The following is a 62,085-nucleotide window of genomic DNA, read 5'->3' on the forward strand; positions in this document are numbered from 1 at the left end:
TTTTCATAATATTCAAAAAATCAGACAATTTAACAAACTCCTCATTTCCTGCCAATGTTATATTGCCATTTTTATATCCAACAATATAATAAGCTTCTCATATCTTGCCAACATTATATTGTGTTTTTCACAACAAGAGTATCAAAATCCCATTTTTCTTAAATCAATAAATAGCCAGATAAATCACATCTCATATAAAATTCATCATTATCAATTCCAATATTAATCAGCAACCAGTAAAACATATCTTAGTATAAAACCAGCATTCTCAATTTCAATATAAATCAACAATTCGTTAAAACGCATTTTGGTATAAAATTATCATTCTCAGTTTTAGTATAAATCATATATCATAAACGGCATTATCGTCACCATATTGTAACTGGTATAATCATTGTATTTATTCAATCCCTAAAAACATCATCTTCATACAACAAATTTTTTGTTTGATAAATTATAATAATATATCCACCCAAAAAAAATATAGATTTTGCTAAAATATCATTTCCCACATGCTTAAATAATCAGAAAAGCATTTATATAATATTCAAAAAATCCCTGACATAACCTATTCCCCTTACCCATTTACTGAGCGCGTGCTTGCAATTATTTTTAACCGACGCTCGTAGCTTTCCCACAAATCCCTGCATTCACATGCTTAAGTTCAATCAGCTCAACCCCGAAATCATAGTTATTTAGCATTCTTAGACCCACACACTCCATTAACTAGTTAAATCTCATAACAATAACTTAATTAACTCCTTTACCTTAGCTTTGGAGTGGTTCTCAGGATCCTCAAAACAGTATTCTACCCCAATTAAACTAACGGGGATCGTCCCTAGGATCTCATAGTAGCGTCTGATCATCGATCTGGGTGAGATTCAAGGGAGTTTGTCACGCCACGTAAATTCTTCTATTTATTTATATCTATTTTTTCACATATTAAATAAAACTCTGTTACCATCAAAGCATAAGTAAAATCAACCCGGACCCAAAGGGAAACCGGGGATATACTTGTCTATACATACATGTCAACTATGCAGTGGGAACCATGATTTACCCTACCTTATATACAATACCAGAGTTCTACTGTATTCCTAAAAACATATATGCATCTCCAAAAAGAACCATAGTATCCTAGGGATTACACAAAATCCACCTTGATCTCAACTTAACTACTTACCCTTCGGCCCGAGTAGCACTAACAGCCTCCTCTATCTTGAAGCTTGCTTCATTCTCAGTAAGTGGGATAGGTTAACATCAGTGTGTGGTACATGAGTTATATTGGGTTATAAACATATACTATACATAATTAACTATAACATATTTAACTGTATCTGATAAGTCAGGAAAATCTGTACTCATACTTATATATCTGGTAACTCAAATATAATTATTCAACTTAAGCATACAGTATCATAATAAATTCTTGTATACATGTAAACTGTCTATTATATCTGTATAATACTGAAGTTATCCCCTGGATGGATAGTTAGCTAATATCATGTATTACCCCCACATAATTAGGTTGTGCGGCTTGTAGGTAGGACCTAGCAATGGTTGGCCTACCATGCTACGCCAACACTGAATAGTATGTTAGTAAGATTGGCCGACCTAGCCTAGTCCGAACTGCCAAGGGGGCACACTACTACACTAGCTCAATCAACTATCTACTCCCACACACTATCTGAGACGTGTGGTGGCACTATCTGAACTGATAGCTATGGTACCGTGCTTTGAAACTAAACTAAGTCATCGGGGTTCTGCTATCATATAGTACATTTCATAAATAACTGTAATATAACTATTTCATGATTCTGTATAAAAATATGTCATAATAATATCTCTGAATAAACTATTATATGTATTTCATATCATGGCATCTTGGCTAGCTCAAATATCACGGCATCTAGGCCGAATGAATTATCACGACATCTGGGCTGGCTAAAAAATCACAATATATTGAAAATATAATAATTTATGTACTATTTATAATTTTCCTAAAAATCGTTATAAAATCATGCAGGCTCTGCGTATTCATAAAATATTCTGACATGCTAATATTTGTAGTAAAATATTTATACTCATGCCACACAAATGAGTGCTACATTCTATTATACTATCGGTCTGGGGAAAGCATATTTTGGTAAAAAAATAATATTAAATCTATTTCTAGGGTCTATTCAGTTCAAACATTAGATTTCCCAAAAACTACATTAATTCATATAAAAATTTCTGAGTCAAATACTGTATATTAAACAGTTAACTTTCTGTAAATACTCGATTTAATCTATTCCCTTACCTGATTCCTGAATAAAAGCCCGCAGGGATCCTAATCCACTCATGTGGCGTACACGCAAAATTTCTGTATTCATAAACCCTAATCCAATCAACTTAACCCTAGAATAACTACCATTCAACATACCTATGCTCTCATATTTCCAAAAGTTTACTAAACTTCAAAAATAACTTCCTTACCCTAGTTTTGGAGTGGTGTCTGAAATGCCCAATTCACAAAATTACTCCGGTTAAAATGTAGAGAATCACCATCAGGATCACAAAATTACGTTTAGCAGCTGATTCAGGCTAATTTTGGATGATAAATTGAAGAGAGAAGAGGAGTTGGTTGTAGCCCTAAGAGAAAAGAGAGAGAATGTTTGATTTTTTAAACATAAAATGAACTTAAACCCTTTATATAGGGTTGCTGGCGTAGGGGAAGCCGTTGACGGTTTGGCCTTTTAGCTGTACTATTTTCTACTGTTTTACCTTTACTAGGCCTTAGTAAATTAAAACCATCAAAATTTTTTTTGAACTTACTGAAACTGTTGACGGTTTTGCCTCAAAAAACCCTACGCACTTAAAACCATCGATGATTTTGCAGAGACTCTTCCAAACCGTCGACGATTTGGTCCTATGCCAAACCAACTTTTCCCTTTTCTTTTTTATTTTTATTATTATTATTTTCTAAATCTCTACATTCTCCTCTCCTTATAAAAATTTCATCCTCGAAATTTGCTATCTAACACTACACCAACCTTAAAGAAAAACACTGAAATTTTATTAATTACCCTCACTTATGGCGGAGGAATATTTTGGTTATATATACGGTTTTGGGAGATTACAATAACTAAATCAAAATTCTCCCAAAACCAACCAAAACAGAAACCTATTACATTCAACTAATTAACCTGCACAAAAATCTACTTAGATACATGATTTCTTACTTGAACCATTACCTTCTTTTCTGGCTAATGCTAGACCCCACGTGTGGGTACTTCTGTCACATTTCCTCCTCTAACTCCCATAAGACTTCCTCAACTGCATGGTTTCTCTAAAGTACTTTTACTAGTGGGATTTTCTTGGTGCGTAATTCCCGCTCTTTATGATCTAAGATTTGGACTGGAACTTCTTCATAAGATAAGGTATTACCAATCTCTAGTGCCTCGTAACTTATTATGTGTGACGGATTTGGGATGTATTTCTTCAACATCGACACATGAAATACATCGTGGATTCTGGATAGCAATGGGGGTAACGCTAACCTGTCGGCAATTGAGTCAACTCTTTCCAATATCTCAAACGACCCAATATACCTAGGGTTATACTTACCCTTCTTCCCAAATCTCATTACTCCTTTCATCAGTGTAATTTTTAAGAACACATTATCACCCACATCAAATTCCAGCACTCGTCGACGAATATCTGCATAGCTTTTCTGTCGACTCTAAGCTATTTTAATCCTTTCCTAAATAAGCTTGATTTTATCATAAGCCCGATGTACCATCTCTGGCCCCAATTATGCTTTTCTCCAATTTCATCCCAATATAACAGAGATTGACACCTCCGACCATACAATGCCTCATATGGGGTCATCCCAATACTAGCCTGGTAGTTGTTGTTGTAAGCAAACTCCACTAATGGCAGGTACTGAATTCAGCTGCCTCCAAAATCCAACACAAAGGCATGCAACATATCCTCCAATATTTGAATAGACCTCTCAATCTATCCATCGGTCTAAGGATGAAAGGTCGTGCTAAAAGCCATCTGGGGTCCCAAAGCTCGTTGTAAGCTTTTTTAGAACTCAGACGTGAAACGTGGATCCCAATCAGAAATGATGGATACAGGCACTCCATGCAGTTTGGCTAGTATATACAGCTCTTCCAATCTACCCATGGAGTAGTTAACTCTGATGTGAATAAAATGGGTAATCTTCGTCAATCTATCAACAGTTACCTAGATGGCGTCCTGTCTATACAGTGCCAGCGGTAACCCCAATACAAAGTCTGTAAAAATATGCTCCCACTTTCATTTGGGAATATGAAGTGGTTGCAATGGCCATGCTGGTCTCTGATGCTCAACCTTCACTTGCTGACATGTCAAACACTACTCTGCGTATTCAGCAATTTCTCTCTTCATATTGCTCCACTAGAAGGATAACCACAAATCACTGTACATTTTCGTGCTTCCTAGATGTATTGTATACAAAGAACGGTGCGCCTATTCCAAAATGGTCTTTCTAATTTAGGCATCATCGGGTACACACCACCTATCATGAAACCTCAGAGTCTCGTCATCAAAAATATTAAAATCAACTCCCTGTCCGCTCTGCACTTTATCTCTAATCTTTACTAATTCTATATCTTGCATCTGCGCAATCTTAATTCATTCTAGTGGAATTGGCTGAAGTACCAGATGTGCAATTAATGTCTGATGATTACCCTCTACAAGCTTCACCCCAAGTTTTTCTAAATCCATTATGATATGATGTGTAGTTACTATTGCTGATACAAATGTGCACCCTAATTTACGACTCAATGCATCAACTACCACAGTAGTCTTCCTTATGAGGTAACTGATGGTACAATCATAATCTTTAATCAACTCGAGCCACCTCTTCTGTCTCATATTCAACTCTTTTTGTGTAAAGAAATACTTTAAACTCTTATGACCTGAAAATATTCACACTTCCCCATACGGATAATTCCTCTCGATCTTCAATGTGTACACTACTGCAACCAACTCTAAATCATGCGTAGGGTAGTTCTTCTCGTACTCTTTAAGTTAACAATAAGCATAAGATAAAACTTTTCCTTGCTACATTAGTACACATTCTGGCCCCTTCTAAGATGTATCACTATAGATAACAAATTCACCATCTCCTAATGGAATAGTCAAAACTAGTGTAATGACGAGCCACTGCTTCAATTCCTAGAAGCTCTCCTCATAATCGTTATTCCATTCAAACTTAGCATTCTTCTTGGTTAGTTGTGTTAGAGGCCTTGATAGCTTGGAAAAACCCTCTACGAACCAGCGATAATATCCCGCTAGTCCTAAGAAACTTCTGACCTCATAAACATTCCTCAGTCTCACCTAGTTCACTACCACATCTATCTTGCTGGGATCTACAGAGATTCCATCCCCAGATATCACATGCCCAAGGAATGCAACTTTCTCTAACCAAAATTCACACTTCTTGAATTTGGCATACAATTTCGTTTCTTTGAGTATCTGAAGTACTAGCCTTAAATGTGTCTCATGCTCCTCGAAACTCCTCGAATAGACCAGTGTAGCATCAATGAAAACCACTACAAATTGATCTAAGTACTAATGAAAAAATCTGTTCATCAGGTCCATGAATGCAATAGGAGCATTCGTCAGTCCAAAACACTGTCTTGGAGACATCCTCTACTTTAACCCTCACTTGATGGTACCTAAAGCGTAAATCAATCTTAGAAAAGGCTGGTGTCCCCTGGAGCTGATCGAACAAGTCATCAATACGAGGAAGAGGATACTTGTTCTCAACTATTACTTTATTTATCTCTCTGTAGTCAATGCACATCTTCATTATCCTGTCTTTCTTTTTTACAAATAGAACTAGCACTCCCCAAGGTGATACACTCGGTCTGATAAAACCTTTATATAACAAGTCCTGTAACTTATCTTTTAACTCTTTTAACTCTATTGGAACCATTCTATAAAAAAACTTTAGAAATCGGTGCCATCCTTGGAAGTAAATCAATAGTAAAGTCAATCTCACGACCGGGAAGCAATCCAGGTAGCTCCTCTAGAAAAACATCTGAAAATTCCTTCACCACTGGAATATCGGTAAGTTTCAATTCGTTCTCTGGCATTCCCTTACACAGGCTCTATACCCCTGACATCCGTCCATGAGTAGCCTCCTCACTTGAATGGCTGACACTAGCTATGGTGAGGAACGCACGCGCGACCTTATAAATCTGAACTCCTGCTCTTTAAGGGGTCTAAATATCACATCTTTCTTATGACAATTGATGCTTGCATAATTAGCAGCTAACTAGTCCATTCCCAAAATCATATCAAACTCATGCATGTCTAACAGTACTAAGTCAGCTGGTAATACTCTCCCTTGAATATCTACTATACACCTTTTAAGCACCCTTCCACACCTCACTACTAAACCTGTTAGTGTGGCTACTATTAACTCGGTGTCTAATAACTGAGTTTCTACTCCATATAATTTGATGTACCCCATAGACACGAAAGAGTGTGTAACCCCTGAATAAAAAAAAAAAAAACTTTAATTGAAAGCATATTAATAGTACCAGTTACCATATCACCAGCTACCTCAGCATCTCCTGGTGTCAGTGCGTATTTCTCTACTGGCCGCCTCAGGGCACCTGGATGTTTCCCCGAAATTGTCTAGGAGCAGGCACGTTGCTTGGCCGCATACGACAGTCTTATGCCAAATGACTCGGTCTAGCACACTGGTTGCAGACATTTCTCCTCGCTCGGCACTCTCCTATGTGTCTCGTACCACACCTAGGACAAACAAAAAAAGTCTACTCGCCCTAAAACTCATGGCTCCCCGTCTCCTGCCTCAGTCCCCCACTATCTCCACCTCTCCTCTATAGGCGCCCCGACTAAAACCCGCCTGAAATCCAAGAGGTGTGGGTCTCTTCCTTTGGCCCTGCACCTTAGCACTCCTCTACCTACTCACCTCCGCCATGGCGGCTCTATCCACCAGTTCTGTGAAATCCTGCACTTTCAAAATTACCACTTGCTCATAAATTTCTTGCCTCAAGCCTCTCTCAAATTTTCTTGCCTTCTTTGCCTCATCCAAGACAATGTACGGGGCAAAACAGGACAATTCAATAAATTTTTCCGTGTGGTACTGGACTATTAGATGCCCCTGGGTCAGGTTCAAGAACTCCTCCACTTTGGATTCTCTAGTGGTGGCAAGGAAATATTAGTTGAAAAACTGGCTCTAGGTCGTGGCTACAGGTACCGGTCGCTATTCCTCCAAGAATCTCATAACATACCACCAATGCTCAGCCTCCCTTGTCAGTCTGAAGGTGGCATACAATACTCTCTGCTCATCAGCGCAACGTAATACATTCAGGATATTTTTAATCTTCTGCATCCAGTTCTCTGCCATAATCGAGTCTACACTCCCTAAAAAGCTTATAGGTCATCCTAGTGAACTGATCTATAGTGCAACCCTAGTCCCCTGACGAGCATCCCAGCTCCCTAGAAGTCCATGCTATCTCAGCCATAACCTACTGAGCAACACTACGCAGGACTACGTCTGAATCACTACCGCCCATACTAGAGGGCCTTGCACCATCATCACCACTAGCATAAGCATTGCTATTCCCAAGGTTCATCCTAAAAAGAGAATAAACATGGTCTGAGGACCCTATCTTCATAATATAACTAATACATTTATCAAACTAAGAACCTCATATCACCATTAACCTAACATCCTTATTCTCAATTTAAGATTCAGTCCTGCAATTTCGAAACAAAACCCGATGATAGTTTACCATGGTTTTCCGGAAATCGTCATTCCGGTAAAAAAAATAGAAACAACCATGAAGTTCTTGCCTTCGGACTGCGAGACAAAACCCTATATTCTCATCTTAACTTCCAACATTGACTCACTAAAATCTTGGTCTACCCATTTCCTGTCCTCTCCAAGATCTATTCCTATACTCTGGTATTGTTTCCTGATGTGCACTAAAGTCCACAGAACCTAGCAACCTAGGCTTTGATACCATATATGTCACACCCCGTAAATTAAGCTATTTATTTATATCTATTTTTTTCACATAATAAATAAAACTCTAATACCATCAAAGCATAAGTAAAATCAACCTTGACCCAAAGGGAAACTTGGGATATACTTATCCATACACATACATGTCAACGATGCAACGAGAACCATGATTTACCCAACCTTATATACAATACCAGAGTTCTATTGTATTCCTAAAAACATATATGCATCTCCAAAAAGAACTATAGTATCCTAGGGATTACACAAAATCCACCCTGATCTCAACTCAACTACTTACCCTTTAGCCAGGGTAGCACTAATAGCCTCCTCTATCTCGGAGCTCGCTCCGCTCATTTGTCTGGGTTTCCTGAAATGTTTGAATTTGTGGGGTGAGACACCTCTCAGTAAGTGGGATAGGTTAACATCAGTGTGAGATACATAAGTTCTATTGTGTTATAAATAGTACATAATTAACTATAGCATATTTAACTGTATATGATAAGTCAAGAAAATCTTTACTCATACTTATAAATCTAGTAACTCATATTTAATTTTTCAACATAAGCATATAATATCATAATAAATTCATATATACACGTAAAATGTATGTTATAACTATATAATACTGAAATTATCTCCTGGATGGATAGTTAGCTGATATCATGTATTACCCCCACATGACTGGATTGTGCGGCCCGTAGGCGGGACCTAGCAATGGTTGGCCTACCACACTAAGCATAAACTGAATAGTTTGTTAGTACGATTGGCCTACCTAGCCTAGTTCGGACTGCTAGGGGGCACACTGCTACACTGACTCAATCAACTATCTACTCCCATACACTATTTGAGACGTGAGGTGGCACTATTTGAACTGATAGCTACGCTACCGTGCTCTGAAACTAAACTAAGTCATCGAGGTTTTGCTATCTCATAGTACATTTCATAAACAACTGTAATATAACTGTTTCATGATTCTATTTAAAACATGTCATAACAATATCTCTAAATAAACTATTATATGTATTTCATATCACGACATCTGGGCCGGCTAAAATATCACAATATCTGGGTCGGCTAAAATATCACGGCATTTGGGCCAACTGAATTATCACAGGATCTGGGCGAGCTAAAAACAATCACAATACACTGAAAATATAATTATTTCTATACTATTTATAGTTTTCCTAAAAATCATTATAAAATCATGCAAGTTCTACGTATTCAAAAAATATTCTAACATGCTAATTTCTACAGTAAAATATTTATACTCATGCCACATAAGTGAGTGCTACACTGTATTATACTATTTGTCTGGGGAAAGCATATTTTGCTGAAAAATAATATTAAATCTGTTTCTAGTGTCTATTTGGTTCAAACATCAGATTTCTCAAAAACTACATTAATTCATATAAATAATTTCTGAATCAAATACTGTATATTAAACAGTTACCTTTCTGAAAACACTTGACTTAATATATCCCCTTACCTGATTCTTAAAGAAAAGCCCGTAGGGATCCTAATCCACTCATGCGGCGTGCGCACAAAACCCCTATATTCATAAACCCTAATCTAGTCAACTTAACCCTGAATAACTGCCATTCAACATACCTAGGCCCACATTTTTTTCAAAAGTTTACTAAACTTCAAAAATAACTTCCTTACCCTAGTTTTGGAACAATGCTTGAAATACCCAATTCACGAAATTAGTCTGGTTAAATTGTGGAGAATCATCGTCGAGATCTTGAAATTATGTTTATCAGCTGATTTGGGCTGATTTCGGATGAGAAATTGAAGAGAGAAGAGGAGCTGGCCGCTGCCCTAAGAGAAGAGAGAGAGAGAGAGAGAGAGAGAGAGAGAGAGAGAGAGAGAGTATTTGATTTTTTAAACATAAAATGAACTTAAACCCTTTATATAGGGTTGTTGGCATAGGGGAAACCGTCAAAGATTTGGCCCTTTAACTATACCGTTTTCTACTGTTTTACCTTTACTAGGCCTTGGTAAATTAAAATCGTCGAAAATTTTTCTGAACTTGCTAAAACTGTCGACGGTTTGGCCTCACAGAACCTTACACACTTAAAGCCGTCGACGTTTTCCAGAGACTTTTCAAACCGTCGATGGTTTGGTCCTGTGCCAAACCAACTTTTTCCTTTTCATTATTATTTTTATTATTATTATTATTTTCTGGGTCTCTATAGAAAATGAAGAGAGAGAGAGAGAGAGAGACGGCGAGCTCGAGCGCGCGCTGCGCGAGTGCGAGAGAGTCGGGTTTACCGCTTAAAAGAGCGGAAGAGTAGAGATTTACTTTTTTGTTCATGGAAATTCGCTTGTAGGACCTATTTATCAACAATCCAGATGTGAAACAATCAATGCGTTGGGTTTGTAACATTCTATTTTTCACATTTTACCATTAGGGCTTTGCGGTTACACAACACTGTCGAGGATTTCTAGCCCTCCACAAAACCGTTTGACAGCTTTGGTCAATTACCAACCAAAATTCCTATTTTCCCTATTTTTCTTATTGTTTATATTGCCAAGTCTCTAATCTCCCTTCTTACAAAATTCATCTCAAAATTTTTTCCTATTTCACTTGCACAATATTTAAAGAAAAAACGGTCAAATTTTACTTATTTACTTATCCCTCACATTATGGCGGAGGGAATTCCGTGGTTATAATAGGGTCTTGGGAGATACAATTCATCATATAAAAAGAAAAAACTCTTCCAAAACCATTTATAACCTAAACTAAAAACACTAACTATCTATATGGTGACAAGTCCAATAAAATCACAACCAAACTAAATTAATTTGGATCCTGCCTACAAGGGTGGGATCTCTCTGGCACATCTTATCCGCCAATTCCCATAAAGCCTCTTCTATTGCGTGGTTACGCCAGAGTACTTTTACTAATGGGATTCTTTTTGTGCATAATTCCTATTCTGGCCCACATCTGCACTGGAACTTTCTTCGTATGTAAGGAGTACTTACACTCTAGGGCCTCTAATAATCACATGGGAGGGATCATGGCGACCCATACTCCTCCAAAATAGATAGATGAAATACATCATGGATTCTAGATAATACTGGTGGTAATGCTAACTGGTAGGCAACTCGACCCACTCTTTCCAATATCTCAAATGGTCCAACAAACCTAGGGCTCAAAGCTTCCCTTTTTTCGAAATCTCATAATTCCTTTCATTAGTGCAACTTTCAAGAACATGTGATCAACTACATCAAACTGCAGCTCTCATCGGCGGGTGTCAGCATAACTTTTCTACCAACTCTGAGCCATCTCGATTCTATCTCAGATGAGTCTGATCTTCTCTAAACTCTACTGAACCATCTCCGACCCCAAAACCTGCCTTTCACCAGTTTCATCCCAAGTTATGTACTGGGAGCTTGATACTCGCGAACCATACCAAAAGCTTTCCCTCTAGGTTTGCGATCCCAATGCTGGCTTGGTTAGCTGTTCTATAGCAAATTACAACTGCACCCGTCTGACATACATAGGTAACAAGACGGTGCCTCGGACAGATCCAGCACACAAGATCTCCAGTATCTGTATAGTCATCTGTTGTACCAGATCCGTTGCCAGAGGCTGACCTTTTGAGCTGTCTATGTGCTACCGCTAAGAAAACCCACGTGGTTCATTTTGCCAAATCTTCCCATTAGTCGCTGCTGATGTGACCCCGGGTCTCGTCCATACATGGACATTGGACATCTGGTGCTATATAATCATACTCCGGGTATGTTATAACTTAGCCAATGTACTCATGGAGTAGTTAACTCTGTTTGGTAGAAAATGAGCAATCTTCATCAATCTATCAACAACTACACAAAAGGCATCCGTCCACACTTGCAAGCCTACTGGAATTAAAAAATAAACCAACATTTCGGGCTGTGACAAAGTCCATCCGCAATGTGCTCCCACTACCATTCAAGGTTGTGACGTGGCGGGCACATGATCGCGCCTACTCCCCCCTATTATTTCATGGATCTCGATGGCTTAGCTTCAACCTACTGGCATGTAACACGATTACGTATCCAACAATCTCCCTCTTCATATTGCTCCACCAAAAAGGCTCCCGAAGATCCTTGTACATCTTAGTACTTCTCGGGTGCACTGTATAAAGGGATCGGTGTACCTCCTCCAAGATAGTTCTTTTAATCTTAACATATGTAGGCATACAAATTCTGGTACGGAACACCCCAAAAGTTCATATTTGATATGAATCTACCACTGATTCACTTAACTTATCCATAATCTTCATTAATCTTTCATCTTATATGACAAGCGGTAATTCTTTCCTACTAAGTAGGCTGAAGTACCAAATTAGCAATGAGTGCCTGGTGATTTCTTTCAACTAGTTCCACCCCAAGCCTTTCTAAATCCATCTGGATCGGATGCTAAGTCACTATTGCTAATGTTGAGGCATTCCCTGATTTCTGACTCAAAGCATTAGCTACCACATTAGCCTTCCCTAGGTGCTAACTGATGGTGCAGTCATAATCTTTAATTAACTCCAACCTCCTCCTCTGCCTCATATTTAATTCCTTATATGTGAAAAAGTACTTTAGGCTTTTTTGATTTATAAAGATCTCACACCTACCCCCATATAAATAATGTCTTCAAATTTTTAATGCATAAATCACCGCTGCTAACTCCAAATCATGGGTAGGGTATCAATACACAACTGAGCCCTTTGTGTGATGTGTAGTAACCCAAAAAAAATAAAATGAAATAATAAATAAATATAATAATAAATATCTTGGAGGAGATATTTTGAGATTTTTAAAAATATTTATATATATATATAAATATCTTGGAAGAGATAATTTTATATATTTATATATAAATATAATTTTATATATTTATATATAAATATCTTAGAGGAGATATTTTAAGATACTTAATGGCGAAGTTATGTTTTATTGAAGCTGTGCTATTTCCTCGCCTCTGTCTCTCGCTCGCGCGCGCTCTCTCTCTCTCTGGCTCGTCACACACACACACACACACACACACAGCACACACACACACACACACACCTCTCACTCTCTCTTTAAGTACCCCGGATCACTCACAAGTGCTCCTCAATTTTTTCTCTCTTCTCCCAGCTCGTGGGATCTCTTTTTCAAGCCCCGCTGCAAAAGTTAGGGTTTTGTTTTTCAGGAGTTCTTAGGAGATATTTTAAGTTACTTAAGGGCGAAGTTATGTTTTTATTATATAACTCTCATTTCCTCTCTCTCTCTCTCTCTGTCTCTTCTTCTCTCTCTCACACCACACCCACCCACCACCCTCTCCCTTCTCTTAAGTCCTCGGATCACTCCCAAGTGGTCCATTAATTTTTCTCTATCCTCTCGCTCATGGGATCTTCTTTTTCATGCCCCGCTTCAACGTTTAGGGTTGTTTCTTTTTTTTTTTCCGGAGTTCTGGGTCGTTTTCGCGAGTCAAGTACAGGGATTACTTTGTTAGTTACTTTTGCACAGTTTTACCCCTGCATACTGGATTTGGGTCTATGTCGATATGTTATGATTTTCAGGGTTTCCGAGCCTAGCGTTCAGTTTACTCGATTTATTTCAAAACGAATAGCTTAAATTTGACTGATTTCTTTTTGGATTAAAAGTCCTAGGTTTCTAACCTTGTTCCTGATGGACTTGGTGAGTTAAATCGTTTTAGGCATTGTTTTAATATGCCCCCCAAAGGCGGTATGGTAGGGTTGATATCTCTATTTTTCCTATACTTAACTACGTATCTATATTTTAGTAAAATCACAACTTGGAGTACTCATAACCTATTTCAGCATAGTGGTATATTTTCTCAGCAGTCATTTCATTTATGATTTACCAGGTGAAAAATTGTGTGACATGAGTACAATTTTAACTGGCATGAATGAACATGTTGTTTTGTAATACTGAATTATAACGGCTATAAGCCGAGATTAGAAATGATAGTCGGGGCCGAGTTATGATTGACGGCTGAGGGCCAATGTTAGTAAACAATATATGACAGATATTCCACATAATTACGAACAATTTATGTTTTATACAATTTTAGGAAAATGAATTATGATTTTAGTTTTATGATGTAAATTGGCATATATGATTTTAGAGCCCTCGTAGCTATATGTTGGGAGATAGTGCAACCACACGTCTTAGAAAGAGTGTTGGTATTGGATAGTCGATTGGAGTCCTAGGGAGTATTGAATTCTGGGGCCCCATCCAATGTAGAATTTCGGGTGACCCTCTCGATGTAGAATTCCAAGTATAAGGTAGGCTCAATCGTACTTACTACTTAGTTTGACTTAGCTATAGTAAGCCGGCTATTGCTAGGTTAGCTAGGGTATGCCACAACCCGTTTCAGTGGAGGGGAAGCATGCTGTAGTAGAGTGTATGTGGAACGCATGACGACGCTCAGACAGTCAATAGGGTGTCTTCTCGGATATAGGGATATTTACATAGCAGGGGTTTATTAAAAGCCAGCAAACAAATATATTACTCAGAAAATATGTATTCTTAGATATACCGTTCAGTATAATTGTAAAAATCCGTTCAATGTATTTAATGTTATCAGTCCGCTGTTCCACGAAATCTCCGATCCCCCCACACTGATCATACTCTGATCTATCTTATGCGAGGTGTCTCATCCTATATTTACAATCATGTTTCGGTCCTTCAAGGGATCGCGTCCGCGTACTATTGGGCTTAGTGTTCGGCACTCGAACATATGTCCTAAGCTGGTGGGACCCGCTGGCCATAGACATTAGGTTTTGTTTTGGGCTTGTAATCCTAGGCTCGGCCTCGTTCTGTATGTCTGTGGCCCCTCGTCGCCACTCTGGTCATTGTGGGCTGTCTTAGTTTATGTAATTTCCCTGTGTGTGTATCTGATGATCGAATATTGGCACCCGTTCCCCCCTTATTTTGGGCGGGGGTACTATTGTGGCGGTTTCAGCCCGACTGTCTGTCTGTTTTCGTAGACTCCGGGCCTGCGTCGCGGGACAAGGGCGTCCAGTTGGTATCATTAGCTAACCGGTTGATTGAGGTCTTGTCGACTTGGGTTTCGGCCCGGTTCGGCGGTGTCGTACCCGAGTCTCGGGACGAGATAGGAACGGGTTTCGACTACCGCCTGTTGACTTTGTGCCCTTGATGAATTTTTGGCTTTCTGCTCAGGTGTAGTAGGTTCCGGCAACACCACGACTCCATTGCGGCGTTGTTTTGCCGTGGAGGGGCAGGAACTGAAACCCTATTATCGGCCTAGGACCTTGGCAGAGTATGCCGTAATATGGGCCACGCTTGGTCAGCCAGAGTAGTAGTAAACGTAGTTAGTGGGAAGTTTTTTTAAGTGAGCTGCATGTGTTTATTCTGAGTTCAGGAGTGATGGCATTCTGTAATTTTTTTTTCTCGGGGGTTTGTTAAATTATATGGGGTAGAGACACAGTTATTAGGTGACGAGTTAGCAGTGGCTACACTGTAAAGGTTAGTAGTAGTATGTAGTAGGGTGATTAGAGATTTTCTAGTAGAGATTCAAGGGAGAGTGCTACCAGTCAGTTTAATTGTTTTTTATATGCACGACTTCGATATCATTCTGGGGATGGACTAGCCAGCAGCCAGTTATGCAAGTATCGATTGTCATAGAAAGGAGGTAGTATTTAGACCTCTTTAGGAGCAGGAATTCAAGTTTGTAGGATCATGTGTGCGCTCTGGACCATGGATCCTTTTAGCCATTCAGGAGAGGAGATTACTTCTAGAGGGATGTCAGGGGTACCTTGCATTTTTTAAGTAAGCACCGAGGGAAGAGCTTAAATTGGAAGATATTCCCATTGTAAGGGAGTTCTCAGATGTGTTCCTAGAAGACTTACCAGGATTGCCTCCTAATCGTGAGGTGAAGTTTGCTATTGAGTTGACTTTAGGGATGACACAATTTTTGAAAGCTCCATATCGAATAACCCAAACTGAATTGAAGGAGTTAAATGAGCAGTTACAAGAGTTACTTGACAAGGGTTTCATTCGGTCGAGTGTATCACCCTGAGGAGCACCGGTGCTATTCGTGAAGAAGAAGGATGGGTCGATGAGGATGTGCATTGACTACAGGGAGATTAATAAAGTAACAGTGAAGAATAAATACCTGCTATCTTGAATTAATGATCTGTTTGACCAGTTACAGGGCACACAGGCCTTCTCCAAGATCGATCTGTGATCCGAGTATCATCAACTGAAAGTGAAATCAGAGGATGTACCAAAGATGGCTTTCCACACTAGGTATGGCCACCATGAATTTCTAGTTATAGCTTTCGGATTGACCGATGCTTCTGCGGTATTCATGGAATTGATGAATATGGTGTTCCAAGAGTATCCAGATCAGTTCGTGGTGGTTTTCATCAACGAAATCCTGGTTTATTCGAGGAGTCTTGAGGAGCATGCAACTCATTTGAGGATGGTACTACAGGTACTAAGGGAGAAGAAGTTTTTTGCGAAGTTCAAGAAATACGAATTATGGTTATAGCAAGTGGCATTTCTTGGACACGTAGTGTCCAGGAAAGGTGTATCAGTGGACCTGAGTAAGATAGAAGCAGTATTTGATTGGCCGAGACCGAAGAGCATGCATGAGGTTAGAAGTTTCTTGGGTCTTGCGGGATATTACCGTCTGTTCATAACGAGGTTTTCTATACTATCAAGTCCGCTGACATAGCTCACGAGGAAGAACATGAAGTTTGAGTGGACTGGTGAGTGCGAGCTGAGTTTTCAGGAATTGTAACAACTAGTTACTGTTTTTGTATTGACCATTTCATCAGGAGATGGTGGACTTGTGATTTACCGTGATGCCTCTAAGAAGGGACTCGGGTGTGTCTTAATGCAACAAGGAAAGGTAATTGCATACGCTTCTCATCAACTCAAGGAGTACAAGAATAGCTACCCAACACATGACATGGAATTAGCAGCTATAGTGTATGCATTAAAGATTCGAAGACATTACCTGTACGGTGAAAGGTGTGAGATTTTTATGGATCATAAAAGTCTTAAGTACTTTTTCACCTAGAAGGAGTAAAATAGGAGGCAGCGGATATGGCTTTAGCTAAAAAAGGACTACGATTGTACCATTAGTTACCACCCAGGAAAAGCTAATGTGGTAGCTGATGCTCTGAGTTAGAAGTCAGTAGATGCGTCAGTCTTAGCAATGGGAGTTCAACATCATATCGATATGGACCTAGAAAAGTTGGGTGTGGAGATGGTGGAAGGAAATCACCATGCGTTCATTTCTAGCCTGGTTGTGCAACCGACCTTACGGGAAAGGATCAGGACAGATCAAACGAAAGATACGGAGCTGGTAGAAGTTATAGAGAGAGTGTAGAATGGATTGAAACTAGATTTCAATATCTTGGATGACGAGGTGTTGAGATTTCACACTAGGATATGTGTACCAAATGATGTTGAAATTAAACGGGTCATTCTAGAGGAGCCACATCGCTCGCTCTATACAGTGTATCTAGGGAGTACGAAAATGTACAAGGATTTTTCGGATTCTTTCTGGTGGTCTAATATGAAAAGAGAGATTGTCCATTTTGTTGAGTAGTGCCTGACATGCCAGCAGGTAAAGGCCAAGCATTAAAGGCCGGCGGGATCGTTGTAATCACTTCTCGTTCCTAAACAGAAGTGGGCGCACATTTATGTAAGAACCCGACCCAAGATAAGTGTATTAAATAAATAAGGAAAATAGAAGGGAAGTTTAAAAGGCAAAAATATGCAAGGCTTGTCGACAAAGCCTCTTGTTTAGCTCGGTGATGAGATTCAGTAGCTCCTCAACAGGGAGATGCCGAGACATTTTGGGAAATCCTAAAATCTCAGGCTTGTCGACGAGGCCACCTTGGAGTCGATGAACTTCCTTCTGTGGCTCGTCTACGAGGATGTCGTCTCATCGATGAGTCTGGCTAGTCAACTTGTTTATAAATATCTTTGAATTTGCTTAATGGATAAGAAACCAAAAAACTTCTCTCTCTCTCTTTCTCTCTAAGATTTCAGGTCGTTAGTTGCCAGAATCAACAATCCAACATTACCACGTGGATTAGGAGGGGAATCTCTACGTTTATAACGAATCTGAAATTCGTTTCGGGGATTTTCGGGTTTTGGCCCAAAACTGAGGTAAGGCTCCGAATTCAGTTTCATTTTGGTATATATGTAGTAGTAAGAATTGTAGTGAAGTATAGTTCTTGGATGTTTAGGTTTTGGGGACTTGATTCATAGTTTTGGAGCCGTAGAGTTTGTATTTTGGTATTCGGGAAAACGTAAGGGGATTATGTTTATATCAGTTATTTTTGAAGTTTGGATCGATAAACTTGTACTTTACGATCGTATATATGTTTTGGCTACTTATTTGGGAAAATTTATCAGGTGAAAATGTGGGATTTTTGGGTTACAGTTGTGGGAAAATTGGGGATTTCAGGTATCATCTCTATTTCTATTGGAAAATCGTATGTTGTATAAAACTGTAGTGTTGAGATGATCGTACCTGTATTTGTATTAAACTGTATTTCTCAAACTGAAAATGATATGATCTATGTATGCTCAAATAAGTATAGAATGAACTGTTGTATGTAAAATGTTTCAGGTTTTGTAAAATAGCTAGGGGCGGCTAATTACCGTACGCTGATGAGTATAAGAACATGAGTTCCAAAATTGTTTCAGGTTTTGTAAAGCAGCTAGGGGCGTCTAATTACTGTACACTGCCGCCATGTCTCGACTAATTACCACGGGTGAGAGTGTCTAGCTCAATATCCGAGGGTGTAAAATATCACCAGTTTGTTCTAGTCGGCCATCGATGGGTGTGAGTGGACACCGTACTAGCAACGATATCGCTGTGAGGCTTCGGTTATTGCAAGGTATCGTGTGCTTGAGTGTGATGACACTGACCATATATTTGGTATCGTATGTATTGGAACTGAATTTTGAAAATACTGGAACTGTATCGTGTTATGTTTTATGTTGAAGTAACACTTTTATGCCACACACTGATATAACCTGCTTTCTTCCTTACTGAGAGGTGTCTCATCCTGAATATACAAATGTTTTTCAGGTCCTTCGAATAGCCAAAACTAGCATCCTAGCGTCCGAAAGCGTGGGTGTCGGTTAGCTACGTTTAGTACCTGTGTAAGCATAGGTTTTATAACCAAGTTACCAGTGTTCAGTTTTGTAGACACTTGGAGTATGTACTTTATTTTGGGAATGTACATTCCAGTTCTGTATAAACTCTGGTAGGTTATGATGTATGTATACAAAGAACATTTCCGCTGCGTATTTGATGTGTATGGACATGTATTTAATTGTGTATAGGGTTTACGTGTACCCCATGGGGTCGGACCCTCATTTAGTATAGTATCATGTATGTTTCAAATGATACAAAGATATGTTAGGTTACTATATTCACACCTGGAATCTATCTGCGGGTTTGGGGGCGTGACAGCTTGGTATCAAAGTAAAACTAGGTTGTTAGGTCTTGTAAACTTGGTTAGGTGTAGCTTTTTGTACATACCAGAGTGTAGGATGTAGGAAATGAGTAGAGTAGGTCAAGGGTTATTTTGTTGCTAGATGGAGACTCATTGGTGGTGTTTCTATGTTTTTCTTGGAATAATGATTTTAGTAAAACCACGATAAACAATTGATGATTTCGTGTCGATATGGTAGGACAAACCTAGAACCATGAGAGTTATAGTTGACATGATTAGTTTTTAATGATTGTGTTAACTGTGTAGGATATAAGAATTCTAATCGGTTCCTATCTTATTTTCATAATGGAGCCTAAGGATTACAACTTGTAAAGTAGTTCCAAGGGGACTTCGAGTGATGGGTCTCCTTCTGTGCATCAGGATTTGACGAGGTGGATCATACGGGAGATTTGGCGGAGTGTTAGGATACGTGAGCATTCTCCTACTACTACAAGTTGTACTATAAAGAGGTTCACCCGCATGCACTCTCCGACGTTTACAGGAGGACCCGATCCGAGGGTGGCAAAGAACTGAGTGCAGAAGACCGAGAAGATATTGGAAGTTCTGCACTGCACTAACCAGCAGAAGGTTCTCTGTTCTACCTTTCAGCTGGCAAGAGAAGCAGAAAGATGGTGGAGGGCGGTGAGTCTGCTTGGGAAGCAGATAGCGGGTCCATCTGGTATGACTTGGACTCGCTTCAAGGAGGTATTTTTCGAGAGATACTTCCCGGCTTCCACTCGTGATGCGAATGTAATAACCCAAAAAAAAAATATGTAGAATAATAATGATGGTCATTTAGTTAGTATCAAAACGAAAGTATTTCTCTGTTAGGGTCTTTGATTCCATATTTGATGCCTAAGAATGACATTGTCTAAGCGAGTGCTCAGAGACCATTGCGGCTCAATCGCTTCCTGGAGGTTGGCCTTGTCAAAATGGAATTTCATAAGATAAATAGGGTAGACACTATTTGTATACGTAAATAAGTACATAAAATAATGTTTTGGCTAACATAATTTGTACAAATATATGATAAAATAATAATAATATAGGTACCTTATACAGGCCCACAAGATCGTGTGGGGCCCACAAGATCGTGTGGGGCCCACATAAGTCCTGAAGCCGTGTGGGGGTTCACATGAGTCTTGAAGTTGTATAGGCTCATAAAACCGTATGAGAACTATTGGAATTACGTATGACCCACTTGGGTTTCAAAGTAGTGTGGGGCCCACAAGACCATGTGGGACCCACATGAGTTTTCAAAATTCGAACTTAATTTAAAAATAAAAAAAATATTAAAACATAGTTTAAAAATAATAACAATGATAATAATAATGATTTTTTAAAAAAATAAAAATTAATTAATTAATCATTTAAGTAAATTAATTAAAAATTAATTAAATGGGAGTGTCGGCAAGCACTCTCATTTCCCCCATATGATCCCCATCCCCATCTCATACTTTAACTATACTTAGCCCATCTCATGCCCATTCTTTAATTTTAAAAAAAAAATTATAATTTCATCCCTCTTCCCACACTTTTACAAATTTCATTTTTTTTCTCAAAATTTTCCTATAAATAGGAAACTCTTAACCTTCATTTTTCACAAAAAAATTTCAAAGGAAAAGAAGGATTAGTGAGTGAAAGAATTAGTGGTGGAGGGAAAATTTTTGTTATAATTAAATTCTCACCCACTCACTCTTTCCGATCTCATTTTTTAGATATATTCATTGTGTTCGTAGCACAAGGTAAAGGAAGAAGTAAGTAAATTTAATTAATTAGATTTCTATTAAAAATTTATACCCAAGTTTATTTGTAAGTATATTTCAATTATGTTATTCAGTTTCATAAAATTTTTCTAAGTTTATTTTTACGTATATTTAATTATACCAGATTTATCTTTAATATACTTGCATTTATTTTTGAGTTAATAAATGTTCTAAACCCCTCGAGTATTTTACAACATTAATTTCTATTTAAGAAAATATTTAAACACGAAAATTGCGTGGCATGAGTTTATTTTTCTGTTGCATATTTTATAAAAATATGAGTAAAGGTGACATGATTTTATTTTACATTGCGTATTTCATGAAAATATGAATAAAAATGAGACTTTCATAATGTTATTTTAATTGTAGAAATTACATAATAAGATGTTTTCAAAACCCCCTATGGCTCAGACGATACAGAAATTATGAATGTTCGGTACCGTAACTTAAAGTTTAAACGGATCAGAGTACACCCACACTGTTTATAAAGTGGTTATGTATGTTAGTAGATTTCTCCTGAGTGCACACCTAGTTTCGGACCAGGACTTAATAAGAAAAATCTTACTTAATGATTATGTACGTTGATTTAGTTTGGTTGGTCAACTAATTAAGTTCAGTCTTCGGACCGCACAACCCAGTTTGGGGGTAAACTTGACTTATGGCTAACAAACCTAAGGGTGGTTTTTACAATATATGTTTATACATATTTAATTATGTGTACAAAGTTATTGATGATTTGAAGGAAAAGTATATGTTTATATGAAAAGGGTCATTCTTGTGCCTAAATGATGATATAAAGGAAACGTATAAGGAAAAGTATGTATATGTATATAATTAAATATTTGTACAGTTTTAAAGTTAAAAGTTTAATTTTACAGTCACAGTATATGGTTATTAAATTTTACTGTTATAGTTGATGGTAAAAGTTTTATGCAGAAATTTTTAAATTTACATTTATTTTAGAAGTAGTTTTGAAGTTATAGTATTAAATATTGTTTTACGAAATTTTAAAAACTCATTTTGGCTACACACTAATAATAATCTTATTTACTTTTTGAGCGTTGTCTCACCCCAATAATATTTTACATTTCAGATAACTCTGAAGGGCATATTAGAAATCAGGCATAACAAGCATGCGGGTGGGGATAGAAAAATAAAGATTGATTAAAAATATTAGTATGATGTCAGATGATTATGCATTGTGTAATTTTTCTTCTTTTGGAATAAATGATTGTAATACGGTTAATTAGCACTCTGGTTTAATAATAATTAAGTTTATTTACTTCCGTTATAAATCAATGATAAAAAGTAAATATCCCAGATCTTTCGGAGTTGGGGTATTACATTTGGTATCAGAACAATAGGTTATAGGTTATGTAGACTTTAAGAAATAATTTTACCAGAACATAGGCATAAACCATGATGTGGGTAAGATTGGGTAAACTAGGATGTTTTTCTTTTGCTTATAACTTTAATTAAACTTTAAGGATAAGGTTATGATTTTAAAATAACTCTAGTCCTTTCTCTCAGAATGGACCCGAAGAACAACAATGTGAGTGTTGAAGGAAACGAAAATAATATGAGGACTTGCAATGGAGAAGACATCAATGCTACTAAGGTGTTGCGTGATATGGCACAAGTCATGGCGGAATTTCTGCGGAACTCTAAGGAACGGAATGGTCCACCAACCCATGAAGGTTGTAGGGTTGAACAGTTCAATCGAATGCACCCTCCTACTTTTGAGGGAAAAAGTGATCCAATTGCTGTAGAAGATTGGATGTAAGTAATGGAAGAAATACTACGAGTCTTTCATTACATGGACGAACAAAAGGTGTTATATTCTACCTATAAAATAGCTGGTGAGGTCAAACACTGGTGGAACTCGAAAAAGTTACTCCTAGAGGAAGGACCAAATCCAACAATTCTTACTTGGGAGCATTTTAAATAAGTCTTCTTTGAACGATTTTTCCCCAAAACCACCAGAGATGCTAAGGCCAAGAGGAGTTTTTGGAGTTAAAATAGGGAAATATGAACATACAACAATATACGGCAAAATTCATTGAATTATCCCGGTTTGCATCATATTTGGTTATGGATGAATCAAAGAAAGCCCAAAAATTTGAAGAAGGCTTGAACTCAAGGATTTATGAAATGGTAGCAATATTCAAGGTCGAAGACTTCTCCAAATTGATAAAAAAAGCAATGAAGGCAGAAGAAAGTCTACAAAAAAGTGCGGAAATATCCAACTAGAGAAAGAGACCCATGCCACAAGGGTTTCACTCTGGTATAAATTGGGGACCTTGGAAAAGGAGCAACAATAAAAACAACAACAATAATGTGGGGCAAGGGCAAACAATGAGAAATCCAAATAATGCACAAAGCACCCCTTGTCCAAAATACAACCAAATACATGAGGGTGAGTGTCAGGCCGAATTAGGGGCCTTTTATCGGTGCGTTAAACCTGGTCACATGTAACGAGAATGCCCACAAAACAACTCCTACAACATAAATCAACAAAGAAGAGGCAACCAAGTACCTCGAAACAATAATCAACAGAACACCGCTCAGGCACGTGTCTATGCCCTTGCTCTAGGAGATGCAGAAAATACTAATGATGTGGTGACAAGTATTATTCCCATATTCTTTAAGAAAACAGTAGTATTATTTAATTCTGGAGCCGCACACTCCTTTATATCTACAGCTTATGTTAAAATATGTGTGGTAGAGACTCAGCCATTAGAAACTGAGTTATCTATGGTTACACTAACGGGAATCTCGGTAGTATGTAGAAAAATACTTAAAGGTTACCCACTTTGTGTTGAGGAAAGAATACTACTGGCTAACTTGGTAGTATTTAGTATGCATAGGTTTGACGTAATTCTTAGGAAGAACCGGTTAGCTTCTAGCTATGCTAATATAAATTACTATAATAAGGAGGTGGTGTTTAGACCTTCTGGAGAGTAAGAATACAAGTTCAATGGAACTCATGTATGCCCTTCACCACAAATATTTTTGGCTGTCCAGGCAAAGAGATTACTCTTGAATGGATGTTAGGGGTACCTAGCATGCGTGGTAGAGGCACCAAGGGAAGAATTAAAGCTTGAGGATATCCCAATAGTAAGGGAATTCTCATATGTATTCCCTGAGGATTTACCTGGGCTACCTCCTGACCACGAAATAGAGTTTGTTATCGACCTACTACCAGGGACGACACCAATATCGAAAGCTCCATACATAATAGCACCAGTAGAATTGAAAGAACTGAAGGAACAATTACAAGAGTTGTTGGACAAAGGATTCATCATACTCAGTGTGTCCATGGGGAGCACTGGTACTATTCGTTAAAAAGAAAGACGGATCGATGAGAATGTGTATTAATTATCGGGAAATAAATAAAGTAACATTAAGAACAAGTACCCAATACCTCGCATAGATGACTTGTTAAATCAACTCCAAGAAACACAAGTCTTCTCTAAAATTGACCTCCAATCAGGGTACTAGCAAGTGAAAATCAAGTAAGAAGAAGTTCCAAAGACTGCATTCCGAACAAGATATGGTCAATATGAATTCTTAGTCATGCCATTCAGACTGACCAATGCTCCTGCTGCATTTATGGACCTTATGAACAGGGTCTTTCGTGAATATCTAGATCAATTTGTGGTGGTCTTCATTGATGATATTTTGATTTATTCAAAAAGCCCCCAGAAACATGAGAACCATTTGAGGCTAGTACTCAAAGTACTAAGAGAAAAAAAAAAAACTCTATGCCAAACTTAAGAAATGTGAGTTCTGGCTAGAAAGAGTTGCATTCTTAAGGCACGTGATATCTAAGAATGGTATTTCTGTGGACCCTATTAATTTAGATGTAATCCCAAGAGGGGGTTGAATTGGGTTTTTAAAAATACTTTAAAATTATTTACCACTTAATCCCTACTTCTCTATTTAACAAATTAATTGTAGGGGTTTGGGGCTAATTTAAATTATTATATCAATGAGTGTTTTCCTAATTAATTATCAAGTGCATGCGAAGTTATTCAAACATACACACATGAAATACGAGAAATGAAATGCAGTGCAGAAAATAAAAAGAGTAAGGGAAGAGAGAAGGCAAACACAATTTTTACAAGGTTGAGGAAACTCGACCTACGTCATCGCCTTGAGCAACCCACTCAAGGATTCCAATAAATCTTTGCTCCTTTAACCGGGATGGAGCTTCCCTTACATCCGCTGCTTACAAGAGGCACAACTTCCTCCTCACCTAGTTCACAACCCGAACCATGATTACAATATATAAATTCAAATTTGCAAAACAACTCAAAATTTGTTTCTAACAAAGCTAGTGAGTACAATTGAAACCTAACACATATCCATATGATGAAACTTGAAGCTCAATATGTATGTAATGATACAATCGTTATATGAATGATATGTTTCAACACACAATTTCCCTTTTTATCAAATCTCCCAAAATAATAATATAAGTAAAAGCTTTGGAGAAATTAGGGTTCTAGTTCAATTTGCTAAACTCACGAATATCAAATGTGAACTTATCAAAAGATTTGTCTTGAATATTATAATGATAAAAAACAATAAGTTTTCTTCCAAATATTCAACCACAATATGATCGTTGTAATATGCAATATATATATATATATATATATATATATATAAATGATTTCCAAAGATCAAAATCCAATATAATATTTTTCAGAAAATATTCCTCAATAATATATATAGTTATGAACACTGAGGATATTCAATCAAATAGTTTTGTAATATCGAAAATATCAAGTCTTTAAATGAAAACTTACTTGAATCAAAAATATTAAACCAATGGCTAAAGCTTTTCTTAAGTAGTGATCTTATCAAAATGATTTAATATATGCACACTCAAGATCAACCTCTCAACAAATATTCAATAATGGATTTTGAGATGAAAAACTCTTTGAAAAATAATTATCAACAAGCAAACCAGCTTAGATGATAAAACTCTATAAGAATAAATATTAACAAGTATATCGATTTACCAAACCTCAATACCAAAATGATTACACAACAATCACAAGAAAGTCTTTTGAAGATCAACGTAGTTTTAACTCAGATTTGAAGTATATGATTTGAAATTCCAATCAAGAACTCAACAGTGCATTCTCAAAGTTGTGCTAATCTTGCAATATGCACAATAGTTTGCCAAAGGTTCTTTTTCTTCTTTTTCTTCGTAGGGCACTAGGGTTTAGATGTTGATTATATAGGTAACATTGCCCTTAGAATGAATCTTAACCGTTGGATCAAAAATAACTCGTGCGTTCTCTCATTAAAAATTAAATTTTTTAACTTTCCTGCAGGTTCAGACGACTAAGAGTTATAGCCCAGATGACTGAAGTTCCTTAGAGTTTCGAAAAATTAACCTGGACACAGGTTCAAACGACTAAAGTTGGGGTTCAATCTTCTAATGTGCTTCTGCCAAGTTCTATGTTTCACCATTAATTCTTCAGACGACTGAACTTAATCTTCAGTCTTTTGAATAAATTCTTTAGACGACTGAACTTAACTTCGATTTTCTGAAGTTGAATCTTCAGACGACTGAACATGGAGTTCGGTCTTTTGAACTAACCAATTTTTGGATTTTTCCTTTTTAGTTTCAAAAATCTGCTTTACTCTCTTTCTTTGCTCTTTTATAGAATATTTTTCTAGGTTTTAAAAATATCTCTAAGTCCATAAATATACCCTATTAATGTTCGTGAGATGCATGAGTCCTAAGATCAGTCAAGGGTATATTTTGAGCCTTAACTTAAATCATATGAAATATGTGAATACATTAGTTCTAAATACCCATTCCCATGACGATTTTGAACTTGTCGTTTGCATCTTCATTCTTCAACTCTTTTAGTTCCATGAATTGTGCCAAGCTATATATTCTTTAATCTTCATGGCTTCCATGACTTTTTATCTTTCCGTGCATACTAAATATTGTTCTTGTTCACAATCTCAATGCACATATTAAATACCAAGTGATTTGTCATTATCAAAATAGGATTGGACTCATAGAGTCAATAATCTCCTCCTTTTTTTATCATGACAAATACAAGAGTAAAAATATAAAATGGGTTACGCCTGACAAGGCTCCCCCTTAAATAATGCATTAAATATTCGCCAAATGAAATATGCTCATGTTCATACACGATTAGTTTTGCCAACCAATTTTGCCCATTTTCGCTATAGTCTGATTCTTCTTATGTAGCCTGTTTCCTTACCCCCTTTACACAATTAGTTTTGCCAACCATTTTTGTCCATTTTTGCTATAGCCTGATTCTTCTTCCCCATTTGACATCAACAAAAAGGTTTATAATAATAATACATGAGTGGGCATAATCTTATAATCTTCTCCCTTACTTAATCTTAAAGTTTTAAACTTAGTTAACCATCATATTTGAAAAATTTTACTTGTCCCCCTTGCTAACGCAGAAAGTTGTGTTATTGGATGTAAATTGCAATGTGAACATACACAGTGTGACAAATGGCAAAGATTAAGTGATGATTAACATGTGTAAGTCAATAACCTCTTATCATGATATGAGTTTAATGTCAAATGTTAATTAATGTGATACCAAATGTCAACAATTGTGATACCAAATGAGAACAAATGAGCCGAAATTGAAATTTTTTACAAATTGTGAATATTAAGTGACGTTGCTCCCTCTGAATTATGTCATCTAATATAATTCTAAGCAACCTCTCAACTATGCATCATACCTAATTCTCGCCTAATTTGGATAAACCTATCCTCCGCAAGTGGTTTCGTGAATATGTCTGCCCATTATTCATCTGTGCATACAAACTCAAGTGTCACATCTCCTTTTTGCACATAATCACGAAGAAAATGATGTCTTATTTCTATATGTTTAGTTCGTGAATGTAATATAGGATTCTTTGAAATGTTTATTGCACTCGTATTGTCGCATCTTATAGTTATTGTGTCATAACTTAATTCAAAATCCGTTAGTTGTTGCTTCATGTATAGTGTTTGAGCATAACAACTTCCTGCTGCTACGTATTCAGCCTTAACTGTGGAAAGAGCTACTAAATTCTGTTTCTTGGAAAACCAAGAGACTAATTAATGTCCTAAGAAATTACATGTACCACTCATGCTCTTCCTATCCACTTTACTACCAGCAAGATCAGCATCTAAATAGTTGATAATCTCAAAAGATGTATACTTAGGATACCATAACCCCAAGTTCCACGGTTCCTATCAGGTATCTAAGTATTCGTTTAACAACTAACAAATGTGGCTATTTTGGTGCAGCTTGAAATCTTGTGCCCAAACATACGCTAAACATTATGTCAGGTCGGCTAGCAATTAGATATAGTAAGCTACTGATCATTCCACGATAGAGCTTGACATCTACTGGTATCCCTTAGTCTAATTTCAAAGAAGTGCTCATAGGTTTTTCTAGTATTTTTCCATCTTTCATATTAAACTTTTTGAGCAGATCTCTAATGTACTTCAATTGATTTATAAAGATTCCATGTTTCGCTTGTTTGATCTGAAGTCCTATGAAGAAATTTAGTTCACCCATCATGCTCATCACAAATTCATTTTGTATAGTACTAGCAAACTTGTAATAACCCTACAAAAATATTTTTTTCATTCTTTGTAACTTTTACTTGATTAAAAAAAAAAAGTCTACCGAGGAAGGGGAGGACTACAATGGGTCTATAGTACGTAGCCTTATCTTGCATTTTTATAAGAGATTATTTCCACGACTTGAACTCGTAACCTCCAGGTCACACGGTGACAACTTTACCGTTGTGCCTAAGCTCCCCTTCCCTATTTTAGGTCATTGTGCTGAATATTAATTCAGAACTCCCAAAACTCCCTGAAAAATATGTTCAAAGACCTGGCATTCAAAAAATAAATGATATTTGGATTCCATGCTCAAAGCACACAATTTGCATTTATTACGGTTTTTCAATTTAACTCAAGAAGCCAACCCTTCTAATTATGTGTGTAGTTTATGTTGGAAATATAATAGAAGGAAAAATATTATTAATAAAATTAATATTACTTATCAGAAGTTAAAGCGTGAAAGGATCACTATCTTTAAAATCGATTTTGTACCTACATAGAAGATTTCTCTATGCATATAATTACTACGTGCACGATATCTAAGATTACTCAGTTGGGCTCACACGTGAACAATAGGAGATGTAGTGTCATGTAGTTACCCAACAAAATATAAATCTTAAGAAGGAATAGAAGATTAAGTTATTTTAAAAGAAGAACAACTATATCTTGAAATTAAGTTGGATCACATTTTATATAGGTAAAAATATATATAACTTCCAGTATCATAAATACAAAACATTAAAGTAGCAGTTAATATTTTAAAAATGTTAAAACTATTATATTAAATTTAATGTATACTTAATTAAAATTAAAACCAATGACTGTTATGTAATATTTATTAAATAGATAATTTTTTTTTTAAAAAAATTGAAACAACCAACATAAATATCAACAGTCTATTCCTTACAACTAGCTAACATATATATAAAAGCATGCCTTGGGACAATTTTCTTGTTCAGGATAAATTCTTAAAAAAAAATTGAAACAACCAACATAAATATCAACAGTCTATTCCTTACAACTAGCTAACATATATATAAAAGCATGCCTTGGGACAATTTTCTTGTTCAGGATAAATTCTTACCACACTTAACTTGTGGACTTTTTCTCTCTATCTAATAATCTCTCTAAGTTAAAAAGAGAACAAATTTACCGTTTCTTGAAGCTTCCCAACATATCTTATCTTTTATTTTGGCATTACTTTGAAAAGTTAGTTACTAAATTGATTTCACCCTGCATTTAGAGAGGCCTTAAATTTAGATTTGTATTGAATTTGAATAAAATGTAATATGAATTTGTATTAAAATTTGTATAAATCCATCCAAATTTAAACCCAAATATAAAGTCTGAAATTCATACTTCCATTTGCGTTCTGAAAGTATTTCATCTTAGTTATCTCAAGTGATTACGTTCAATGAAAGACTATATGTAGCATACTTCTAAATATCCATATGATACTGAGTTTGGCTACCATAAGTCTAAAATTCATACTTCCATTTGCATTCAGAAAGTATTTCATCTCGGGTGATTACCTTCAATGAAAGACTGTACATAGCATACTTTTAAATATCCATATGATACTGAATTTGGCTACCATAATGATCAATTATATATATAGGACTATAACGGTGTAACTACCATATAATTAACAAGCAAATTGATTTTCCGTTACCAGCCTTCTGGCCAGATCCAAGTATCGTCTTTAGGTTTCTTATTTGTTTCCCAATATTTGAATTTGTTTCTTTTTGAAAAAAAAATGTTTATAAAATTATAATTTACACAAAAAATTATATTTAATTGTGAGCTTGTAATCCTTTTCCAAATAAATTTTACAGATTTATAATATTGAATTAATATATTTAGCTTACCAATGACAGATCAAGAAATAAAAAATAAAATAAAAAAACCTTTACAATTATTTTTATTATATCTTTTGAGTTATAAAATTGTAAAATATCATGCATATTATATCCTTAAAAAATTCAAATAATTAAATATATCTCACATACATGCATCACCCTCGCCTTTGATCATAGTATGTATAAAATGGATGAGGACTACAACTGTTAATATCTAAATTCACCTCTTCTTTCAAAGTTGAGATAAAGAGTTCTGTCTTGTTAGCTCGTGTACATACCGAGCCAAATGGTTGATGACGTTTGAATTTATTTTTATGCATAAATTTTTTGGGTCAATTGAGAGTACTTCAATAGCAATAATTTGACTCACAAATAGTAACAGAAGAAGAACTATAATAAACATGATTAATTCGTTCAAATTTAACTATATTCTATCTCATTCTAAGGAATAACTATTCCATTGAACCAAGCGAGTTGTTACGGGTTTAAAAAGCTTGGACCCCCCTAATTTCTAGTCACAAAAAAACAAAAATAAAAATAAGAATAAAGGTGGGTTGGGGGGAAGTTTCCATGAGGCACATGGATGCAGCCAGCTCACTCTCCCACCCGCAGAGTGGGCCGGGGGAATAACCAAGTAAACTCAAGTGGATCCAAGTGGGTGACCTTCTTCGAACTTTCTATCGCATGCATTTATAAATTATATATATACTTGGACGTGGAATTAAATGATGTCCTCTCCTAGCCCTAGCTAAGATTATTTGTTAATTTAAAATCTTCCATCTAAATAAATATAAAAATGAGTGTGCATGATTTTGTCCTCCTCGTGAATTTTCCTTTAATAAAAAAAGAATATTTATTCACCGTCCCCAACCACCCATATATGCTTTTTAAAGTTTTTTATTGAAAGCAATCAATGGTTAATGATAAGATAAAAAATGACGAGTGCTAAAGACCTCAAAGACATTTAATGATAAACTGATTTGTTATTAAGGTACGTCATGGGAATACTTTCTTTATAAATATAAGAAATTGTTGAGAATTTCACTTGTGAGTTTGTCTCACATTGAAAAATTTGAATGGATAATCGATGCTCATATACATGATTGAGTTCAAAACCCAATAAACTTAAACTTTTGGATCAAGTTGGTGTTCATTCATGTGTATCAAACCCACTCATGAGCTCTTCCGGTCCTAACAAGTGATATCAGAGCCGGTGGTTCATAACTCTACGTGAGTGACATCGTAAAAAAAGTTGAAACATGAAGCTAATTCTTCTAACATGCTAACAGTTGGAGGACCAAATATGTGGCCGAGGCCAATAAGGATCATCTATGTTGGGGATGGATCCGAATAGGGTGAAGATGTGAGAGGTAAGATTGGTTCAGAGGCACGTGAAATGCAATCCGACATATGTAAGACGCTAATGATAAGACCCACTTAAGTAGCTGTTGGAGAATTGGGCTTACTCTCAGAAAGGAGATGATTTTCATTTAAGGAGGAGCAGTTGAAATTCAAAAGTGAGGGGGAGATTATTGAGAATTACACTTGTGAGTTTGTCTCACATTGGAAAATTTGAATTAATGATAGGTGCTTATATACATGGTTGGACTCAAAACCCAATAGACTTAAACTTATGGGTCAAGCTAGTGTTCACCCATGTGTATCAAGCCCACCCATAGGCTCCTCTGCTCCTAACAAAATCGTGAGGTGTAATCTACATAGTGTAAAGATGATCATCTAAAAAAGTTTATAAAATGGAGGCTAACTAAAAATTAGTATAAGTTATGTATGGATAAGATGCAAGATATATAAAAGATATTAGATATATGTCATGTACAATATTGCAAGACATACACCATATACTTGAAAGTCGTACTATAATCTCATGACCTATATACTTAAAAGTCAATCATAAGGCTATACCATAACGAAAAATTTCATGAATTTAGATTGCAGAGAGGAAAATTGATATAAAGATTCAATTTAATACTAAACAAAGAATAGGTACCGTGTTTGTGAGTATTCTTTACAATGAAGAATAAAAATTCTTTTGATTTGATATCCTTTACAAGATCAATCAATTTGAAGGTTTGAGAAGCAAATTCTTAAACGAGACAATAATGAATCTTTAAAATGGTACATGATTTTGATGACATGATTGTTTATCAATTTGAGGACTTAAGAAGATGTTCTTGAATGAAACAACAAAAGATCTTCTAGACAATGAATTTGATGATATATTCGTGGAAGATGGATTTGCATTGATTTTAATCTTTACAAAGCGATTTGTTGATTCAAGAGCTTTAGGTGTGTCTTCTCGATCAAATGCAAGGCGATGGTAGGTCATTCGATCCACATGTTCAACAATTTATGGAAAATGGAATTTTTATTGATCTTCAAGTCCTTTAAAGAGATATATTGATTCGAGAGCTTGAGGAGCATGTTCTTAAATAAGGAGTCCACAGTTTTTTTGGATCATAAATTTGATGTGTAGAAGATATAGTTGTATTGATCTTCAATTTTTTGCCTACTTGAGAACTTGATGAGCATGTTCTTAAATAAGACAATTGTAAATTTTCTAAATCACAAATTTGACGACCCATATATGAAAGTTTTTTTTTTTTTGGTTGATATTTGATTTTCTAAGTTAAAGATATCTATCAATTCAAGAGCTTAAGAAGTGTATTCGCAAACCAAACGATGGAGATAATTGGCGGAAGATGAATTTGTGTTTGATCTTCATGTGCATGAGCTTGATCACAAAGAATGACGAAAGAACAATCATAAGCTTCTTGTTCATCAATTACATGTCAATCTTCATAATGCATGTAGTTTTGATTTCGAGAGAGTTGTAAAATAATGGAAGCTTGGGTTTTTTTTTTTTCATTGATTGATATGTGTTGAGAATTCTCCATTCGAGATGTAAGGAGATTAAGAGGGGCTAGAATTAGGTGAAACTTTAAGACTCTAAATGTATATCTAGACATGTGACCCAATTTAAAACAAAGATTTATAGGTTGACTAATAACCTTATTTAATCACTTAGGCTTATGTTTTGATGTTGAGCCAATCATTGTACTCGAATATGATTCAGTGAGATGTATGAAATGACAATGCTCAGTAAACAATCTTCGCCATTTTGAGGATAAGATCTTTACCTTTAGACTTAGGTAACCCTTCAATAAAATCTAGAGATATTAAACTCCGAGACTTACTTGGGATTGATGAAGTTTGTAATAATTTAGCATAAGGAACAAAAGGTTGGAGCCCTCATACTTATTCAAGCATAGTTAGTTAATAAAAGAACTTTAAGGTTCTAAAAGAAGTTCCCTTGATATCTTAATGTTGTACAAAATAAATTAAGAAAAGGGTAATGAGGGGAGGGACTAGTTCTAAAACAGTTGTTATGATTGAATTGTATGATAAAATCATAACTTGTAAATTGAGAAGAAGAAGAAGATGAAAAAGAAAAGAAATGATCCATATATACTCTTTTAATTTTTTTTTTTTTTTTTGAGTATCATCGGACGTCCTCCTTTACGCCGCCATCCTCCCGAGCATGCCTTGGGATGCAAACCAGCAGAGATTAATCCCATGCCCTATGGTATGACCCCACACCAGAGAGGTAAATCGGGTAGGCAGAAATTGAGCCTTTGTACCATACATTATGTGTTAGGATTGAAAAATTTTCATGTGTAGACTTGACACAAATGTCAAGTGAATTTTGAATACCATGTCCTTTCAATATTATTTAATCCAGCCACAGAAACGCTTCTTCAAAGCTCACTGTTCTTCTGCTCTTCCACAGATCCCTTGATCTGCTCCTTCTCACCCTCATCTAGCCCCCACAAATTATCTTTACTCCCCAAGAGCTCCTTCCCCTCCCCGGGCTCCTTCCCTCGCAGATCTTTATTTGCATTTCGTTTTCCACGCACCGTTTACTTTTGAGGTATGTGATTTTTCAAGTCCCCCAAGTTTGCAATGCTCAATTCTCAGCTTGCGTTTCAATTGTCTTGAACTGAATCAAATCCGTGGCTGCGGACAGAAGAACAACAGAATTTTGTGGTTTTGTTTTTGTTGCTTTTTTTTTTCGAGAAAGCAAAGAATGCTCGACTCATCGAAGCTACTGTGTTGGGTTTATTGAAAACCTTTTCGAGATATTAGATTTCTCGTTCTTTTGAAAAATTTCTCACATCATCTGGGCAATTAAACGAAGCTTGTTCTTGTGAAAAGTTCAGATCTTTCAATGTATTATTTGCGTTGACTCGCTGAAATTGTTGATACTAGGCTAGTTCTTAATGACTTCGTGTAGAGATAAGGGGTAAGTTTTATGTGGTCAGTGAAAAGATTGGACTGTATCTCCCCAGTTCAAGGTTTGAATGTAATGAATTTTGAGTTTGGTAAGCAAATTATAGATTTTTTCTTTTTGGCAGAAAAATTTAATTTTCCTTACAATGGCTGCGAGGAAGCCTGGGCTAATTGCTTTGTTCGATGTGGATGGGACTCTTACGGCTCCAAGAAAGGTATTCATTCCTTCTCTTGTTTCCGTTGTGCCATGTGTTTGTGTAGAATGTTTTGTATGTACTTTTATTCGTAAAGCACTCAGACATTACACATGTGAAGTACTATTTATTGGGAAGATTACGTTGGCAGACCATGTAAAAGCCAGAGAAGTAAAATCATGTATGGTGCCCCATAAGAGCTATTTATTATATATTTTTATTTTGATTTCTATATGGTGAAGACTAAAAAGAACAATTATCTCAATAAAAAAAAAAGGAACTTTTATATGGTGATCTCTTGCTGAATTTTCTTATGTGCGACAGATTGCGCGAACATGTTACACTTCTCCAAAAGGGGAAAAGATTCCCTATTTGTGTTGGCAGCTGATATCTGTTATTGCCATATTAAGAATTGAATCTTTAACACTAGCGATTTAAAAAAAAAAATCAAATCTTTAAGACTGAAGCCTAGAAAAAGGAGGGTTGTTGTAGGCCGATGGCTAGTGTAAAAGAAATATCATACATGTTTATTTCTAAGGAAGGGTATAGTTCTTGATAGATAAAGGTGGCAAAGAGGAATTCATGTAGTCCACCACATGGGCATGCATCATGAAGAACTGTTTAATATACATGGACTTCTATAATCTACATGGTTAAATTTGCTGTTGGGTAGCACCTGCTCACACACAAGGTGAAGGTTTTAGTTTTAGTTGCTAGTTACTGTACTAGTATGCCTGAGTGGTGCTTGTCGTGGGAACAGTGTGAAAGGTCAGGGGTTTGAGACATGTTAATATAGACTAGGTTATTGTGAGAAAATTACAATTTTGCAATGCAATCAATATTGTGAAGATATTTTATAAATGCGATCTACTTTAATTAGAAGATTTCATACAAGTGAGGTTTAGGATACTTGGATGGATACTGGAAAGTTTCTTATGGTCAAATTCTTTCTTATTCAACATTTCTCATTCAATACCAGGTGGCTACTGCAAAGATGCTTGAGTTCATGCAGGAACTTCGAAAGGTACTTGATTGATTATTTCCTACACCCTGAACGACATATGTAGTTTTATTTAAGTTTTTCCTCAATGTGTGTGTTCCTCTGTATTTCAATGCTTAAAAATGTTTGGTTTGTGATTGATTCCAAAGGGGAAAATGCTTGCTTTGTGAATCTTTACAGCTTGTGGCTGCAGGTTGTTACAGTTGGTGTTGTTGGAGGATCTGACCTTGTTAAGATATCAGAACAGCTCGGGAACACAGGTGCGCTCTTATAAGCCCTATCCAGAAACTATTATCTTGTATCTTTGTTTTGACTTGTTTTGAGATCAAATGAATTCATAGTTCCACTATATTTGTTCACTATCATAAAATTTGAAATTCGTGCAGTTGATTTCTTCTTGAAGATTGGATTCACCAATACTCTCGCATATTTTAATTTTCAATATTTTGTGGTTGAATAATGGGTAGAAGCAAAATCTTCTATTGCTTGCTTGGCTGTCAGACCTTATGCTCCTTAAATCTTTTATTTGCTATGATATTTTTTTTTTGTTTTTGTTTTTCCCCTCATGTTGAAAAAAATTTATTTTAATGGACACAAAAACTCCGCCTTAAGGGAGAAAAAACACCAAAGACTTGAATACTTGTTAAGTATATGTTGACTTGCATTTGGACAATGGATTTGGTTTTCTTCATCATCTTATGCACTTAAATGCTGAATGAAAGAAGCCACCTTCAGTGGTGAAGATTTTATGATTTATGAGTGATAAAATACATGAAATTGTGCTTGTCATGTATCAACATCATTATTTTTTTTTTAAATGTAAACTATAACTTTGGCAGTTTTGACCTTCTGCTTGGATTAATTCCCCACCTAGCGGACTTAAGGCTTGGTTTTGTTGTTTTTGTTGTTGCTGCTTGGATTAATTGCAATAACCTTGTCACGTAAATGAGCTCAGGAAGTGTATTTAAGTAGTGAAGTAAGCTCGAGCTCATTTCTTTTTCCCTTTCTGTTTTCTCTTAAGTAAAGAAAACATCCCCTTCTATATATTTATCCTGATCCTTTCAACAAAGCTTTGTTCTTTGACAAAAAAATTGATATGCCATTCATTTCTTTTTCCTTAAGAAAACAGGGAATACTTAAAACATGCATATGTAGGGAAAGTTGGTGGAACAGCTGCAGGTCATCCATATTCTGATGTTTACTGTCCTCAAATCTGTGGCAAAATGGATACAGAGCGTAAAAAGTACTTAATCCATGCATTAGAAATCAGTTTTTGAATTGCTATATGTTCTACTTTAATTACTCTTGTTACTACCATTTGATGATTTAGAAATTGATTAACACATTGACCAGCCCAAAACTTATTTTATTTTGCTTTTAATATATTTTATGTTTTTGTTTCACAAGATTCAATTAAAACTCTCAATGTATTTTATTTTATAATTTTAAATCTTTGGATTCTGCTTGGAAGGAGCCATGATGTTTTCAATGATTATGATTATGTGCCTTCACTGTAGCCCAAAATACTTGAATGCTGGTAATTTTAAGCACCTGTTTCATTTTTCTTATTCTTTTTTCATTTGCACTATTTCCATTTATAATTCTATTAATAAATCTTTAAAAATTTATTGGTAAATGTTCCATTTCACTATCTTTAAACTCAATAAGTATGAACCATGTTTTGTTTGTGCAGTTATCAATGACCATGATTATGTGTTTTCTGAGAATGGCCTTGTGGCTTACAAGGACGGCAAACTTATCGGTACCCAGGTATTGTTGAAAACTCAAATAAAAAATCTTCAGCTTGCTATTCTAGTAAACAATTGTTATCATGCACACATAGATATAACGGAATTACATATTTGGGAACCATCAAGACTAATGTTATTAGTCTATATTTTACGTATAAATTACCCCATTAAGGGATACCTTGAACTGGTAGCTTCTTTAGGAGGCATTTGGTTTGCAGCATCCATCAACTTTCCCAAGAATGTCTATGGCAATCCCATTTCCACCTTTGTTTGGGGGCTGGAATTTGAAGTGGGATAATCTCGCATTAACGAGGAATAAAGGATTCCCAAAAAACATGGGATCACCTTTCCCATTTTCTTCCATGTGTAACTTTTATGGGATTCATTTGTTGGGACTAAATTGCCCCTACTATTTTGGTTGGTTAGACATTAATGCTCCCATAGTATAATATTATTACACGCTATTATTATATTTATAATCATAAATTACTTTAAGAACAAAATTGAAATCAATAAAAATCAAAGTAGTAGTATTTTTATGTTATAATAATATAACATAATGGTTGAAAATTTGAGACCATATTGTCCCCAGTTATTTTAGTTAATTGGATTATCGTGCTGTTATTGTTGTTGTTTTTTTTTTATTATTATTAAATTTATGATGCTTAAAATATTAGAACATGAATTTAATTTGGTAGATATTATTAGTAGGTTTTGTGCTGAAAAAATATGATTATTCTCCATATATTGTTCATACAAAGGTCAAGGTTATAATGGTAATATTTTTGAAATTCCTGCCAGAACCATGTAAAACACAAGAATCCATGTTGAACTAACACTGACATGGACATTGTGTGTACATTCCCGGGAATCTCACAAAATTACAACATGAAGCAAACAAAAATATTCCAATGAGAGAGGCATCTCATTTTAACTCCTTGAAATGCCATTTCATGGGAATAATTTTTTATCCTACTAATGAAATGTCACCTTTGGGTCTTTTGGTAGCCCAATGTAAAACTGAATGAGAGGTAAAAGATAGCAATTAATGTGTTCCAAACTCCTTGGGGCCGCCCCCGCGGGGGGGGGTTCATAATTGTTGTTTTAGTTGACTATATGTTCCACTGGAAAAATTAGTCATTTAAGTTAAAAGGGTTTGTGGTCTTTAAATGGGAGAAAAGGAAGCCAGGACTTTGCTAGAACAGTTGCATAATCTTTGCCATTGAAAGGGGTTGTCAGTCAATAATATAACTATGTTGTCCTCTACAGTAATGTGGTACTGGACATATGTTACAAGTCCTGCTTCCTCTTACAGCTTAAAATTTTCAAAAAGTGCACATAATTTAAATGTTTTGGGGTGGGTAGTTGCGAGTAACCATCTATATTTAGTAGCCCTTAGTGTTTGAAAATGACAAGGAAACTAAAAAAGGTGTTCTAGTTTTTAGGTATTTCTTTGGTTGTTTCTTTGCGTTATCATTACACGATTAATAGGTTGAATGTTTCTATTTTGCAGAGTTTGAAGTCATTTCTAGGAGAAGAAAAAATCAAGGTAAGAGATCATTCCTTGTCATTAACCATATTGAGAGAGCATTAATTTGGGTGAAAAAACATGTGTTCTAGAAGCAGGATTTTACACGATCAATGGTTGAACAATAAAATTGCCCTGTATAAAATTGCCTGCCTGTCGAAGAAATGGATCAACATGGTCATTAGAAGCATCTGGTTGATCCACATATAGTTCTGGCTCAAGGAGTCATAGGTTCCATGATTGTCTTATTTTACAGATTTTGTAAATGGAGGGATTGCCAGTATGGTTGAACATCATATATGTATAACATTGCTGGTGCACAAAGCATTTATTTTTTGTTTTCATAATACATTTGCATATGATTGTGCAGGAGTTTATTAATTTTACGCTTCATTATATTGCTGACTTGGATATCCCAATAAAAAGGTTAGTGAACTCGATTCCAAGTTTCAATTGTCATGTATGTCATGTTAGTAGGCTTGCTTAACAAATCACCTTGTTAATAAGCTGGAAGCCTAAATTTCAATTCCTATGAAATCCCAGTTATGTTTTTCTTAATGAAACTTCTAAAAATGTTATAGGGGAACATTTATAGAGTTCCGTAGTGGGATGATCAATGTCTCACCAATAGGGCGAAACTGCAGTCAGGAGGAAAGGGATGAGTTTGAAAAATATGACAAGGTATATTGTTCCTTTGTTTCTATAGAACATAGATTTTGTACTTGGATGTTTACAATCTGAAAATGAAATAAATTGCAAAATGTATAGGTTCACAACATACGCCCAAAAATGGTATCAGTGCTTCGTGAGAAGTTTGCGCACCTTAGCCTGACATTTTCCATAGGTGGACAAATAAGCTTTGATGTGAGTAATTTATCATGTTTGCTCCTAAGCTTTGATAATAACTAAACAGGTGCTAATGGCAAGGGGCTGGATTGCTTCTGCATTTAGTGTTTCACATTTAACACTTGTAACAGGTTTTCCCTCAAGGTTGGGACAAGACATACTGCTTGAGATTCCTCGATGATTTTCATGAAATCCACTTTATTGGTGACAAAACTTACAAGGTAATCCTTTTACTTTCACCAGTTGTCCTGTTCCCTTATTTTCACCATTTCCTCCATTGGTTGGTGTTCTCCACCATCACCAGCCGGTTATCCATAATTTTTTTAATATTTTTTATTTTTCATTTTTTTAGTGATTACTTTGCATGTTGTTTATCTATTGGTAAGTCAAATTTTATTTTTCCATTGCTTCTTTAGTAATGGTATATTGTTGTTGGTTTTGTGTAAGAAGTGAGTCTTTGTAACTTGTGTCTATTAGTTGGATGTTGTAAACTAGGAAGAGAAAAATAGGAGAGGATGACCATGGAGTTGGTGCAGGAACAGTTAAAGCTCTTCCTTCAAATAATAAAATGGCTTTAGTTAAAACTGAATTGCAGAACAATATTGATGTTGTTGGAAGAGAAACTGTGATTTAATTGAAAGATTCAAATCCTATGCACATGTGAGGGTGGCAAGAGTTGTCTGTGGCACAACCCTCCTGGGGACTGAGGGTGAGCTCTGATGTTTGTTTGTTATTTATTTTATTTATTTTTGTTTTTTGATTTTTTGAGCAGGGAGGAAATGACCATGAAATTTTTGAATCAGATCGAACTGTGGGCCATACAGGTGAGCTCTATGTTTCATTTATATATGTGTTTGAATGCCCCACAGGAATGAAATCAGACCAATTTGTTTTCAATTGCATTTGAAGGTGCAAATTTGTCTTTGAGAATTAAATTTATAGCAACACAGAAAAGGAACAAATTATCAATAGATCTAACGGGAATGTAAATAGTGTAATTTTTGAAACCCTATAAATGATTATTATGTGTATAATGAAAAATATTTGTTTTAGATGTTTTATCAAATGACATGGACTTTAAACTCATTTCAGATGCAGTAAACCACAATTGATGGGTTGTCATTGACTGCTCTTTCTCCCCTTAATGGTTGTTTGCGGTTGCTGCTTCACACTTGTGCAATTTCACGTCATAATAACCTTGACCATATTCTTTTTTTTTTTCTCACTCAGTGACCAGCCCCGATGATACAGTGAAGCTGTGCACAGATCTTTTCCTAGCCAAGCAAAGTTGAAGGCCCTGGAATTAGTTGCTGCTTTTTTTTTTCATTGTTATTTTTTCAACTGCATTCATATTCGTATTTTGTATAAATACGAATGAATGCATATCTGAAATCATAGTTTCAGCTTGTATTGCCTCAAGGTTTGCATTGAGTGTTTGATGGGTAATTATATTGCCATTTTGTATCAGGTATTTCCGGAACAGTGGTGACTGGAAACACTAACTGATACAGCAATAAAACAATTGATCATTTATGTCAACAATGAATGCATTGGTCTCGTACCATTGTTTGACAGTGGCAAAATTATTGATGCAACTATGTTTTCATTGATGCACATTCAATGCTATGGATATATATTCGACAAATAGGTGCTTCAGTGCAAAAGAAGGGGTTGGTCTGAAGCAAGTTCGGGCATGGTTTTTCTTCCAATAGCTGATGTCCCGTGTCAGTGACTGCCAGTCTATGGTATTGTTCTTCATCTATCTTGGTTATAAAATGACTTAATTCTCTACGTTACAAGTTCTCAATATGACTTTAGCTCAATGTGAAAAGTCCCTTTAGAATTCTAGAAAATTTGCTGCTGATGGAAGCGCCGCTCGGTCTCAAACTTTGAGACTTTGGCTGTTCCAATTTAACCAACTCACTAGTATGGTTCATGAGTCAATCACTATTCCACCTAGAAAGGGTAATATATTCTTGACAATCAAAGGGTAGAATGAATAAAAAAAAAAAAACTTATTAATAAATGAGTGCCACTTAATGGTCATAATAGCCTAATTTTAGGATTTTCCTGTAGGCTTACAAGAAGATTGCCAAGTGAAGCGCATGATGAGTATTATTTAAACTAACCCCGCCTGGCATGAAGCTGATTATTTTGAGGTAAAACAAGTTATTCTCAAAATATTGCTAAAAATAAAATGCATGACTAGCATCATCGAGGTTAATATGGAAAATGATTTGAAGCAAAAATTAGGTTTTGTTTAGGTTTATTTTAATTTCGCAAGTGCTTGGGACTATAGTTAGAGAAACACAACATAAAAAGAGCCTTAGTCTAATTCTCCTAGTATCTTGACAAGGGTAGATAGATTTCATAGCCATTGAAGCGAGTCCTCTTCATTGGCCAATGTCATCTTCGCTCTAAAATGATTGTGGAGTTTGTGTTTTTCCCCGTTGTTGTATCATAGTAATTGGGGATAAGTATAGAAGAATTCTAAATTTTGACATGAGTGGTATTAACCTTAGCCTCTAGCTTCACTAGCTACTGAATATCCTTATATTTTTTATTGTTGACCTTATGATAAAATTATATATTTTACTTGGATTTTGATATAGTTTGTGCATTTACACTTTATTTATATAAATTTAATCATCCAAAAAATATTTAATGCATACTATTTCTCAACTATAAGATATAAACTATTATATAGAAATGTATAATATAAATAATATATCTCATAAATATATACATGGGCAAAAGACACTCACCTCTTTTGAGGTTTTCCAAAAAGATAGCCTTTAAGGTTTTAAAAATGTCAGACCTCCTTTGAGATTTTAAAAATGTCAGAGACCTATTTTGAGGTTTGCCAAAAAGACAAACTTTTCCTAAAAAAACTTATCTTTTAACAAAACAAAGGGGGTTGTGTCTTTTTAACAAATCTTAGGGGAGGTAATTGGAATTCTTGAAATTTCGAGGGAGGTTTTTGAAAATTTTCAAACCTCAGGGTAGAATTGTCTTTTTGCCAAACCTTAGGGAAGATTAGTGTCTTTTATCTTAAATACATATGTTGATTTAGTTTAGGTAACCATCAGTTCATGAACATAAAAATCGAAATTGAACCAAAAATTGAAATCCATAAAAAACATGAATCGAAACCAAACCAAACAAAAATTGGTTAACCAAATTTTTAGTTTGATTCGGATAAATTTATATTATTCGGTTAATTCAGTTTACTGAACCCAAAAATCGAATCGAAAATTGAAAATCAAAATTCAACGAAAATGAAAACTGAACCAAACCGAATAAATTTTTAACTGAATCAAACTGATCGAATTTACTCGGTTTATTTGGTTAATTCGATTTTAACCGAATTATGCTCACCCCTAACAACCTCTTCCCCATGATGGAGGGAAGTAAAGAATGCTTCCACATATTTTGTACCCTTGATACTATCAATCATGAATGAAAGCAAAAATGACAAGGAGATTTAAATAAAGTAATTCAAAATGGAGAATATATGGAAATTGACCTTTGTATTTCAAAGAATTCACTATGCAATTAGACTAAAGTAGGTATTTAGGAAAGGTTGCTTAACAATTTTGACAACTAAGCAACAATGGTGGATAAAGCAATCGTTTGACAAAGATTGCCTCTTGAAAATCACTAAACTATTATAGCAATTAAGCGGAGGGTTACCAATGTGATCCACGAATATCACCTTTTTCGGCTAGTAACACAATTGATGCACCTCTCAAACGCGTGATCACCTTGTGATGGACAAGAAAACGATATAATATTCCAAGTATGGATTGTCTATAAAAGGAAGGGTATAATACTTTTTGATAAACTAAACTAAGGTTGTGATTTACGGTTGCTAATTTATAAATATTATAAGTAACTAAATAGAGCATCTGTAGGGGGGAATTGATTGTGCCGTCCTTGTGTAGTTCCTCATAATATAATGGTGATCGTCAATTAAGATAGTCACCATGAAAATGAGCTCACCTAGGTAATGTGAATCATGTGTTGCCTAGTTAGAGAGGTGATTAAATAGAGAATTGCCTCGAAGAGGTGTAAGTCAAATACTATAGGTGAGGCAAAAATCGCCAAGGGATGGAATCACTTATTACCAAGTGTAGAGAACACAAAGTGACTAGATGATGATGGTTGCATAAGTCACATTCGATGATGTCACATATGTCATAAACTGAAGTTTGCCCAAAATATTTGGTGATAATGGTTACCTAACTCATTGGGTGAAGGTCGCCAACATTAAGCGACAAGGTCGATAAGCATTGAGTAGACATGTCAACTATAATAATTTGGACCTTTAATGTGAAACTATCTCGATTTATGATTAAGTTTTAAATGTTTTATAAACTTCCTCTATTGTTAGGATTTATTCTCTCTCTCTCTCTCTCTCTCTCTCTCTCTCTCTCTCTCTCTTTCCCTCTTCTAATCCAAATCTTTTGACTTCCCTCTTTTCTCTCTCCTTTCTACGATTTATATGATTCTATCACTATCCATCTTGCACTTTTGATGAAAGTTGATATAATGAGTCTATTCAAAACCAATCCATCATCTACCCATTTGATTCACACCATCCCTTAAAAGGTACTTGATTTTTTTATCAAAAGGATCTCATAATTGAAGCTAACTCACTTAACCCAATTATTTGTGTTCAATCTTATCTTTTTTAGAGACGATTAGTGATTTAAAAAAAATCACTCCTCTTTGATCCTGTCAATTGGTGAAAGGCCAAGACTTTAAACTATCTGCTTTTGTTTGGTGTGATGCTGCTTATTCTTAGGACACTAGTGTTAAAGTAGCAAGAATTGGCATTAGATTTGGTGATCTCTCTCCTATTGTCATCATGGAAAGGATGGGTTTTTGTGCATCATGTTTGGAGGTTGAAGTTCAGGCAATTAGAGAGTGCTTGAAGGTGGCCACCAAAAAAGGATACATAAATTTCTTTATTTTTTCAAATGCAAAGAAGGTGATCAATGATTTGTTGGAAAAAAAATGCTCATCTCGGGAGATCCCTAATATTTTTGTTGATATTTTGAATTTGAAAACTATGTTTATTTCCTATGCTTTCATTTTCTGTCCAAAGGAGTTCAATTGTCTACCACAATATGTTGAAAGGGTGTGAAATGTGAAAGAAAAAATTTTGTAATTAAATCTCCCTTTGGACTTCTACTATAAAGGCCATGCTGCATTTAGCCTTCCTATTTGAAGGTGCAACGAATTATGCTAGTATTGCTTGCAAAAAAAAAAAAAAAATGTATTTACGTAAAGACCTCTTATATAATTTCAATGGAATTTGATATTGTGATTGGTGGTTGTGAGAAGGGCTAGCTTAAAGAACCTTTTAATTTTTTATAATTCAATATCACTTTTTATGATGATAAATTTAGATAAAAAATTACATGCATAGAAGCAATTCATGTGCATGATTTATTTTTTATGCAGGCATTTTAAACTTACAGTCCTTAAGGCCTTATTTTTAATCATATTACAACATCCATTCTTAATAGCATTTGATACGATAAGAAAATACAATACAAACAATTTTTTTTTTTAAAATTTCCTTTCATTTCCTTTTTTGAAGCAAAATATTTGATCAGATGGATCATAATTATTACATTACCTCAATAAAATGATTCAATTTGTACACATGCGTGTGTGTGTGTGTGTGTGTGTGAGAATTTGAAATGCATGTATCCATAAATTCAAGGCATAATATATAATTCACCTTTCCAAACATAAACACAGGCCCGATGTTTCATTTTTTGTGTTTCTCATAAGATGGTGCAAGTGTCATGTATAGAAAATGCAAGACATTTTCATTAATGTAAAGATGTCCTATATATTGGACTTGTACAAGATATATTTGTTACATATTCAGAAGTATTTACATGCTAAATCAAAGAAATCCTAAGTTATTAAATACAAACAACTATTCAAGTATTACAACTGAAGAATCTCATATGGCTGCATACACTCATGTAGTAACAAATCTTCAACTGCTAGGATTTCGACAATTCAGCAACAGGCATAACCGTCAACGGTTTGCTCACAACCAACATTCTGTTTTAATCCGTCGAATCAACTATTGAGGAGTTTATTGAAACCATCGACGGTCTGCTGGAAAGCAACACAATTTCCTTAATACGCCCCCTTAAGATAGGTGTGCAATCAGTTAAGCCAATCTTGGAGCAAAGAGAGTGAAATTTGTGATGGAATAAAACCTTAGTTAAGAGGTCTGCAAGTTGATCGTGGGTGATACCATGAGAGACTTGCAGCAAACCTTTGGTAACCATATCATGAATGAAATGAAGATCAATAACAATATGCTTCATCTGTGAATGCATAATAGGATTAAGACTCAACCGGGTAGCACCAATATTATCACAAAATAGATGTGGGGGCTTAGTAATCGAATATTGAGTTCTTTAAACAATGAGCGAATCCAAACAAGCTTGGAGGGAGTTGAAGCAAGAGCCCAATGTTTTGCCTCAGTGGAGGAATGAGCCACAGCACGCTGCTTGCGCGTGCTCCATGAAATGGGACAATCACCTAGAAAGATAAGATAGACAGAGGTGGAGGATCTGGTATCCCTATCACCGGCCCAATTAGCATCAGAAAACCCTTGAAAAGCAAGATTCCCAATGCGCTTGAGGAGAATGACATGATGAAGAGTGTCCTTAAAGTAGCGCAGAACACGTTTGGCAAAGGCCCAATGGAGCTGAGATGGCCTATGCATGAATTGAGCTAACTTATTGATCGAGAAGGCAATGTCGGGCCAAGTTAGAGAGAGATATTGGAGAGCTCCTATAACTCGGTGGTATTCAGTCAGATCATTAAGAGAAAAGCCATCGTGAAGCTGAAAAAGATCCTTTGTGGTAAGGGGAGTCATCACTGCCTTAGCACCATCCATTTTAGTGCAAGAAAAAAGATCCCGAATATACTTTTGTTAGGAGAGGAACAGCCCACGGGTAACTGAAATCACCTCAACATTAAGAAAATAATGCAAGAGACCAAGATCCTTCAAAGAGAAATGATGACCGAGCTGTTGAACAACCTTAGAAATAGCAGCAGAGTTACTCGCAGTGATTAAAAGATCATCCACATAAACCAAAAAATAGAGAGTAGCGTCAGCACAAGAGTAGATAAACAAAGAGGAATCAGATTTAGACTTCTGAAAATTGAGTTGAAGAAGACAAGCACTCAGTTCTTGATACCAAGCATGAGATGCTTGTCTCAAGCCATACAAAGATTGCATTGACCTACAAACATAAGAAGGTAGATTAGGATCAACAAACCCAGAGGTTAAACCATGAATACATCCTCCTGAAGGCAGCCATGTAGAAACGCATTATTAATATCCAACTGTCGAAGGGGCAAATTTTTCTGAACAGCAATGGAGAGGACATCACGAAGTCACCAACTTCACAACAGCGTTGAACGTATCAATATAATCAAAACCAGGCCATTGACTAAAACCTTTGCCCACTAACTGTGCTGATAACGTATAATACTACCATTAGAATTCTGTTTGATACAGAAAACCCATTTGTAGCCAACGAGTTTGATTGTAGAGCGTAGTGGATCCAGCTCCCATGTGCCATGTTTAACGAATGCATTGAATTCATCGGACATAGTATGCCACCACTTGGCATCTTTCAAGGTCCGAGACATATATGTGGGCTCAATAGGTTTGGGAAGAGGATGTCTAGTGGCAAGGTAAAGCTGTTTGGATCTATGAATATTGTTCATAGACCGGGTAGTCGTACCATAAGTACGGTTGGGCCGAGTTAAACATACAGGTATGGTGGATAAAGGGATTACCTCTAGAGGAGAAGGTGCAAGGAAGGGTGATGAAAACCGGGAAGGGGAAGTTGGAGCTGCAGGAGGGCTGTCCGTCATAGTGGTAGGAGAGGAGGGTATCCATGCAATGGAAGACAACGCTGGAATGGCAAGATCCTTTGTCACAGCACTTGAAATGGATAGAAAAAGCACAACAACATGGGTAGAGGAAGAAAAAGGAAAAACACATTCATAAAAACCACAAGACTAGACACGTAAATGCGAGAGGTAACAAGATCAATACACCTATAGGCACTTTGAGAACTCTAGTAACTGAAAAAGAGACGAGGCATAGATTTTGGTTGAAGTTTACCGATGATATAAGGTTTTAGCCATATGAGTAACACTGACAACCAAAAATATGCAACTTTTTTGTAATCAAGGTGATGATCAAACAAACATTCGAAAGGGCTTTTATATTTTAAAAAGGGGTGGACATACGATTTATTAAATAAATTACCGCTTGAAACGCATAGGACGAATAAGAAGGAGGACGACTCACTTAACTCAATAGGGTGAGATCGATTTCGATAATGTGCCAATATCGGCGCTCACTTGTACCATTTTTCTCAGGTGTATGAGGAGTAGTGGTAAGCTAGTTAATGGAATTAGAGCAGAGGAAAAGACGAAGAGCTTGAAATTCGCCCCCATTATTGGAGTACAAGTGTTTGATGTGAAAACCAAACCGTTTTTTAAGTAGCCCTTTCAAATGACAAAAAATGTTGCAAACATCACCTTTTCATCGGATGGGAAACAACCAACAATATTTAGTAAAGTGATCAACAAACAATACATAAAATTGAAATCCATCAAGCGAAATGGAATTTGTAGGTCCCCAAACATGAATATAAATGTATTCAAGTGGATGAGTGCTAATAAGAGAATTGGAAGAAAAATGCAACTTGTGACTTTTATTGCTTTGAAAAGCATTACAAATGGAAGATGAAGAGACATGAGACACTGTAATTGGTAGAGAAAAAGTACAAATAACAAAATCAACTGCTTTATTTGACAATTACCCAAGTCATCTGTGCCAGGTGTCAGCTATAGTTCGTTCATCAACAAGTGCTAAAACAGAAGACGCTTTAGTGGAAGACGCTATCAGTATTGGATAGACACCATCCTGACATTTACCGCGAAGAAGAGTCGCCCCAGTGCTCCAATTCTTCCCAAGAAAATAAAATGGGTGAAACTCAAAATAGACATTATTGCTACGAGGGAAATTATGAACAGAGATTAAGTTTTTGTGAATATTAGGAACACAAAGAGTATTAGTCAATTTAAAAGGCTTTGAGGAAGAGGGAAGAGACATAAAGCCAACATGTGTGACTCACAAACTTGAGCCATCGCCAATAATGACCTCATCCATGCCATCATACTCCGAGTGAATAGAGAGATTGACAAGATCAGGGGTGATATTGTGAGAAGCAGCGGAATCCACAAGACACTTTTTGTCGGTGGATGGTAGCGACACAATTTACAGACTTCACTCCTAAAGCCGAGTAACAAGTTTTGGTAGAGTGGCCGACTTTGTAACAACTAACAAATGATCTGGGGCTTACCAGACTGCTCCTTGCTATTATTGCATCCAGAGTTGGGGCGACGCTAACCAAATGATCCAGGGCTGGAACGTTGGTTGCGGTTGAAAGTAGAAGAGGGAGTGCGGCGCTGAGTGGAGTTCGCAGTGGCAACTAGGACAACATTGGACGTGTCAACGTGTTGTAAATAACTTTCGTGGCTAACCAATATATCATAAAGCTCCTCAAACGTAAGAGAAGTCTCATGTGCCCGAATAGGAGCTCCAATCTCACGGAACTCAAGGCCATGACCGTTGAGGACATACCAAGTAATGTCATCCGTTGAGGTAAGAGAGTCAATCATGGCAAGTTCATCAACTAATACCTTGATGGCATGGAGATACTCTAAAAACGAGTAGGACTCTCCCTAAATGAGAGTCAACTCCTCCTTAAGTTGCATAACACGAGTGCATGAACGATTGACGTACAATCATTGTAACTTGGACCAAACATCATGAGCAGTGGCTGAAGTGGCAATAAGCGGCATGACCAGCTTAGAGATGCAAGATGGCATGAAGGATAAGCTTATCTTACTGAAGCCAACACCAGAAAGCCTGATTGAAGACACCTATAGAAGATGAACCGGTAGAGGAGGTGTTGGGAGAAAGAGTTTGTGATGAACAAATGGTTGTATCGTCAAGATAGACCTGAAGGTCATAGCCAATAAGCAATGACTTCAGTTGGGTGCGCCAAGAAGGGAAGTTGGAAAAGGTAAGGTTCAAGGAGAGTTGCCATTGTCGGGAGTGTTGAGGGTAGTGACTACAACGGACTCAAAGGAAATGGTCATTAGGAAAGGAAAAAAAAAGGTTCGTTAGAGAAAGAGCTCTGATACCATATAGAAATTGTAGGACACTTTCATTAATGTAAAGATGTCCTATATATAGGATTTGTGCAAGATGTATTTATTACACATTCAAAAGTATTTAAATGTTAAATTTGTTATTTGTGACTCTTATACTTTTGTTTTGATAAGCAAAGAAGGAAGGAGGAAAAACATGAAGGGGGCAGCACAGTAGGACTCATCGACGAAGAGTCTATACTTGTCAACGAGGGAAGAGCATAGGTTCGCCGACGAAGGCTCTGAAGCTCGTCGACAAATAATAACCAAGAGTAGGAAATTTCAAACTTTTGGCATCATCGACAAGAGACCTGTATTCGTCGACGAAGGTTCTTCTTGGTCTTGTTAATGAAACCTCTGTGTTTGTCGACAAGGGGCGCTTGGGCTGCGGTAGTTTTCTAAAATTTTGAATTTTTAAACATTCGGTGGTTAGGCAAATAGGGGGGAAGCTCCGAGAAAACTCTATATATGTCATCTTGGCATATTTTCAGAGAGAGAGAGAGAGATCATTATTGAAGTGTATTGTGTACATTATGATTTCCATAGTGAAATTTGTGTGCCTTTTACTTCCGTGGATGTAGGCTTTGGCGAACCACGTAAATTTTTGTGTTGTTGTTCTTATTGGTTATGTTATTTATTTCTTGTTGTTTATTCTGCTGTGCAATTTCGTTATACAATCCATTTCACAAAAAATTGGTATCAGAGCGATTGTTGTTATGGCATTGGGATTGTCTTCTGTAAGATTTGACATTCTCAAATTCGATGGAATTGGAAATTTTGGTTTATGGTAGAGGAGAGTGAAAGACATTCTTGTGTAACAAGGAATGACTAAGGATCTACTTGATGCTCCATCGGAAGGAATGGATGAGGCAACATGGCTAGATTTGAAAGCAAAGGCAGCGTTGACAATACACTTGTGTTTGGCTGACGAAGTTCTCTATCAGGTGATGGAGGATGATTCTCCAACGGCTATCTGGCGAAAGTTAGAAAGTCGGTACATGTCTAAATCCCTCAATAGCAAACTTTTTCTTAAGCAATATTTATATTGACTTAATATGGTAAAAGGATCTAGTCTAGATCAACACATCAATGCATTTAATCAAATCATAAGTCATCTTATGAGAGTTGATGTGAAGTTTGCTGAGAATGATAAGGCTTTGATGCTGTTAAATTCTTTGCCCTCAACTTATACCTACAAAAATCTTTTGACCACTCTTATGTGGGGAAAAGAAACACTTGATTTGGTAGAGGTAACAAGTGCTTTATTAAATTTTCATCAAAGGTTGAAAATATGTAATGAAGGAGAAAGACTTATTCTAAAGGGTTGCAATGAGCGAGGCAAAGGAAAGTTTAAAAATTGGTCTAATCAGAAATCTCGTAATCAATCCAAGAAGAATAAGGGAATCTGGTGTTATAAATGCAGTAAAAGGGGGCATGTGAAACCAGAGCGTCCAGATTGGAAGAAAGGTAATGCTAATAAGCATGAAGAGATTTCTAAATTTATGAATGTTGTTCAAGAAGAGGATTCAGTAGATGGTTATGTTCTATTAGTTTCAGCAGAGTCAGATAATCTAACAGACTCCTGGATACTTGACTCGACATGTTCTTATCACATGACTCCAAACAAGAAGTGGTTTAGCACTTACAGGTTAGTAAATTCTGGATCAATTCTTATGGGTAATAATGCTTCTTGTAAAAAAATAATGCAAGGGACCAAGATCCTTTAGAGAGAAATGATGATGGAGCTGTTGAACAACCATAGAAATAGCAGCAGAGTTACTCGCGGTGATTTAAAGATCATCCACATAAACTAAGAATGGAGAGTAACGTCAGCACAAGAGTAGATAAATAGAGAGAAATCAGATTTAGACTGTTGAAAATTGAGTTGAAGAAGAAAAACACTTAGTTCTTGATACCAAGCATGAGATGCTTGTTTCAAGCCATACAAAGACCGCTTTAATCTACAAATATGAGAAGGAAAATTAGGATAAACAAAACCCAGAGGTTGAACCATGAATACATCCTCCTAAAGGTGGCCATGTAGAAACACATTATTAACATCCAACTGTCGAAGGGGCCAATTTTTCTAAACAGCAATGGAGAGGACATCATGAATAGTCACCAACTTCACAACAGTGCTGAACGTCTCTATAATCAAAACCATGCCATTGATTAAAACCTTTGGCCACTAACTGTACTTTATAACGTAAAATACTACCATCAGAATTCCGTTTGATACTAAAAACCCATTTGTAGCCAACTAGTTTGATTGTAGAGCGCAGTGGATCCAGCTCCCATGTGCCATGTTTAACTAACGCAGTGAATTCATCAGACATAGCATGCCACCACTTGGCATCTTTAAAGGTCCAAGACACACATGTGGGCTCAATAGGTTTGGGAAGAGGATGTCTAGTGGCAAGGTAAAGTTGTTTGGATCTATGAATATTGTTCATAGATCGGGTAGTCATACAATGAGTACGGTTGGACCAAGTTAAAGATGCAGGTATGCTGGATGAAGGGATTACCTCTGGAGGAGAAGGTGCAAGGAAGGGTGATGAAGTCCGGGAAGGGGAAGCTAGAGGTGTAGAAGCGCTGTCCGTCATGGTGGTAGGAGAGGAGGGTATCCATCCAATGGAAGGCACCATTGGAATGGCAAGATCCCTTGTGATAGCACCTGAAATGGATAGAAAAAGCACAACAACATGGGCAGAGTAAGAAAAAGGAAAAACACATTCATAAAAACCACATGACTTGGCACGTCAATGCGAAAGGTAACAAGATCCGTACACCTATAGGCACTTTGAGAACTCGAGTAATTGAAAAAGAGACAAGACATAGATTTTGGTTGAAATTTACTAGTGGTATAAGGTTTTAGCCATAAGTAACACTAACAACCAAAAATATGCAACTTTTATGTAATCAGGGTGATGACCAAAAAAACATTCGAAAGGGCTTTTATTTTTTAAAATAAGGGTGGACATACGATTTATTAAATAAATTGCTGCTTCAAATGCATAGGACGAATAAGATGGAGGACAACTCGCTTGACTCAACAGGGTGAGATCGATTTCGACAATGTGCCAATACTGGCGTTCACTTGTACCATTTTTTTCAGATGCATGAGGAGTAGTGGTAAGCCAACTAATGGAATTAGAGGAGGGAAAAAGACGAAGAGCTTGAAATTCGCCCCCATTATCGGAGTACAAGTGTTTCATGTGAAAACCAAACCGTTTTTTAAGTAGCCCTTTCAACTGACAAAAAATGTTGCAAACATCACCTTTTCATTGGATAGGAAACAACCAACAATATTTAGTAAAGTAATCAACAAACAATACATAAAATTGAAATCCATCAAGTGAAATGGAATTTGTAGGTCCCCAAACATCAATATAAATGTATTCAAGTAGATGAGTGCTAACAAGAGAAGTGGAAGGCAAAGGCAACTTGTGACTTTTATTGCATTGAAAAGCATTACAAATGGAAGATGAAGAGACATGAGACACTGCAACTGGTAGAGAAAAAGTACGAATAACAAAATCAACTACTTTATTCGACAAATGCCCAAGTCATCTATGCCAGGTGTCAGCTATAGTTCGTTCATCAACGAGTGCTAAAACAGAAGATGCTTTAGTGGAAGACGCTATCGGTATTGGATATTCACCATCCTGACATTTACCACGAAGAAGAGTCGCCCTCGTGCTCCAATCCTTCACAAGAAAATAAAATGGGTGAAACTCAAGATAGACATTATTTCTATGAGTGAAATTATGAATAAAGATTAAGTTTTTGTGAATATTAGGAACACAAAGAGTATTAGTCACTTTAAAAGGCTTTGAGGAAGAGGGAAGAGACATAAAGCCAACATGTGTGACTCACAAACTTGAGCCATCGCCAATAACGACCTCATCCGTGCCATCATACTCCGAGTGAACAGAGAGATTGACAAGATCAGAGGTGATATTGTGAGAAGCAGTGGAATCCACAAGACGCTTTTTGTCGGTGGACGCATTGGTAGCGACACAATTTACAGACTTCACTCCTAAAGCCGAGTAACAAGTTTTGGTAGAGTGGCCGACTTTGTAACAACTGAAAAATGATCCAGGGCTTACCAGACTGCTCCTTGCTATTACTGCATCCAAAGTTGGGGCGACGCTAACCAAATGAACCAGGGCTGGAACGTTGGTTGCGGTTGAAAGTGGAAGAGGGAGTGCGACACTGAGTGGAGTTCAAAGTGGCAACTAGGACAACATTGGACATTTCAATGTGTTGTAAATAACTTTCGTGGCCAACCAATATATCATAAAGCTCCTTAAACGTAAGAGAAGTCTCACATGCCCGAATAGGCACTCCAATCTGGCGGAACTCAAGGCCTAGACCGGTGAGGACATACCAAGTAATGTCATCCATTGAGACAGGAGAGTCAATCACAGCTAGTTCATCAACTAATACCTTGATGGCGTGGAGATACTCTAAGACCGAGCATGACTCTCCCTAAATGAGAGTCAACTCCACCTTAAGTTGCATAATATGAGTGTGTGAATGATTGATGTACAATCATTGTAAGTTGGACCAAACATCATGAATAGTGGTTGAAGTGGCAATGAGCGGCATGACCAGATCAGAGATGCAAGGATGGTGTGAAGGATCAGCTTATCTTCCCAAAGCCAACGCCAGAGAGTCTGATTGGAGACACCAATAAAAGATGAACTAGTAGAGAAGGTGTTGGGAGAAAGAGTTTGTGATGAACAAATGGTTGTATCGTGAAGATAGCCTTGAAGGTCATAGCCAATAAGCAATGACGTCAGTTGGGTGCGCCAAGAAGGGAAGTTGGAAAGGGTAAGGTTTAAGGAAAGTTAGGAGTCGACATTGATAGCAATAAGAGGAGAGTTGCCATTGTCGAGAGTGTTGAGGGCAGTGACAATAACGAACTCTGTGGAAATGGCCATTAGGAAAGGGAAAAAAAAAGGCTCGTTAGAGAAAGAGCTCTAATACCATATAGAAAATGTAGGACACTTTCATTAATGTAAAGATGTCCTATAGATAAGATTTGTACAAGATATATTTGTTACACATTCAAAAGTATTTAAATGTTCAATATGTTATTTGTGGCTCTTATACTTCTATTTTGATAAGCAAAGAAGGAAAGAGGAAACACATGAAGGGGGCCGCACAACAGGACTCGTCAATGAAGGGTTTATGCTCGTCGATGAGGGAAGAGCAGAGGTTCGTTGATGAAGGCTCTGATGCTCGCCGACTAATAATTACCGAGACTAGGAAATTTCAAACTTCTTGCATCGTTAACAAGAGCCTTGTATTCATTGACGAAGGTTCTTCTTGGTCTCGTCGATGAAGCCTTTGTGTTCGTCGACGAGGGGCACCTGGGCTGCGGCAGTTTTCTAAAATTTTGAATTTTTGAACGTTGGGTGGTTGGGCAAACGGGGTAAACCTCCAAAAAAACTCTATATATGTTATCTGGGCATATTTTGAGAGAGAGAGAGAGAGAGAGAGAGAGAGAGAGAGAGAGAGAGAGAGAGAGTGAGTGATCATTATTTAAGTGTATTGTGTACATTATGATTTCCATAGTGAAATTTGTGTGCCTTTTGCATCCGTGGATGTAGGCTTTGCCAAACCACGTAAATCTTTGTGTTGTTGTTCTTATTGGTTGTGTTATTTATTTCTTGCTATTTATTCTGCTGTGCAATTTCATTATACAATCCATTTCACAACAAATAGGTATTAGAGTGATTGTTGTTATGACATCGAGATCATCTTTTGCAAGATTTGACATTTTCAAATTCGATAGAACCGAAAATTTTGGTATATGGTAGAGGAGAGTGAAAGACATTCTGGTGCAATAAGGAATGACTAAAGATCTAATTGATACTCAACCAGAAGGAATGGATGAGACAATATGGCTAGATTTGAAAGCAAAGGTAGCGTCGACAATACACTTGTGTTTGGCCGACGAAGTTCTCTATCGGGTGATGGAGAAGGATTCTCCAGCGGCTATCTGGAAAAAGTTAGAAATTCGGTACATGTTTAAATCCCTCAATAACAAACTTTTCTTAAATAGTATTTATATGGGCTTAATATGGTTGAAGGATCTATTCTAGATCGACACATCAATGCATTTAATTCAATCATAAATGATCTTATGAGAGTTGATGTGAAGTTTGATGAGGATGATAAGGTTTTGATGCAGTTAAATTCTTTGCCTTCAACTCATACCTACAAAAATCTTGTGACCACTCTTATGTGGGGAAAAGAAACACTTGATTTGGTAGAGCTAACATGTGCTTTGTCAAATTTTCATTGAAGGTTGAAAATATGTGATGAAGGAGAAGAACTTGTGGTAAAGGGTTGCAATAAGCGAGGCAAAGAAAAGTTTAAAAATGGGTCTAATTAGAAATACTGTAATCAATCCAAGAAGAAGAAGGAAATTCGGTGTTATAAATGTGGTAAAAAGGGGCATGTAAAACCAGAGTGTCTGGATTGGAAGAAAGGTAACGCTAATAAGCATAAGGGTATTTCTAAATATGTGAATGTTGTTCAAGAAGGGGATTTAGTGGATGGTGATGTTCTATTAGTTTCAGCAGAGTCGGATAATATAACGGACTCCTGGATACTTGACTCGTTATGTTCTTATCATATGATTCCAAATAAGGAGTGGTTCAGCACTTATAGGTTAGTCAATTCTGGATCAATTCTTATGGGTAATGATGCTTCTTGTAAGATTGTTGGCATAGGAAAAGTGAAGATAAAAATGTTTGATGGTACTATAAGAACATTGTGTAATGTAAGACATATACCTGAGTTGAGAAAATGTTTAATATCCCTTGGCACTTTTGTTTGTAATGGCTTCAATTACAAGTCCAAAGGTGGAGTCTTGGAGGTATGGAAAGGTAATCTGGTTGTAATGAAAGAGTAAAAACTGGATGGAAATATTTATACGTTGTAAGGAACTACTGTTGTTGGTAGAGTTGCAACCGTGGATGCTGAATTAGATGAGACCGTCTTGTGGCATATGCGTCTTGGGCATATAGGAGAACATGACATGAAAGAACTACATAAGAGAAAATTGTTGAAAGGTTTGAAAAAGTGTCAGTTGGAAATTTGTAGGTTTTGAGTTCTTGGAAAACAGAACAAGGCAAAATTCAGATCAGCTAGTCATAAGACTAAAGGAATTCTTGACTATGCACATTCAGATCTTTGGGGCCCAGTTGGACTTGCATCAAAGGGTAGACATGTGTATTATGTGAGTTTCATTGATGATTACTCACGGAAGGTCTGAGTTTACTTCATGTGTCACAAATTTAGTACGTTTGCCAAGTTTAAGATTTGGAAGGCTGAAGTGGAAAACCTGACAAGGAGGAGAATCAAATACTTAAGGTTGGATAATGGGGCGAGTACGCTAATTCTTGGTTTATGGAGTTTTGTGCGGAGTAGGGCATAAAGAGACATTTTACAGTTTTCTGAACACCTCAACAAAATGGTGTGGCAGAATGGATGAACTAGACTCTTGCTGATAGGATTCGGTGTCTCATATTGAATGCAGGGCTACCGAAGAACTTCTGGGCTGAGGAAGTTAGTATAACTTGTTTTCTAGTTAACCGATCACCAAGGGCATCACTAGCGGGTAAAGTGGCGGAAGAGGTTTGGACGAAAAATGCAGTAAACTACTCCGAATTGAAGGTATTCGGGTCCAGCCTATGTCCACGTGTCTAGTGAGGAGTGCTTTAAGCTTGACCCGAAGTCTCGTTATTGCATCTTCTTGGGATATCCAGAGGGTGTGAAGGGGTATAAGTTATGGGACCCAGTGGCAAACAAGGTGGTGATCAGTAGAGATGTAGTCTTTGATAAAAAGACTATGGTGAAGCGTACTCAAGAGTTTGATGAATAGAAACAGGAGCCAGAAAGCCGAGGTAGTGATGAACATATCGTGCAGGTGGAGTTGGAAGCTCAAGGCAACGAAAATGATCAATGGTCCCGTGGTTGCAGGGAGCTCTAGTTTGGAAAGCCAGCAAGTCGACGATATTCCATTAAGAAGATCTAGACACACTCTTTGGCCTTCGCCAAGGTATGAGTTTGAAGAGTTAGTGTCTTATGTTTTTCTTACTAGTTGCAACGATTCAACTACATTTTAAGAGGCAGTGCATGACCAGGAGAAAGATAGATGGATAGGAGCAATGATTAAGGAAATGAAGTCACTACGTAAAAATCAAACTTGGGAATTGGTGAAGCTTCCAGATGGAAAGAAACTGATTGGGTGCAAATGGGTGTATAGGAAGAAGGAGGCAATATCAAAAAAGGAAGGTGAGAAGTTCAAGGCACGGTTGGTGGTAAAAGGATACTCACAGAAGAAGGGGATAAATTATGATGAGATCTTTTCTCTAGTGGTCCGACATACTTCTATCAGAGTTGTGTTGGGATTGGTAGCTCATTTCAATCTTCATTTAGAGCAAATGGACGTGAAGACAACATTTCTTCATGGTGACTTGGAGGAACAAATCTACATGGTATAGCCGGAGGGATTCATTGAACCAGGAAAAGAAAATTTTATTTGCAGATTGAAGAAATCTCTTTATGGGCTGAAACAGTCTCCAAGAGAATGGTATAAATGATTTTATTCGTACTTGATGAAGATAAATGGTGTGAGTATGACTACTGTGTATATGTGAACAAACTTGATGATGACTCACTTATTTTCTTGTTATTGTATGCCGATGATGTGTTGATAACTGCAAGAGATTTAACTGAGGTGAATCAGTTAAAGGACCTGTTGTATAAGGAATTTGACATGAAGGATCTTGGTTCAACCAAGAAAATACTTGGGATAGAGATTCGCCGAGACAGAACTACAGGGAGATTATGGCTATCTCAGGGAAATTATGTGTAGAAGGTGTTGGAGAGGTTTAACATGAATGATACTAGACAGGTATGTACACTTCTAGCGAATCATTTCAAGTTGTTTACTACTGATTGTCAAGTTCAGATGAGGAAATACGGGACATGTCAAAGGTCCCCTATGCTAGTGCTGTGGGGAGTTTAATGTATGCCATGGTATGTGTGAGACCAGATTTAGCTCATGCAGTAAGCGTGGTGAGCAAGTTCCTCTCTAATATTGGAAGGCAACATTGGAAAGCTGTAAAATAGATACTCAGATACTTCGGGGTACATCGGGAGATGGCATCATGTTCGGCAAGCAATAGGATTGTCCTTCAGTTGTGGGATTTGTTGATGCAGATTATGCTGGAGATATGAATGACAGAAGGTCTACAATGGGATATGTGTTACCCTTATAGGAGGACTGGTACGTTGGAGATTCATGGTACAGTTTTTGGTTGCATTGTCCATAACTGAGGTGGAATATATGGCAATTGCCGAAACTGCTAAGGAGGCCTTATGGCTTACTGGTTTAATCAGAGAGTTGGGGTTACAATAAAATGGTGTGGTGTTACATTGTGATAGTCAGAGTGCCATTTACTTAGCGAAAAATCATATATACCATGCTAGGATTATAAGAACTCGAATCGTGCTATATGAGTTTATTGTGTAAAAGAGGGGAGAAATGGAATTGTATAGATTTCGTCGACGAGGCCATAATTCGTCAACGAAACTAGTGAAGAATTCGTCGATGAAATTCAGAAGCTCGTTGATGAGTGAATGCCGAGAGGTTTAGGAAAAATGGAAATATTTGGTTCGTCGACGAGGCCACCGATTCGTCGACAAATCTTGTGAAGAATTCATCGACAAGGATCCCAATTTGTCGATGAATTCCCTCGGGTCAAAGGTCTTTATAAGGATATTTGTGGTTTCTTCTTGGCTAAGTTTTGGAAATTCTCTCTCTCTCTCTCTCTCTCTCTCTCTCTCTCTCTCTCTCTCTCTCTCTCTCTCTCTCTCTCTCTCTCTCCTCGATTCCTTCGCCGTTTGTCGCCTGATTCACAAATCCAAAGTTACTGCGAGGATCAGTGAAGGATTCTCTACGTTTCTAGCGGATCAGAATCTTGTTTCGAGCGATTTTGGGTTTCGGGCAAAAATCGAGGTAAGGCTCGGTTTTCGTTTCTGATTTAGTGTATGTGTAGTAGTACGGATTGTAATTATGTATTGTACTGTGGTTTGTAGGTTTTGGAGTCTCGGAACGTAGTTTTGAGGATCGTAGAGTTCGGAGTTGAAATTCGGGTTAAGGTGAGGGGATTCTGTTTATATCAGTCCATTTTCAAAATTAGGATCGGTAAGCTTGTAGGCTAAGATTGTATGTATGTTATGACTACTTATTTGGGAAAATCTAGTGGATAAAAATACGAGATTTTTGGGTTACAATTTTTGGAAAAATTGAGGATTTCGAGTATCATCTCTACTTTGTTTGGAAAACCATTTGTTTTGTTAAAACTGTATTATTGAGGTGACCGTAATCCATATTTGCATAAACTGTATGCTTGAAATTGTAAATGATATGATTTGCCGTAAACCAAATAAGTATGGTATGTATGGATATATGTATTTTGTTCCAGGTATTTGTAAAATAGTTATGTGGTGGCTAATTACCGTACGCTGAAATGTATAGGGACGTGAGTTCCAAAATCATTTCAGGTTTTGTTAAAATCGGCTAGTGGCAGCTAATTATCGTACATCGAAACAACTATGTGGCGGCTAATTATCGTACGCTGTGCCATGGATCGGTTAACTACCATAGGCAAGAGTGTCCGACTCTATATCTAAGGGTGTGAAATCTCAGCTGTCTAATTCCGGTTGGTCACCGAAGTGGTGTGAGCTATATGCTACATCGTATGATGCAATGGATTCACTGTGGGCCTGGGTCGTCGCAGCGTAGTTGAACATGTGGCAATGTAATCGTGGTGAGACTAGGTGACCTTGTGTAGTTGCGTATGTAGCAATGGATTCACTATTGTGCCTGAGTCGTCACTTCATAGTTGCACGTGTGGTAATGTAATCGCTGTGAGATTAGGTGACCTTGTGTAGTTGCGTATGAGGCAATGGATTCACCATTGGGCCTTGATCGTCGCAACGTAGTTTCGTATGTAGCAATGTAATTGCTGTGAGACGAGGTGACCTAGTGTAGTTGTGAACTAGTGTGATGACACTGACTGTATGTATGTATGTTGGGTATCGTATGAACTGGAATGTTTATGTGAAAATACTGGAACTGTATGTATATGTATGAAACTGTATGAATTGTTTCAAACTGTATCGTATGTATAGTGTTATGAAGTATGTAAAAGGACAGTGGTATGCCACACACTGATATAAATTGTTTTCTTCCTTACTGAGAGGTGCCTCACCCCGAATGTACGTACAATATTTTCAGGACCTTCAGGTAGCGGTAAGTAACATCCTAGCGTTCGAAAGCAAGGGGTGTCGTAGCTACTGTTAGTACCTTTTAGGTACGAGTTTTGGT

General features: G+C 36.7%; 1 protein-coding gene across 4 annotated transcripts; it reads left to right on the forward strand.

Annotated features, from left to right (window-relative positions):
* Nucleotides 1-34,282: 34,282 nt before the first annotated feature.
* Nucleotides 34,283-41,971, forward strand: LOC131165908 (phosphomannomutase). Of its 4 annotated transcripts, XM_058124063.1 has the most exons (13): nucleotides 34,368-34,386; nucleotides 34,570-34,710; nucleotides 35,195-35,284; nucleotides 36,243-36,287; nucleotides 36,457-36,523; nucleotides 37,957-38,033; nucleotides 39,528-39,563; nucleotides 39,913-39,968; nucleotides 40,124-40,223; nucleotides 40,311-40,406; nucleotides 40,520-40,609; nucleotides 41,161-41,212; nucleotides 41,619-41,971. In XM_058124063.1, the coding sequence occupies exons 3-13, from the start codon at nucleotides 35,216-35,218 to the stop codon at nucleotides 41,678-41,680; spliced, it is 750 nt and encodes a 249-aa protein (XP_057980046.1). In that variant the 5' UTR covers nucleotides 34,368-34,386; nucleotides 34,570-34,710; nucleotides 35,195-35,215; the 3' UTR covers nucleotides 41,681-41,971. The 4 variants fall into 4 exon arrangements, with proteins under 4 accessions (XP_057980047.1, XP_057980048.1, XP_057980046.1 ...); XM_058124064.1 differs by lacking the exon at nucleotides 34,570-34,710 and having other exon boundaries at nucleotides 34,283-34,386; XM_058124065.1 differs by lacking the exon at nucleotides 34,570-34,710 and having other exon boundaries at nucleotides 34,353-34,395.
* Nucleotides 41,972-62,085: the final 20,114 nt, after the last annotated feature.

Source organism: Malania oleifera, chromosome 10 (genome assembly GCF_029873635.1).
Source record: "Malania oleifera isolate guangnan ecotype guangnan chromosome 10, ASM2987363v1, whole genome shotgun sequence".
NCBI classification, from domain to species: domain Eukaryota; kingdom Viridiplantae; phylum Streptophyta; class Magnoliopsida; order Santalales; family Ximeniaceae; genus Malania; species Malania oleifera.

Coding starts and splice junctions, on each gene's coding strand:
- LOC131165908 (XM_058124064.1), top strand. CDS start 35,216: ATGGCTGCGAGGAAGCCTGGGCTAATTGCTTTGTTCGATGTGGATGGG. Junction 40,224..40,310: donor AGTTTGAAAAATATGACAAG/GTATATTGTTCC, acceptor CAAAATGTATAG/GTTCACAACATACGCCCAAA. Junction 41,213..41,618: donor TCGAACTGTGGGCCATACAG/GTGAGCTCTATG, acceptor TTTCTCACTCAG/TGACCAGCCCCGATGATACA.